Here is a 70,750-nt window from a genome sequence, read left to right on the forward strand (position 1 = left end):
AGCAGGAATTTTGACTTGTCATAGCAGGCAAAGCAGGGCGGCACAGTGCTGCAGTGGTTAGCACTGTGGCCTCACAGCAAGAAGGTTCTGGGTCGAACCCCAGTTTGGGCCTTTCTGTGTGGAGTTTGCATGTTCTCCCTGCGAGTATTCCGGCTTCCTCCCACAGTCCAAAAACATGCATTAGGTTAATTAGTGTGAATGAGAGTGTGAATGCTTGTTTGCTCTATATGTCAGCCCTGCCTTAGACAGGCAAATGTCAGCTGGGATTGGCTCCACCCCCCCGCGCAACCCTATAAGGATAAGCAGTAAAGATAATGGATGGATGGATGGATAGCAGGTTGAAAGCACAGTTGTATTTAATAACATTAGTAATTGGTGAACTCCATTTTGTTTTGCCAGTCACAGGACCCTGGTATTGTGCACGCTAGCTCACTCCTATGTCTTCGTGAGCCATCGTTATTTATTCTGCCTGTAATTTTCCTGTTGTGAAAAGTCAATGTCAGCTGTGAAAGAAATGTCTGTAAAAACCAGAGAGGATATGAGCAATATAACTGTACGAAAGTTATTTTAATTGTTAATTTTATAGGTTAAAGATTGGCACAGAGACACAGCATATAAAATCCACTCCATATCCCACTCTAAAATATTAGATAATTAATATAACACTAAATGGACAATCAATTTATCTTTTGGGGTATATTCTGTCATGACAATAGTTTTAAAAGCATCACCACAATAATGTGTTGAATTATTGTTGTTAAACATTTTGTTTTTTTGTTTTGTGTTTTCTTCTAAAATGAGACTGTTGGGAAATTGCTGATTTTGCTCACGTACTATGATTAACTCACCTTTGTGTACAAAGGACCAACTCATCAAGGTTTAAAACAGGGTAGGACTTTAGCAAAGCCTGTATTTACTCTGATGTTCACAGCCATTTACTTACTATTCTTCTACACAGAGGTTTCGACACACAACAACAATGTAAAGTTCAGCCTAATAAAGGCATCTTGATTACACTGATAAATCTCCCACCACAACCAAGATAATACCTGCCTTAGAGCAATGCCGCAAGCATTAATGTGGGATTGAATCTATTATAATACCCATTCATATTCAACTTGTTGCACTCCTGGAGCAACTGGCAGGCAAACCATTTGAATGCTAACCAATTATCATATTGATTTAAGTCTCACTGTAACTGCAGCCAACCAATAAAGTCCGATTGATGAAGTAGGTGCCGTGTCCATTTAACGTGGACGGTTTGCTGAGTATTAGTGAATCATGAAATTCATCTCAGGTTGCATGTTTTTTGGGCCAGCTTCCATTATACCTCTTTCTCACCACACCTCCTCGGACTGAATTCTGGGATAGGGCAGGCTTGGTAATTACTTCCAGAGGCCCAGGGAGTAGCAGCAGCAGACATGAGGGCTTTGGGTATCAAGTAGATTCAACATCAAGTTATAGTGCGGTACCGATCAGTTCCTTTCTTGCACCCTTTGACCTTCATCTTTCCCACATTTTTTAGTTCTTCTCTTTGTGATAACCATTAAATAATCTTTTCAATCTTCATGACAACAATTCGGAAATGATTGAATGCCTGCTTTACTTTGGCTGGTCCCGTGTTTTATATTGTGCCTCTAATAGCCAATTCAACACTTGTAGATCAGGAAAAGGTCATTTATGCTTCACCAACAGTTACGGTAACCCAGTGGGATATGTGCACAAAGGTTTTAAAACAAGTGTTAACTGCTGGCTTTATTGCTGTGAGTGCCATGAGAGGCAACCCACCTCTCAGAAATACACAAACAGACTGAGGGGTTGACGTCCACACCGCAGCTGACAGCACTGTTACAAATACTGACATTCAAAGCCTTGCTCTTAAAGAAATGTCAGGAAAAGCATCTATTATAGATTAGTTCTTCCGTGGGCCCAAGTGCATGCATGCACGTTTATCCTTCAAACAAGCCTTAGCTTAAATCAGCTAGTTAGAAGGGATCAGATCGAAGGGAACTAATCAGAGTGATTTTACAGGAAGGTCCAATCTGTGCTGTCTCATCTGCTACAACATACTGGGGGATGCCTACGGTATGTGGGCAGCACTGGGCAGGAAGGGTGGAGAGATAATGAAAGCCTAGTCCAATACAGAGGACACCCTACCAACTTAATCATAAGGAGACAGACAGTGAGAGATTAACTCAAGTCTCCAAAGGCAAATATAGTCTGGACTGCACATGTTTACCGTTTTGTTGGGGAATTATGTGGATTTACTCATGGCAATACACACAAACTTGCTGCCTGAAGGAATTTGGCAGTACAAGCCTCTCTGTTCATGCAATAACAATATAAGTGTGGTTTGGGTTTACAGCCTATTTTGTGATCTGTATGATCTTCCACTGTCATCAGATCACATTTAAGTTGGATATTGTCTGCGACAGTTGAGCCCACACATATGCTGTGCAGTACAATACAGTATGCATGACTGGAAAATCGATAGAGGTCTTTTTACGAGGTTTTCGCAGGATTGGTCATTTGGTATTTCCTGTCCAGGACGCGAGGTAAAAAGTGCTATTCAGGAGGCAATAAAATACCAACAACTACAAAAATGGCAGGTCATACGACAGTGTGTGGAGTAGTTTTTAATCTATTTACCTTTTCTTTCAGAGTCGCTTGCTTCTCCATCCTGTCTGACTGCTTTGGTTTGTGCGGCGGGTTATCGCTCTCATCCCATCACACTCCTTGTTGACTGTTTTATCGACTGTTTATGCATCAAGAGGTGTTCAAAATGCAGCCAAGAAGTCCACGTTATAGTGCAGGTGTCGATAAACAGCGAGGAAAATCCACAAAAACGGAGCTGTGTGGCGTCCTGGAGAAACTTTTCTCAGGGAAAGTGCGCCATGTTGTCAAATCTTTTCCTTTTTTTTCTTGTCTTTTTTCCCCTGTTGCCATAGCGGATTTCTGAGCGCTGTGCAGAGGGAGGCATGAAGGTCTGTGGGAGCCTGAGTCAGGAACAGAAAAGGAGTCAGTGAATGTAGCACTCGGTTATGATTTGTTTTGGTTTTACAAACCATTTAAAAAGTGGAATTCTGTACATACTCATACCTGGTGAAGATGTTTCATATTATGTCCTGTCTGATAAGTGGAAAATTGTCAAATATAAAGTGTTTAAAAAATAAATAAATAAATAAATAAAATTTAAAGTGGGAAAAAAATGGAATTCAAAGTAAATGTTTGGTAACTTTCCGGTCAGAGGCATTCATGGACTCTGTAAGGTCAGGGGTGAAGGTGAAAAAGGGGCACCTACTGGTGCACCACAAGGGCTGATTTGATACAGGTTCCCTCATCCCAAAGTCACTACCTGTGTCCCAATTCAGGGGCCGCCTTGCTTTCCTCAGCAGTGAAAGCTTGGATCCAATCAGTCATTGGGTCATCATTCGTGGTTCAACCTATCCCAAGATTCATTGCACCCCAGTAATGAAAATAATATGGCAGCAAACAATGCCGAAAGTCTAAACAATACACTTTTAAATGTAAGTGCTGGGTTCCAGCTCAGCTGACCAGATAACAACTGTTGTGTGCAAATCCTCTGTAGGCAAGACCGTCTCATTTCGGTTTGGCCTTCGTGGTCTACAATGGCTGCAAAGGCCTCACGTCACAGCGTAAAGGTTTTTGGAATGGGCATTTGGTTAGAGTAAGCAGTGTGTCCCTAAGTGGTATCACAGCAGTAGAAATGCACAGAAGACACAGTATGTACTCACACAAAGACTTTACTGGCCTAGGATGACTTGTGTTGACCCAGCAATATACCTTAATCACTGCAGACACTTAGTCACATTATAGGGGGAAAAAGACATAGACTATATTATATATTGGGCAGGACTAACTCATGCTGAATAATAAAAAGCACAGTGTCTACACTGAACACCCCTGCAAGTATTTCAAGTCTTTATTTATTTGAGTATTTATATTTCCAAAATTAATTGCAGCCTTAATGGTGAGTTTAGATAACTTTTGTATCAATGACTATTTCTGGCCCTGAAGATTGAGACTACAATCATAATTTACAGGAAATTTGCAGACATAAGCAGGCTGTCTAGTAACACCAGGAAATGAGGCAGACTGATGCAACTCATGAGCTCTGAAAAATGTGCAGCTCTTCACCAGCAGATGGTGTAACAATCCTTTACAGAGAAGCCTTTGCCCTTGACACCAGTAGTTGTGTAATTCCCTGCAAAGTAACAAAAAGTCTGAAGTCTTGTAATAGGCCTTTTTCACAGCAGCCATTTTGGTATGAAACAGCAGGAAGAAGAGACATGTAATTAATAGTATTTATGACGGCTGATTTGCTTTAAGTTGTGCCAGTTTTGGGTGCCTGATTGATATGGCTCTTAATGGGACATTTAAATGGAGTGGAGTCATTGTTAAGGTTATTGGCCCCACCTGTGCTTTCCCTGCTCTGACAAGTCAAAATCAGCTGTGATAAAAGCATAGAAGTTTTTAGTGTCACATAAGTTGTCATAAAGTCAGCAACATGTCAACACTGGGGTGTCCTGTTACATATTACAATTAATATTTGTCTACACAACTGTGGTTGTTTATTGTATTGGTTCCTACACATTTTAGAAAAGAAAAGAACAAGTATTAATGAATGTGCTTGAAATCAAGGCAGCTAATTTTGTCGTAGCTTTTTCCCCCACTTGACAGTATGCACAACCTCACTTGACAGAATGACCTACATACAGTTTTGGAAGAAGTTAGACACTTGGCCAGACACCATTTATTTCCCTCAAGGGCATAGGTTTGGTCTCAACATTGGTAGGGACACAACATCCCTTCCAAAACAAAAAGGACTTTTTAATGCTGTCAAGCAAATGGTTTTCTTCACATATCTGTATATTTACATTAAGATATCTATTTACATTTAAATTAAAACTTTACACTGTAACAGATCAAAAATATAACTAAAATAAACTTCAGGGAATAACTTAACGGAAAAGAGAAAAATCAAACAATATTTTTTGCATTTTTGCATCCGACAACATATTTACATGTATATTCAGTAGTACTACCACTGCTGCAACTCCCCTTTTCCCCTGGATTTTGATTTTAAAACCAGCTCCACCTTGACCTGCTACAACAGTAAAATGCTGATAACCCACTGATATCAGTACAATTTAATAATGTACGTTTGGTGATGTTAGGCAGGTAATAGGTTTTCATTTTAAATAACAGTGGCTGCTGGCTGGTTAGTTTACTGCCTACCTACCTACTACTACCTCTGGACTGACACTGATAACTTTCACATACACGGATCTGCTCTCCGCTCCTTCGTGTCGGTCAGTAAGTGCGATAGTTGTACATGACGTGAGCCTCCTGATAGTCCTCGCCGTCTCTGCCAATTAAATGCCAGCATACCTTAATTTTTCGATCAAGTTATCAAGCTTATTTTGTGGAAGTATCAAACTGCAAAAGAAAAAGTTGGACCACCAAAAACCACTGATTGCAAACATTGTATAAACATTTAGTATGGCCAAATGCAAATATGTGAACAGAAAACAAATTAAATTTGTATTCAGAATCAGTCTTTGTAAACTAAATTTAAAGGTTATTTTTTACATAGTTTGAACTAATAATTTAGAAATAGAAATAAGAAATAGAATAGAAAATAGAATGTTTTTCATGAATGTGCAGCTGCCGTCAAACAGTTTATTCAATATATTTCAGTCACTTTTGTCATGTTGAGGGGCGTCACTGCAGCACTTCACTGGCCATACTTATTATTTTGACAGTGCATCATTTTATCTATGCAATTACAAACTCCAAAGCATAAAAAAGCTCTTAACACCTGCAGACTGATAGCTGAGCCAGCTGTGAGCCAGCTGTGCTGTCATCACCAGAAACTGATGTTGCTCCAGATGATGGGTCAGGGAAAGAATGCAAGTGAAGGAAATGGGGAGATACCCTTTGGGAATACTGAATAGTTAGATGAAAATGTGTATGAAACTGTAAAAATGTACTATATTTCATTCCATTAAAAGCTGGACCATTGTTGTTTTATTAAAAACAAATGAACAAAAACTTGCTTCAGAAAAGAGTCTTAAAAATAATCCTGTCATTGTATTTCAACCATGGATACTGTATGTTTCCATTTTAGCTTTACTCTGATTTCCTTAATTTTTTTGTTTTATTTCAATTCTGTTTTCTACTTTCTCTTGCTTGTCAATTCCTGGCAGCCACTTAATCTAAAATAACAACCAATTATTATTATAACAATTATTGGTAGATAATTATATATACACATCAGTTATCTCAATTAAATTATTACAGTTTTAGCATTTAACACTTTTTATGCTTACAATATTCTAAGGTGATTGTTTAAAAGTAGCATTAATGGGCGTCTCAGTGGCTCACCTGGAACGACGCGTACCACATGGGCTTAGTCCTAACCACAGCGACCATGGTTTCGAATCCGACCCACGGCCCTTTGCTATATGTCATCCCCTCTCTTCCTTTCCTTGACTTTCCTTTCTATCTCTCACTATACTGTGACAATAAAGGCAAAATGTCCAAAATTAAAACTTAAAATAAAATTGAATTAAGATAATTGTTTAATGGTTTCTCAGCGTTTGACTTGTCAGCATGTTCACCATGAGGTTATGACAATCATTATATGTGATTACTGATCAATTAAGTCAGAAATAACACAAAAACAGCTGATGTGAAGGGGGTGGCAGCCAAAAACTTCCCTCTTTTATGCTCTTGCTGATGTCATCAATGATGTCACAGCTTATGCCATGACTGTGGGGGTGGTCATAAGTTGAAAATACTGTGTCAATAAGTATTGGTCTGATTTCGAGCGATTATACAGTTTGTTTAGAAAATTACAATTTACATATTGTTTGTACCATTGATGTTTACAGATAATAGTAACTTTTGTCAATTAATCTTTTTAAATAGGATAGACTTACATACCCTGAATGAAGTTTGGTTCTGCCCAGGCTAATTGTTCAGAAGAGACAGGCAATATAAACAGTTGTTCTTTCTCAGCAAAGGGAGAAAGATGCCTGTGCCTGTGTGTTATGGTGGTCATGTAATGCCTAATACAACTGACTTTCATGAAATTTTGACTATAACTTGAATTTCTATAGCTAATGTAATTGAAAACTTTTCATTCAGTTGTTTGATAGCCAAACCTAGCAGCTAATGTAAGTTTTTCATTTTATGCTGCTAATGCTACTGAAAATATTATACACTGCCCAAAAAAATTTAGGGAACACTATACAGTATAACACCAAGTCAGTTAAACTTCAGGGATATCAATCTGTCCATTTAGGAAGCACAAGTGAATGTTTTGTGTTTGCTAGTGTCCTTATCACTACTGGTAGAATGAGGCGGTACCTGCAGCCCAATCAGGTTGCACAGGTAGTCCAGCTCCTCCAAGATGGCACATCCATACGTGCCGTCACACGAAGATTTGCTGTATTTGCATCCGACGCCGGCAAATTCCGCCACAGAATGTCCAGGAGCTCACTGATGCCCTGATCCAGGTCTGGGAGAAGATCCCCCAGGACACCATCCGCCGACTCATCAGGAGCATGCCCAGACATTGTCGGGAGTGCATACATGCATGCGGTGGCCATACATACTGCTGAGTCATATTATGAGTTGCCATTATGAAATTCAGGCAAGCTGGATCAGCCTGTGATTTCAATTCTTGCTTAGATTTTCGGTGCGATTGTGAATCCAGCCCTTCATTTATTGGTGATTTTGGTTTAATTTGTTATGTCAATTTGTTCTCAACAAATTATACAATGTACATCAGTAAAGATTTTCAACTTGAATAATTTGTTCATCAAGATCTGATGTGTGATTTAAATTTTCACCCTTAATTTTTGATGAATGACCTTTTTCATTTTATGTCAACATGGATTTGTGGTGGCCAAAGTTAGCAGCTAATGTTATTGAAAATATTATATTTTTTCCAAATGAACATAATCAATGTCCAATTTAGCAGCTAAGGCTACTGATGTTCAATCATTTTGCACTCACTTTGGAATAATTTAAATGTTTGTTTTTTCTAAAATACTTCCTTTTTCTTAACTGACTATGCTGGAAGGTAATGTAACTAACTAATTCATTTCAAAACAATACTGACTTTGTGATGGCCAGAATAAGCAGCTAATGTTACTGTAACTTCCCTCTTTTTCCTTGACATTTCATTGTTGAAGGCCAAACTTAGTAGCTTAAGTTGTTGAAACATTTTCATTCTATGTTTGATGGCCAAATTTAGAAGCTAAAGTAATTGACAGATTTTCATTTTAATAGGAAAGTCATGTTTCATGGCCAAACTTAAGAGCTAAAGTTGTTGAAACATTTTCATTTTAATAGGAAATTTAATGGCCAAACATGGCAGCTAATGTAACACAGAGTTTCTCATTTCATCATCTCATTGGAACCTTGAAGACCAAATTACCAGCTAATGTTAATGACCTTTGTCCTTTTATCTCAACATAGATTTGTGGTGGCCAAAGTCAGCAGCTAATGTTATTGAAAATATAAGATTTTTGTCCAGATGTACATAATCCACGGCCAATTTAGCAGCTAAGGTTACTCACCTTTTATCATTTTTCATTCACTTTAGAATCATTGTTTAGTGCTTATTTTTTCTAATCATACTTCTTTCTTAGTTGGCATCGCTGGAAGGTAACATAAGTGTAACTCATTCATTTCAAATCAACACTGAATTTGTGATGGTGATTTGTTAGAGGTCAGGGCTCTTTAAGGCCCCCCTCCCCCCTCTGAAAAATGAACTGAATGGTTAAATTGTGGATCATTTATCCAAGGTATAGTATAATATAGACAAACATTTAAGCATTTATCTTTGTGCGTGTTCCAACACTGCTTCACACTAACATGATCAGGTCGCCGGCGACCCGCTTAAACATCCTAAATCTACAAAAAATGATGTACACTTACAGGTTGTGAGCCTGACTCTCCTGTTGGGCAACATAAAGTGGGAACTACCCTGTCCTTCAGATACAACCATTGCGAAAATCCATTATCGAACTGTGCACTTTTTTTTTTATTCAATCCTTGAAGTGCAGGGCACACAATAAAATGTTTGGAACAGTGGAGAGAACTGTAGTAAAAATGAATTCCAGCCACTGAGTTCTTTGTGGTTCTGCCGTTGGCAGAGCAAACAAAATATTTCTCCAGGTAATTGAGAACATTGTGTCTTTACAGCATTGCTCCTAAACTAGAAAAGCGTTTCCTGGCCTTCATTTTAAGTAGTTGTATGATGTGCTGCTTCCATGTGGGCAGCACTGAAGGACGTATTGACATCAACAGGTCTAGAAAGTAAGGCCACGGCCCCTGGCAAGGCATTTCATGTAAATGAGAAAGTAAATTTTGCCGCAACAGTGTGTACTTTGAGCCTTGCGACTTTGGAGACCATTTGCATACACAAAAAGCTATTTATCACAATATAGGAAAATTTGGAAAATAATAGGTCCTCTTTTGTAGGTATAAAGATGTGACTACTGACGAAACTTTGTCCTCCTCCACCACTTTCATTGTCTGTGCATAGACCAGCAAAATAAAAGGTCAGTTTTCACCACAAGATGAGGTCATGTAGACACAAATGCTAGAAAGTGTCATTATTTGGATGTAATAGCATTTATGATTAGGTCATACACAATACCTGGTAATTGCAAGTAAAGTGACCAGCCTTCATGGTTTCCATTGCTACATGGAACATCTTACCAGATCAAGGGGTCATCAGACAGAGAGATAAATATCCAACCAGGTTTATTTGCCACAAGCTCTTGTCCATTTTCAGTTATTTCATTTCGAACCTGACAAAGACAAGACACAACCTTATTCAATCTGATGAATTAAAATTATTTAAGATCATATAAAATCAGAAAATACTAATGTATATGCACAATTTAACCACAAACCATCATTATTTAACCCTCGTCCTTCAGTCTCTCTACCATGGAATTTGCTGTACACTTAACTACTATGGTAGGTAGCGAGAGTGTGCATTAGCACAATCATTAGCACTGTGTTAGCAACTGCCAGTTGCTAGCTAACAAACAGCCAAAACAAATAAAAGATCCTAACAACGCCAACCGTTCTGATACGTCTGCTAGTCGCCGATTTTGGTCACAAGACTCCTCATCTGAGTCTGAGTCTGACTGAGGCTCAAACATGTAGCTGTGGCTCTATGATGTTTCCTCTAATGCTAACCATCTTGATATGCACTTCACCTTCACTAGAGAGAGCAAGAGTTAGCATTAGCACAGCCGCTAACACTGTGTCAGCTACTGTCAGTTACAAGCTAACAAACAACATAACCAATTAACTACGTTACCGTCCGGATACGTCTTCTAGTCGCCGATTTTGATGCACAGCAAACTCCTCAAAAAGTCCTGAGTCTGGTCTGACTGAGGCTCAAACATGTGGCTGAGTCTCTCCTGTCTCCTACGCTAATTACACTGATAGCATTTATATTTCACCTGTCACCAGAAAGCGAGAAGCGAGGGTGGCCGGGGCACAAGACCTGATACAGATTTTTCAATGAGAAAGTAAGCGTAAGTGTGCTAACAGTTTTGGATTTTTTACTCACTTTTTATTTGAGAAAATCATGTTGAACAAAACAAAGTATTTTTACTTAGTTTAAAACATGTTTGGAGAGGAACTTTAATATTAAGTGAAAGTAACATTAGCTGCTAATTCTGTGCAATACAAATTTAAAATTTATAATGGACAGAATTGGACATTTTCAAATTGTTATGAAATTAAATAGTTACAGTTACTTTACCTGCCAGCATTGCCTACAAAAAATTAAGTAGCAAGGTGAAAAGAAAAAAAAAAGATTCTAAAGTGAATGTGATGTGATAAAATTTCAGAGACCTTAATTAATTAATTAATTATTATTTTTTAATAATTAATTAGCTGATAAATTGGCTATTAACTATAATATAGTTAAAATGTAATATTTTCAATAACATCATCAGCTGACTTTGGCCACCACAAATATAAAATTATGGTGATCAACTATCTAATATTAAAATGTATTTACTTATTCGTTTGTGTCGATCTTGCTCCACTGTGGTGATCCACTGAAGTTATGTGAAGGGCTTCGTCAAATGTTGTACTATTGTTTGGTAGCGTGTTACTGTCCTAACTGTGGCAATAATAGGCCCATGAGGAAGAATAACGTCGCATGATCTTTCTGAGGCGACCCTGAGCATATAAGCAGGTGCTGGAACTGAGCCTCGGTCATCTCACCCCAGGCTCTTGTCGTGCAGCGGGCCAGGTTATATCATTGGTCAGAGGGCTGGCATGGTTCTCTATCACAAAGTAGAACACCATCAAACTAATAATCTAAGGACACAATTTTAAATAAATGCAATAAAAAATACAAGAGTATTGTCATTAAATAATTTTACTAGCATGTGCAAATCAATATGTTTAAACCCACTTTATTTACACTTGTTATATGGATATTTACAACCTGACAGACAGCGATTTTAAAGCACTTTCTTCCACTTATGCAGGGACAGCAAGTCACACTCTCGGGAAACACCGGATCGTTCAGGTTTGAACCGTCCACACGGAGGCTGCTCACGGAGGCCGCTTTTGGTAGCTGAAGATCGGGGCCAAAATAGTAGTGACTCTTTTGGTAATGCCAGCAGTGTGTGCAATTCCTTTAGAGGGGAGAGAACATGGAAAGGACATCGTGTAAAAAATGTCATGGGTGGTCTCAGAGGAGACGAGAAGAGGGTCAAATTATGTAATGAGCTTTAGGGAAAACACATTTTTACACGCTTTCTATCAAAGAATACTGATTAAAATATGATGTCTTAATCATGACAGTGAGAGGTGCAAACACATCTTGTTTTTCCTCTCAATGACTGCACAGTCCTGCCAGTCATACCAGTGCAGACTGTACGAACATCCCAGCTTACATCAGACCGTGACACATCCTAGAAAATTGATTGTTGTTTGAAAGAATGAAGTGAAATTCAGCGGGCGGACTTTCATTCATCTTCTGCACGTCTCATCCTTACGACAACTGGGAGGGTCTGGTGGCAGAATGCCTAACGCTGATTGGTCAGCAAGTGGGCCTCCTTTGCCAAGCCCACAACATAAGCAGGTATATATGCACTTAAGTTGCAAGGGGACAAGAAGAAGAAGAAATAAGGACATTTGGGATCATTATTTACTGCACAGTTTATTTTCCTGATCCTTATTTTCTTCCACCTAAGTCTGGTAAGTTGAAACAACTTGACTCTTTTACTTTTGACCTATGGGCACAAATAAAGAAACCTACCTACCTACCTACAAACATGAAAATGAATCACCTATGTTTACTTTTTGTTTTTGAAAAATGACATTTGCAAATGTTTCTTTTATCAGCTCAATGTTTTGAATTATTTGGCACTTTTCTATTGCTTGTCTTTTTCACAGTGAGATGAAGACCCAGCAACCTCTTCATGTGGCCACACCTGTGAGGCAGAGCCTTGCCTTGACCAAAGTGGCTGGGACCTCTGTTTACCTCAAGCTGGATTCATCTCAGCCCACAGGATCCTTTAAGATCAGGGGCATCGGCCACCTCTGCAAAACTGTGAGTCATTTTCTTCTCCTCTGTTTTGTAGGAGGTTTGTGTTGATGAAGTTGAGGCTGGGGTGATTGGCATAGATCCAGAGGAGCCAGTATGGACCAGTTTAAGTGTGTCATCTCTAATCTGAACACTGGGTCGCTGTGATTTTTGACTGTAAAGTCTCTTTTGTTTTGTTTTTTTCATATAGTGGGCAGAGCGAGGATGTGAGCGGTTTGTCTGCTGTTCAGGTGAGCACCAAAGAAAAAAAGGAAAAATACAAAAAAAAATCTATTTGATAATTATCTCTGGCCCTGTTTGAGTGTGTAATCTTTGAAACTTTTGGTCCCAACAGGAGGAAATGCTGGTATGGCAGCAGCTTATTCTGCCCGCCAGCTCGGGGTACCTGCTACCATAGTAGTTCCAAGTGTCACACCAAATCCCACAGTGGAGAGGCTGAGGGACGAGGGTGCCACTGTGGTCATCCATGGAAAGGTTAGTTCATTCTTCACATCAATCATATCACTTTTTAAATTAAAAAAAATTGTGGATTCTGGTTACATTTTGCACATATTATTATTTTCTTATTTTTATATGCTCTTAGAATAATGTTAATTCTTCACATTGAACAAATGTGTGCCTTGTCTTTGTCAGGCTCTAAATGAAAGCATTGAATATGGACAACAGCTTGTGGCAAATAACCCTGGGTGGATATTCATCTCTCCGTTTGATGACCCCCTCATCTGGTAAGACAGTCTCTGAGTGTCTGTCCCTCAGGGACTGTGTCAGCATCACTATGTGCTCTCTGAACAAATCCTCCCATAGTAATCTCTCTGTCATCAGGAAATAGAGGGGGAGGCAGTGATAAGACAGTTTCTTCTCTACACTAAAGGAAATTAAATTGTTTTACAAAGCACAAACGACTGATAGTGACACCTGTCATATCACATTCTGTCATTCGTACTCACGTATAGAACAGTTGAAGGGGTTGGATGAGGTGTTATGTCAGATACACTGTATCTTATCACAGACTTAACTTTGAGAGGTTGCCAGATAATTCATTTACACATTAGACGTCACAGTCAAATAGTTAAACACATCCATAAATCCCTGACATCGCGGGCTACTTACAGTAAGATAAGATCAACATTTTATGACGCACTTGCATTGCAGAAAGAAGTGCTGCCTTGAAGGAAAAAGAAAAATGAAGCTGCAGCATGCATAGACTGTCTACATTTAAGAATTAATAAATTAATTTAAAAAAAAAAAAAGAATACCTTTCCAGGAGACTGACAGGGCTGTGTTGTGTTTGTGTGTGCAGGGAAGGCCATACATCTCTGGTGAAGGAGCTGGAGCAAGACCTGAGGGAGAAGCCAGGAGCCATAGTGCTGTCGGTGGGAGGTGGAGGCCTACTGAACGGAGTGGTGGAGGGACTGCGTCGTGCTGACTGGGCTGACGTACCTATTGTAGCCATGGAAACCATGGGAGCACATAGCCTCAATGCAGCCATGAAGGCTGGACAGCTGGTCACTTTACCTGCAATTACCAGGTATTGTGTATGACCTAATCATTAATGCTATTACATCCAAATAATGACACTGTCTGGTCTGGCGTTTGTCTCTACATTACCTCTTCTTGAGGTGAAAACTGACCTTTTTGTTTTGCTCCCCAGTGTTGCGACCACACTGGGCCTGACACGGGTCTCTGCACAGACAATGAAACTGGTGCAGGAGCACACAGTTTTCTCAGAGGTAATCACAGACCAGGAGGCTGTAAAAGCTGTCGAACACTTTGTAGGTGAGTACGACCAACACCCGGACAGATGTGCACTAGATCTAAAATGACAAAAATCAGCCGTGAGACTGATCTCCTCTGGTATCTTCTCTCTCTGCAGATGACGAGAAGGTCCTGGTGGAGCCTGCCTGTGGTGCCGCCCTGGCAGCTGTGTACAGTGGTATTATCAAAAGGCTGCAGGATGAGGGCAAGCTGGCTCAGCACCTTGGCCCTGTGGTCATTGTGGTGTGCGGAGGCAACAACATCAGCATGGGGCAATTGTGGAGGCTGAAAAAACAGCTGGGTATTATCTAGCTTGGCCGACTACCTGTGGTCTTTCTGACCTTTCTTCTATTCCTCCATCAGTTGGTCTCAATCCTTAATCCCATTGTCGATGTGCTCCACTGACTAAATCATTCCAGACCGTGAAAATCTCCTGAGACTGACAAATGTGAGTGCGAGCAGCTGGAGGGATTTTTTTTTTTTTTATCTTTTAAAAATGTTGTAGTTGTGACGCTGCTCTGGTAGAGGTAGTTTGTGACTAGAGAGACCTCTATAGACTGACACATTTAGGTTGCATTCACATTTGTATTTAGCATGCTTGCTTTGTAAAATTTTCCTCCGCTTTTGTACTTTTGAGATGTATTTAAAAAATTAATAAATTATATTTCTGAATATTCTGCCTGAAGAATAATTTTCCTTTGTCATTCCTGGCTGCAGATGGTATGTAAAATTACAGATCGAACCACTTCTTCACAGCATGAAGTATCATACAGAATATCATGAATGGACTTCTGGCTCATGTTTGCCTCCTATTGTAAGTGATAAATCGGCCACGATGATATTTACAGTATACAGTATATCTTTATACTCTGTCTTTAATAACCAGACACATCAAGGTCGACCACTCTCCAAACCGATTTTAGAAATGTTAATAAATTGCAGCCTTGAAAACACACATCCAAACAAAATCCAAAGTACTTCAGTATATAAAATGTGCATTCTGTATGTCTACATGCCATATATATACGTATTGCACTTGCTATGTAAAGCCCTTTGGTATCACTTCTGATAAAGGGATGTTTAAACAGTGCATATGTGAAGTTATTATTTGAGCTCCATCTTAATAACAATCTCTTCCATACCATTAAATTATTCATTGTACAACAATTTGTTCAAGTTCCTCACACCTTAGGGGCGTGCTTTGGCAGGCACGACGCACTCACAATTACATCCCTGAGCAGCTGTGATCCTTTATGACTGACTATGAATGAATAAATCATAAAGTTTTGAATTTGGCTTCTAATTTTTCATACAGCAGTAAGTGAATTCAGTCAACACAGAGAGCATGTGTCCATGTCTTGCACTACTTCTAGAGTGAGGATTACGTTACACAGCTCTGTATTCCAGCCAGTTCGAGTGGCCTCACTGACTTTAAGACCTTCGGGTTGCTAAAGAAGCTGTTAATGGGTCAGTCGCATGTCGCATGACCACAGCAGACGTATACATGCCTTTTGAACACACTGCAATGTCTGGAGCGCTCAATTGGCTGGATCATTAGGGATGTGGCACTTTTCCAAGCTGCACATTGGTCTGGTGGTCACAGACTTAGGGGTGGAGGGTCCTTATGTCAGAAAAAAAAAAGGGGGGGGGGGGGGGGGGGGGCAGCTGTATGTGAGGGACAGATGACTGGTTCTTTGGAAACCGACTAGTCAACATGCTGGAGACATTCCTAGGATTCCTCCTGGCTAGTGTCGTAGACTTGGTATTACAAATGAGAAATCTTACTTCAAATAAAATATGAGGTGTTAGACTGATGTTTTTATTACTACTAAATAATTTTCTGAGAAAATTCAACCACTGTACACGAGCCACACTTTTCTGAGTGACACACCACTGGTGCTCCACAGTATAGTTCAGCTGGGGGAGCCATACACACAATACATAACTCATATAAACTGAGTTTGCAGTGTAACACAGAAATATCAAATACATCAAATTTCTGCTGACAAAACTGTTTAAACCTATTTATATACAGTCTGTTTTAAACACTACTCCTACAGCTGTACATAGTTCCCTTTGAATATAGCACATAATGGAGCTGAAGGGATAGTGTGACTCAGTGAGCAGTGACTAGAGATCCAGCTAGAACTGGCCTGGCCCAGCACTTGCTGCTTTGAAAAGGTGTCTGGTTTACAGCCAGTGGTGATGTAACCAGAGTTGGTTGTGGGGCCTTACATAAAGAGCGTGTCCTAAAAGAGACAAAACATGCTTCACAGGCATCATTCGTCATGATAAACATTCATTGTCTGTGTGGACATGTAGCAGGCAAGTCCGCCCGCTCATGTCAAATGTCAAATGGCCCATTTTGGGGTGGATTTTGGAGTAGAAAACATCAGTTTATGAGACATGTTTTCCCAACCACTCTGAATGTTTATCTGAGCAATATGTGAAATACATAAAGCGGGACAGTCAAACAGTGTTTGTACATGAAGACATTTCTTTATTGTGACACAGAAATCTCAAATGCCATCTGATTCTTTACATCTGTATAATCCATTTTAGATATGTTAAGTTTCTGATGTGCAGAGGTAAGACAGTAAAAGTTAAGTTAATGCAACCATAAATAATTGTAATAAATATCAAGTAAATGTACAGCACACATTTTATCGCAACACCTCTTTGTATGGATATGTCCTTTTTCTAACCTTATCTACTCCCCCGCCAGAGGAGGAAGTAGAAGAGAGAGCGTCCCTGTTAGCAGCGGTATATCACCCTTCAAAAGAACTGAACCAAAACCAAAACTCGCAAGCAATTCAACAACCCAATATGCGTCAAATATCAATTCTGTTGTTTTTCAGTTCTATCCAAGTAAAATGGCGATTTTACTCACACAAGAAAACATGTTTCACCATGAGTAGAAGAAATTGATTCCATCTGAGTACAAGACAAAGGTGATAAGATTACTGGTATTTCCAAAATTCATAAAAAATAACAACACAACAAACTGGATATCCAACAGACATCACCTAGTTTGCTCATTTTAGAATCTTTTCCTGGAAGAGTAGTGCAAACAAAAAACAGAAATTATAAGGTGAAGTGAATTAGCAATTAATAAAAACTGCCATCAAACATAACTTCAGTCTATTTACATTTTTTTTTCTATTTAATTTTTACAAAGCTAAACATTTGGTTATGGGTAAAATTAAAAAAACAGCAGAATCCTGTTCATCTTTAATTAAAGAAAACTATGAAAAGGCAGAACTCAAGATAATCCACCCCCCCTTCCCCGGTGTATGTGTGTAGATTGTGTATGTTGGGGAACAAAGGGGGGGTGGGATTTGTTGCACATTCAGTAGCAGTAGCACACAAACAACGTGGGAGAGCAGCTCGTGAGAACATCGTCTCCTTCCCATTTTCACAAAGCGACACTGGTTTCACAAACCTGAAGTGTAAGTTTATCAGAACCAGCAGGCCTCTCTTATCGTCCAGTCTACCTGACCTACCATGCATCCACAGCTACTTGGATATCGAAAAATCAAAGAGCAATTTCATAAACAAATAGATTAATATGACTTTTTTTTACATGACTTAAATACCCTCTCTTCAGAGACTTGAATAAAATGTATTCAGTTTATATAGGCATAAGTTAGTTTGTCCATTAGCAGTTCATATTTTTTTTTTTCTTTTTTTTTTAAACAGGCAGTAAACTACATAATATCCTGTACAGCACTTGTTCACATCTTCTGCCTGCTCATAGCTGTCATGGCCAAAAAATAGGCAGCATCACACATTTCCTTTTTTTTTTGGTAGTAGTAGTACCTCCATCTCAAACGTCAGATAATTCTGTGAAAATCATTTGGGTTTTTCTTATCACGCACCAACCAGCATCGCCCTCTAGAGAGAGGGTCCTACTGTACAGCAAAGGCATGTTTCAGAACATCACCCCCACAGACGGGGGGACAGAGGGAGGCAGCTAGGTTAAGCAACAGGAGAATAACAGTTTGTTTGTTGCCTTTACAGAAACAACTCAGAGAGGAGCTAGTTTAGCTGAGACCACACTTGAGAGTTCAGCGATCATGAATTGAACTTGCGACTGTAAAGTGCTGATATGAAGTCATCGTGTTAAGTTGCTAAATTCACAGAACTTGACTGAACCTTGTTGAACCTTCGGTTAAAGTTAGGGGAAGGGAAAAGGTGAACGGAAAACAAAAGAACGGTGTCACAGTTGCTTCACCTCAATGCCATCCTCAAATTCAGTGCATCCATAACAGACACTTGTTATCTGTGTCAATGTTAATTCAGATTATCTTCCCTGAATTCCTCAAAAAATATGCATCAAACATCATCATGAGATGTAGTATTTATGTAAACTGCAATTTAAAAAAAAAAAGAAGAAGCAGGGATTAACATGCAAAACATTAATAGCCACCTAAAAAAAAGGTTGAATTAAATTTGTGGTTTTTTTTGGAGCAGCAGAGCATAAAGGTCTATTTTAGAGGAGGGTCCGGGAGTGTGGGGGTGAAGGGAGGAAGGGGTCAAAAGTAAGAGTGGGTGGGTGGGGGGTGGGGGGCAGGTATATATGCTTGGGAACGTTGGGTTGTCAAGTCTTCTTAGCCGCTGAGAGGATCCTCGCGGTAGTGGATGGCGTATCGCAGTTTCTCCAGCATCACATCCAAAGAGGTGTACTGGGGCAGTTTCACCATGAACATACAGGTCTCCACGCGAATGTAGCGCGAGTCTGGCTGACCTGGAGAGCAGAAAAACAGGAAGGTGTGTTACAACAAAATCACTGAGTGCTGCTCTTCCATAATGAGTCTTGTAATGCAGGTTTACCACTGGAGTTTTTCATGGTTCTGCAGAATGTGGCCAGAAGGCCGTGTAGCAAGTGATAATAAGCTCGTCTACTGATAAAAGTGAGTAAGAGTGTTAAGCTATCTTATCTGTAGTAAACCCTAGTAGACAGATTTAGCCTGTGACTTGAAATAGTAACTCAGATAGGTCCCACCTCTGCGAATGTGAGGATATCATACGGTATCAGAATTAACAGTGTGTCTTTCTACATGGAACTGCTGAGTATATCTCCGTGATACACACCTACTAATTTACAAAAACATGACAAACAACATGTTCAAAGTCTGCCTAAGGTTGCAAGACAACATGAGCTGCTTTGATAATCACTATCAGTAGTTTCTGCACCAACAGCACTAAGAAGAACATCACACAGAGATAGCAGCCCTTGTGTCCAATCACAGCGCTGTTGGAACCTCGTAAGCCGTTACCTGCAGCTCCATCAGGAGGGGCGATCTTCATTGGGTAGGGGGGAACGTGGGCAGTGTCAGGCCCCCCATCCTTGCAGGGGCAGGTGAATGGGATGCGCTCCTGGTTGCAGGCAAATTTGATGAACTTGCAGAGCTCCTCCTGAGTGAACATCTCCAGGGCGGTCCAGAAGAACTCGATGTGCTGGTCTGTCTCCATCAGACCCACCTGATACATGGTGTGAGCCTACAGAGGGAGAGAGTAGGGTGCACTGAAATCAGATTTTAATAATACTAACCTGTAAAAAAGAAAATTATCTTATAGTACTGAAATGAACAAGTCTAACCGACTGACTAAGGTTAAAGCCCTTTATAACAAAGCTCTCTAATTCAGATTTCACACAAATGTAAACTTTACCTTGAGGAACTCCAGGTTGATGTAAGGCAAGCCGCAGGTGCGCAGCTCCATCTCCAGGGGGCTGAGCATGGTGAGCAGCTGCAGGGGAATGATGGAGCCCAGCCCAGCACGCACTGCTGTCATACACTCCACATTCTGCAGCTCCCTGAGACGAAGGCTCCGCACCGCCCGCGCATACACATCCTTATTCTCCCAGCTTAACATAAAGAAGCAATACAATACATCCAGAATGAGAACAGACCAATGTGCTGGGTAGATAGATACAGTTTTGCTGCATCAAATTATTTGAAGACATCTGCAGTCAAGAAAAACATGAGTAGGTTTCCTGTACCTGACGGTGAGGTTGCGGCCTCCCTGACAAAGCTCCACCTCCTCACCAGTCATAGTGATGTAGGTAAAGGTGCAGCAGGGCCGGCTGGGGGAGTCCGGGCTTTCTCCTGAATGGTGCTGGGAGGAGATCTCCGCACACAGGGCCTCCAGCTCTGTCTCATCACTTACCTGCAGTGTCAAATGAAGATGTTATTGTAGCATGGCTTCAGCAGGGAAAGCAGCCTAACATCAACAAGCAAGTTGCTGACACGGTGCCGTCACTTACGTTTTCAAACTTTTTGACGTAGTTGTAGGTGAGCACGTCAGCCTCCTGCAGGTCCTGCTCCAGGTCAAGAGACTCGGCCACCAGACCCTTCCAAAAGGAGCCTAGCAGGTCCAGAGGAAGCGGCACGTCTGCGCGGATGGCTATGCCCAGAAGTTGACCAAAGAAGTGCAACAACTGTTCCTCTGCGTAGCTTATAGGGCATGGTGTCAGGATGTACTTCCCCTGAGGAGAGCAAAAAATAACTATAATTCACACTACAACCCCTGTGATTAACTTTGTTATGCCAGATAATATTCTTAGGAAGGCTGTATTCTTAGGATTCTGATATTAACAGTATAATCTGTAGTTTTGTGATTGTACTCAACTCACTCAAACTCAGAACATTTCATAGTAAAGTTTCAAAATTGTGAGGAAACATTGAGATTTCAGGCAGCATCAGGCCAATCATTACTACAGGTGTATGTCTTGTTTTAAAGAACAAAAGAGTCAAAAACAGGACAAACTGAAAACATGTCAGATACTGAAAGACGTTACCTTGTTCCGGTTGGCTGCAGCACTGGGGCAGGGGAGCAGCAGCGACAGAGCGGAACTCTGTAACTCCTTACACACCTGCCATAGGAAGTGTCTAAAGGAGCCACCTGGAGAGACAGATCCGTCACAGCTACAGTTAGGTTTGAAAAAAAGCAAACATTTTGACAAGTAAAGGACTGTAAGGAAGTACGGAAAAGGATGTGAAGGAGAAATTCTAACTTGTGCCATGAACTTCTTCTCCAGTGAAGCGGATGTTAAAGGCATAGGTCGGGTCCCCTCCACTAGCCAGTTTCACACAAAGTTGGGACGACGGCACGCAGGATAGCTGGCGTGCTGCCTGGCAGAAATACGTGTTCTCTGAAGATCTGATCTCACCTGAAGGACGGAAACAGGCCAGAGAATCAGACAGAATGTTTGCAACGAACCAGTACAAGTGATATGAAATTGGAAAAAAAAAAACAAACAAAAAAAAAACAAAACATGTGAACAAGTGAAAGGAATGCCTACCTCCCACAATCTCGAGAGGATCCAGTGTAATCTCTGGAGCAGCGTGGTCAGCTGTTCGCTGTACTGTGGCGTTCAGTACTCTGTTCATTACTGTGACCTTCGTGTCATAGAAGATTAGACCTGTAACAAATGAGGACAGAAGAAGTGGTAAGGGTGACAAAGATTAGATCTGATCAGATTCACATTGTTTTTAGTCCACTTCAGATATTTAAATTTTAACAGAGTGAGTTTCCTAAATTGGTCAATACACTGATACGGTCACACCTCAAAAACATGGCCCACATAGTTGACTTTGTCCCATTAACCTTCTAGATCTGTGCTGAGATCCTACTCACCTTTGGCCTCACATAACAGTGCTGCAATGCTGTTCTGATAGGTATGCGTCTGTCTTAGCTCCACCAGCGGCAGAAAGAAACTCTCCAGGGTGTTGTTGAGGGACTGCAGCAGAGCGAAGCGCAAACGCAGACTCTCCACAGGCACATCTGAAAACACACAAAACGTAATTTGTAGCTGACAACAACAGAGCGAGTGTGAACTGTGCACATTACATTACAGATGAAAATATGTACGATGGATTCACAAGAATAAGTCATTAAAAGAGGCTTTGTTGACTTGAATCTCTTGTGAGTGAGCGTACAGTCATGCTTTACTGCGCGGGCAGGTTTCTTACTGAGCAGGCTTGCCACACGGGGATCAGCGGTATCACTGGTGTCCAGGTAGACTTCATGGGGGTGTAGTCTGGCTGGTGTAATAGCCAGGTGACGGCACAGCCTGTTGATGTACTGGACCAATGCCACATCCATTTCCAAGCTCCACTTCCTACAGGCCTTCTGGGCGTGACGAGTGTCTATACAGGTGCACCTAGAAAAGAGGGCAGCTGCTGTTAAATACAGAGGTGTCACTCTTACCCACATATTTATATCCTCTAGTTTGTTAAAAAGGTAAACAGAGTGTCTTATATACAGCTTCCATCCACACTATAGGACACTATGCAACATATTACAGGAGACAATTACATGAATGCTGTGATGCAGGTTATATAATGGTTGTTAAAAGAGGACTTGGGTAAAAACATGAGCAATATATACAATTTTAAACAACTGCATTCGCTTACTTTATGATTAAGTCTGATAAATCAAATATCAGATCACTACAAAACTTAATTTGATAAAGCTTTAAAGGAGACACATTTTGTCACAACAGCTAGTGTATAAATGTGGCAGAATTTGAGCTACAGCAGTCCGAGTGCTGGTTATTGGAGTCTGACTCTCCTGTTCTCACCTTTCAAAGTGGAGGTCATAACCACAAGCCAAAATTGCCCTCCAGACGCTGCGGATGTCCTGCTTGGCACGGTCAACAGCAAATTTATGGAAGCCTTCCAGTGTCAAGTACTTCTCCTCTGGGACTAAAGAAAACAAAGTGGTATGTGAAGCAGCTCACAGGTCTGGGTTTAAAAAACTCAAGACTCAGGTTTATGGGGCGTCGTGTGGTGCAGTGGGTTAAGCAGGCGCCCATATGTAGAGGCTACAGTCCTCGCTGCAGCTGGCCCCGGTTCGACTCTCGCATCGGACGGCCCTTTGCTGCGTGTCATTCCCCCTCTCTCTGCCTCACCATTTCCTGTCTCTCTACTGTCCTGTCCATTAAAGGCACAAAAAGCCCCCCCCAAAAAATATATAACTTTAAGACTCAGGTTTATTCTAGTGGGATAGTAAAGCATCACAGTAGTGCCTTATCTTATCTTAGTCATAATTCAAATATCGCTAATTTTACCTGGCCAACAGTAAAAACATACCAAGATGCATTTAACTTCCAATTATATAAAACAAAGCAGAAACAAAAGCAGAAAATCCTCACTTTTCTGTCAGTGGACGCAGTTCTCAAGCAAAAATTTAATTGATTTAACTTTTGCTAGGAACATTTTGCAAACACTATGTTAAGCCTGCTGTCTTGAACTTGTGTGTAGTCAAAGTGTGACTACTACAAACCTTCATTTTTTTTAGCAGGAGACTTTTCCACATCTTTCTCATCAGGTCTGGATTTCTCAGGAGACTTTGGCTTCAGAACTGTCTTCTTCTCACTCAGCGCAGTCCTGGCACAGGCAAGAAACCACAAAAGTTCAATTTCATTATTGCGTCCAAGTGTAAATGTACCTAAACTTGTGCTTGTGTTTCAAAGTGTTCTGTGGGAAATTACTAACCTGACACTGTTGAGCACAGACTTTTCCTTGGTGGGAGGTTTGGTGATGGGCCTCTTGGTGCTCACAACCTTCCCTTGATGTTGCTCTTTTCCTGCCTTACTGTACTTGTTCTTATTGGGCTTGGGAGTACCATACTTTCTTAGAATCTGAATAAAAAACAAATCATTGTGACACAACTGAATGTACATATAGTATAAAGTGTTAATGTGTTTCTGTTAGTTGAAACAACTCCCCCACTACTGTACATCGCAGTAGTACCTGAGTAAGTTGGTCTTCAAGTACTTTCTTGGGAGGACGAACATTCGTGAAGAAAGTATGCAGAAGGTTGCCAGGCGTCTGAGAGTTGATCTGCTCTTTGCTGAGGTAAATGTCAGACACTTTAACCGGCTTGGCCGGTGTGAGGCTGAGCATCTGCTCCGAGTGCACACAGCTCTTAAAAATATCTGTGAGGACATCTCGTGCTCCAGGCACAAGCTTGTCACCTTAAAACATGGAGATAAGATTTAAGATTGTATTCTGTCAGAACTGTCACTGTGCAAAAGCAGAAAATATCTAATCAAACACCAACCTCTGACTGATTTGTCCAGGAAGTAGTCTTCAAGGGCGGAGCTTCCCTGTGTGTCAAACAGGCTTTGGTTAACACTGGAGGCTGTGAGGATCTCCTCATTGGTCAATTCCATTAGCTCCTCTTCACCTTCCAGACTGGACAAACCAATCAGGTCGCTGCTGTTGAAAAGACTGGCACGGATTTTTTCCACTTTGGCCCGAGAACGAACCTATAATCAAAAAAACAAAGATAAGTGTATTTCCTCAGAACAAAACAAAATCAAACCGCTTAATTCTATTAATGTGCTCTTAATTAACCCACCTCAATGACAGCATAGCCCTTGATGGGCCTAGCCATGACTGCATTGCTCTCCAGTGAGGTGACTGTGTGCACGGAGCCCCCATCCGACACCGACGGTGTATCTGCACTGTCGAGAGGCTCCCCCAAGCTGCCGAGACTCCCCAGGCTTCCTGTACTACACAGGGAGGTATCTAGACTCTCCTGACTAGAAACAGTCTGGGGGTCCTGGGGGCCCTGTTGTGGGTATGTAACAGCTGAACCTGCAGCAGCAGGCGTGAGAGGTTGAACAGCTGACAGCTCCTGATCGACAGAAAGTTCACTGGCAGTGCGGGAGACTCCCTGAGAGGAGCTACAGATGGAGGTCTGGCTGGTAGAAGCTGAAGCGCTCACACTCAAAGCTGGAGTCACGCTGCTGGAGCTGTCAGGACTCTCGGGACCTCCGTTGTTAGGGAAAGGGCGCTCAGGTTCAGGGCCTGCTTTGCCATCCTGAGGGCTGGAAACCCCGGCTCCAGCTTTGGGCTTCTTGGGGTCCTCTTCCTGCAGAGGGATGAACACTTCATCTTTGAAGAGGCCTCCGTGTGCGTTGCAGGCTCTGCGGATGGCATTTCGAACCACCACCTCCTCCAGGTGCGTGGGGATACCTGAGAGCACCAGCAGGCGACTGTGGGCAGTAGGCCCCACCAGGGCCTGGCAGGCATCTGTCACTGCATCACTGGTCACACTTAAACCCTGTGGGTCCTTATTGGCAAGATGTCGTAGGATCATCAGGAGAGTGAGGCAGCGGTGGAACCACAGCATGTCCTCAGGTTTACTGCCCGCCATGTTCAGCAGGGCACTGTCACTCTCTGACAACCGTGCACCTCCACTTCCCCGTTTCCCAGAGACTGCTGCTGCCACTGCAGCCGCTGCTCTCTCACGCTTCATCTTCACCTTCTTACGTTTGGAAAGCAGACTGGGGCTCTGTGGTGTTTGACCTGGGGATGATGAGGACGATGACGAGGAGTCACTGAGGTTGGGGGCGCTGGTGGAAGACAGGGCTCCCACTGAAGAACCACCAACATTCAGGGGGAGTGTCACCTCAGCGACAGCCAGACACACCTCCATCAGAGCGTGGAAGTAGGTGGAGAACCGGCTCTGCTCTGCCCCCAGAGCCAATGAAATGCCTCCAGACGAAGACCCGCCTGCACCAGCACCTGCAGCAGTCCACCCCTGAGTCTCCCGGTCGTAGAGCTTTCGGAGTTCAGTCTGCAGGGCCATGAGCACTGCGAGGCAGGGGTTAAGCAGCAGAGCAATGGAGCTGGAAAGGCCAGCTGGGCTCTTGCGCTGTTCCAAGTGGTGAATCTTCCGCAAGACTTCAGCTAACAAGTGAAAGATGAGTTCCTTGATGGAAGGAGCCAGATCAGTGGTCCAAAGCAAACCACCTAAAACAATAGGAAAAATGGGATTCTGGGAAATCTTAATTCATGTTTGGCATGATTTATCTCACAAGCTTTCAAAGTACTTCTATGACTCATGGAGCTTTTCAGTGAAGAATAATGAATATTTGGGTTCAAGCAGCTAACAAACTGAACATTTTATGATTTAAGATTGCCATTTTTGACCTCTTAAGTATGAGGTTCTTTTCTTAGGGGAGTGATGTTGTGAAAAATCTTCCCACGTCTAAAGCGGTAATGTAGCGCTTTGTTTTTACTGGCATGTTTTTTTTAACATTCAACTCAAAAGGGGTTTACAAAGAATTTCACCATCTTAGCTTTACATAATACCCAAAGGCCAAAAAAACAAAATCAAGAACAAAATGTAAAATAGAGTTATAAAATTGCAAACAAATAATTTGGGTCAGCAAAATTGTACTCCGGTTACATTTATCCTAAGGTGTACACAACCGTACTAACAGGTTAATAAATTAGACTTGCTGAATGTAGTCAAAAATGGGTGTTCAACCTACCTAGTAGTTCTACCACCTGCAGCAGCACAGACGAGGGAACCGTGTCCAGCTCATCCTCTGACCGTTCACTGCCCTCTCCCAGCTTCCACGTCAACAGCTGTTCAGCAAACGCCATGGCCAGAGGAAACTCCAGTGGCAAGGAGTGCAGCACCAGTACAGCACCAGGAGGGGGCGACACTCCTGTAAACAAGAATATTACATATTTAATTTTTTTTTTTTCATCCTGTAACAGATTATTTTTGATGAAAACTTGAAGCAGCTTTAGAGTTAGATACTCACCCAGTTTGATGTGTACTTTATCAGTGGGTATGATAACAGAGGGGTATTGGTTGGTGGTGGGAGGGGGAGTAAGGCCTGTGTTGGTAGGTGAAGCATCCAGAGGATAGCACACAGCCTCCATCAGATTTAGTTGGCCATTTCTACGCACTTTGTGACCCAGACCATACACCATGACTCGGGCCCAGGGAGCCTTGTACAGGCTTGAGCTAATGGAGTGGAAAAGGTGGGAGAGAAATGTAACAAGGAAAAGGATGGTAAGAAATCCAAATTCATCGTTAATTGCTTAAGCGTAATAGAGCAAAGTAACTCACTCTTTGCGGCAACCTAGCTGGCTCTCCTTGCAGGATACGATCACAAATGCAGCACCTGGAAAGCTGACATCCATGCTAACCTTTGACTCCGTTACAGGAAACTCCTCAGATGTGAACTGCTCTGGTGCGTTCTGTCAAAATGAACAGAGACATTTAGCTGCTTTACAAAGTAGTATCCAGAGAGTTCATTAAATATAGCACTGAGTGGCAGAGCTGACCTGTAGAAAGCAGCAGATCTGTTTTGTGAGCTCCAATAAGCTTTCCTCTCCTTGATGCAAGGCACGGGTGATGGCCACTGTCAACCACTCCCGGATGGGCTGAGCATTGCCCTGATAGAACAGGTCTGTCGGAGAGCAGCTTTGACCCTGGAGGTTATGAAGCACAGACTGGGCCAGCAGGATAGAACTTGAACTGATAGTGCCATCTGCAGGAAGAACAACATCAGAGCATTCAGTACAGAAACGCAACAGAGCATTTACATCACATACTTGAGAAATCAAGTTATTCATAATTTAAACTCACCAGGGAGGGGTGGAGCCAGCAGCTGATTGGACAGAAGCTGCAGGTGTTCCAAGGTGATGTCACGGATAGCAGGTATGTGGAAGAGACGAGTGAAGGTGTGGGGATTCTTGGGGGCAAAGATGTTGAGCAAGGCCATACGGCAGTATAACCGAGCCAGCGCACTCTCACAGCGAAGCAGTTCCCTGAGGCAAAGCAGGAAAATAGACGTGATTTTGAGCACAAGAGCAGGATGCCTATAAATGAAATGATGATCATCCTCATTAAGTTCATATGTTACCTATGAATCTGAATGTTGCTACTGTCTAGTGAGACCAAGCCATTGGCCGCAGTGCGTCGAGATCCAGCAGGTGGGCGCTCCAGCATCTCAATGGGGTACCAGTACCTCACCAGCACCCCCTCACTGCGCAGGTAGGTCTCCACCTGTACAAGTTCATTCACCTGAACAAACACACATACACAAAACAAGTTAGTTTACTGATAAAGTCACTGTTAAGCTACTGAAGTACTGTACTTACAAGTATTATACTTACAGAGTCCACATCGAGCACCACCCCATGCAAACCAAAGGTCTTCAACATGCCCCGGATAGCAAACTTGGGCAGTGCTGTTCCCCCCGTAGTGCTGTTGGTATTGTTGCTGTCAGGACAGCGGATGACCACCGTCAAGCCTGTGTTGAAAAAGCAGATTATCATCAAGGTCAATGAAAATGCAGAACAGTTTTAATGCAGTGCTTTATGTTCCCTGAGGTTAGATCATTTCAACTTGTATAGTGATGTAAGTGGGTGGTACCTTTGCGAACTTTGTCAATGGTGAACTTGTTGGCCTCATCCTTGATATCCTCAATGGTAGGGAGGTAGAGGTCACGGGGGATGCCACCATTCTCTTCATAAAGGAACTCCACTGTCTGTCTTGCAATGTCCACCATACCTGTTCCCATTCAAATACACCACAGAGATAAACACTGTTAAAGCTTAACCTATATTAAATATATTATATGTACGTATATATATATATATATATGTATATATTAACCTATATTAACCAGAATTGTGCAGAATTTTCAGACTGAACATCAGTATAAAATATGCATAGGCTCAGAATGGGTATTGTTTAGTTAGCCATTCATTTAATAAAGGAGGCAATAACTTTTGTCACTTAATTTCATGTCACAGTAGCACTATGATTTTCCTACCTTGTTTTCATATATTAAAGGATCATTCATTTTTCTATTATATTACGACAGCACCTGTTTGTATGTTGTGTATTGCACCTTCATTATTAGAGGCATTCATCTTGCTACAGAATATATTTTCCATTTCTTTTCTGTTCCATTTTTTCCTCCAAAGCAATGTTCTGACTCAGAGTTTCTGACAGCTTTTAGAGGTGCCAGCAATCCACTTTCATTCATTCTGTTTGTGATATATTCATGATTAGATTCAGACACAGACATGCCGTCACCTGTTTACAAAACCTTGAAGTTTGTGGATCTGCTGACCTGTTTATTCCTTGTCTTAATCAAATGATGTTGGCAATATAAATGTTTTATGTTATGGTAATTTGCTGCGTTATACAATATTTTTGTTCTATGTTTTAATGATATGCTTTCATTCTTTACCCAGCTGCAGAGCTCCTTTGATTTGATCCAGGCCAGATTTCCTTTCAGCTTCATTACGGAACCGCCTACGAATGGTCGGAAACACTTTGGTCTCCCAGGCCTTGACCAGCAGGGCATAATGGTCCTCCTAATGTCAAACCCAAATCAACATAAATCATATCAAATCAAATATACAAGCACACCAACGTTTTCTCGATACAGTGTGAATAAGTGGAGTCCTTACTCACCCTCGGAACATCGTCATCATCCTCGTCATCACTTTCATCATCTGCAATAGGCGGAGGATGTGAGTCAGGCCCAGAGGTGACTAGGTTCTCGTAGCTCAGCTCCACCTTGTAATGGCACGACAGGTCACTGTTGTACTCTGTACCAAGAGGAAAAGACAAACACAAGATGTATATTTCACACATACTACCAACTCATAAAAAATGATAAACAAAAGAAATCTAAAATAAAAGCATGCACATTTTTAGTTAAAACTGAGATGAAGGTCATAGACATACGTTGCTGGGCAACGGCAACAGCTGCGATTCGGCAAGGGGGTCCATGGGACCAGTGTCTGATGTAACGCTTGCACCTGCATCATTATCACTGTCTGAAGCCATAGCAAAGGGCAGTGCTTCAAAATTTGCGCTTATTTCCTCTGCAAGGTCCACACATAAGTCAGCCGCATTTCTGTGTGCTTGGCCCTCTGCGTATGCAAAAGGCCGGCTTCCAAAGTTGGCACGGATCTTTGAGTTCTACAAAAAGGAAACAGCAAAAAAAACAGAGTTAATCTTGAGGGAGAACATAAAATACATATTCCATATATGTGATGAACCAACTTTTACAAGAGCTCAACAACTGTTCAAATATAAGGCTTTCAAGGTCATTTTAGCTACAGAAACCCACCTTCTTTTGAATGTGTACCAGGGGCCACATTCCACCTGCCACATCCTCAAGAATGGGGCTGAGCCGCTGGCCACAGTAGGTAAAGTAGACCCTGCCTTTAGGGGCCTGACCAGGGGGTGGAGGAGTACCCTCAGAGCGCTCCCAGCCTATTCCAGCCACATCACCTGTGTTTATGCAAATGTAAGATCACATCTCAACAATGATGTTAACAGGTAATGACATATTTTAAAGCATGCAAACACTGGATACAGCTTGAGTTAAGGAAGCAAGATATGTTTACAAAAAGGGTTTTGTTGAAAAAGCAGCCAGTTAAGATACAATGGTTTTAAGGAGTTTAGTTCAAATCCATAACACACATCACTGTATGGATTTCTACATCAAAACAAGAGATGAACAAAAAGTTTTTGTACTCCTGTCTCACCAGGAAGTAGAGCCACATCCAGCCTGACACTTTTCCACTGCAGCAGACTGGAGCCATTGTAATGTACTGCCCTACCATTACTGACACACAGACAGATAGGAGACAGACGTACAGAGACGGAATGACACAAAAGAGAAAGATAGCAGTCAGCACTCAAGTCAGAAACAGAGCAGTGAGGAAAAAGATGGAGTCTCTCAGATTGAATATGCAGTTGAACATACTTATGAAACAGACATGTGCCGACTGGGTTGGTCCACGCTCCGTCTCTCTTCTCTGCCTCAGTGGCAAAACCAAAGGACACAATTGGGCCACTGTCCTCCTCAGAGTCTCCATAGGAGACGATTTCTATCTCCCAGTAGAAAGAAGGTGCCTGCAGGGACAAAGAGAAGTAAATAGAAGACTAAGGGTATGATTTTATTATTTTACTTCTTTAATAGACTTTCAAACAAAGTTGGCAAATATTAATGCAGGAGTGCATTCCACTGTGATCTGTGCACCTGAATTGGTACAGGAGAGGTGGCGTAGATGAATGTGCCTCGAGGCAGACCTCCTCCAGCACTTGGATCAGCCAAGAAGGTGACAGAGGTCAGACGGGATGAGAACATGCAGGCACGGACTGGAGGGAACACTCTGGATGGACACCAAGTAATTTCCTTGGGCTGGTGCAGCAAGCACATCAAAGGGAGATCATTGGAAACAAATCAGACTGTAGTACATCAAAATGTCTTTGAAGGTTTTTGAGCCCATTATGAGCTGACGCTTGCAGCAATATAAGAATTTCATACCATAATTATCTTGGCTTCAGCTGTCAGTTAATTAATACATGTTCAAGAGACTTTTGTGGTTTTCCATCAGCACTTTTTTTAAAACTAAAATTAAACTCTCTTAAATAAGGGAAACATTCAGTTATTGCTTTTTCTGCTTATGCAAACAAACGATTGTTTTTCCACCTTCTTCCAGGATAAATATGTATTTTCTGCAACATGCAGATGTATGTTCCATGAGGGGGTTTCTCTTGTGTTAGTTGTTCCTTACTGCAACAAATAACGTAATCAAAACAAGAACTATTCTATAAACTTGGGTGACTCCCACCTGGCGCCTGTCTGTCTGCAGAGGTGGAGGTGGTGGCCGAGCACAGTCCCGGTACAGCATTCTCACCCTTTCACATTGAGCCTCCACCATGCCAAGACGCTCTCCTGCACGATGAAAGAAATGTGTCACGCACACAGCTGCCAACTGTGCATGGTGTTGCAGACCAAACGCATTACACTGTATTTGAGATGTTTTTGGGTGCTCAAATTATTTGTGTGGATACATGCTCACCGGGGCTGCATTCCTGGGCAACCAGGTTGAGAACCTCTACAGCGGCAGGACACTGCTGAATGAACTCTTCACAGAAGGAGCTATCTTCAAGGAGCTGTGCCATCACCAGGCATGCCCTGGAAAAAAAAACAAAAAACACCAGTAAGAACATTGTAATATGTGTCCAGGCTATGGTTTTGCTGTGTTTCGTAGTATTTTTTTCAACATTATTAGATCACATTAGCAGAGTTAAAGTTTCAAAGGGTTTCAAGTACTCACATTTTAAATACAGCAGATGAAAAACAACATTGTTCAGCCGTTAACCATCAGTAAACTTGGAACTAGTGAGGTTTAGAAGCGGATTCTCAAAATGGCAACATAGTACTCCTCAGAAAACAAAACAGATTTAACGTGGGGCCATCAGTATCCACCACTTTGACAAGATGCACAGATAATTCACAGACGAGTTTACTTACATGAGCATTTACTAACCTGGTTCTGATTTCAGCCAGCAAGCGCACTGCAGCCATTACTGGGCTGGAGCCATCTCCTGTAGCTGGTAGAGAGGTGTGAATGGAGAGACTGCCCTCCTGTGGCAAAAGCATGGACTGCACTGCTTGTACCACCTTTTCTGTGATTGACAGCTTGTACAGAGGGAGAGCCTGTTGGAGGTGGGTTAGAATTGAAAGAGACACACTGAGATTCAGACAGCTATTTTCCAGTAAAGTAAGGACTCGCTTGTGTGTTCATGCTGGAATTCTTACCTCAGATCTGGGAGTGCAGAGGCGTGATATAGGTACAGTCAGGATGTCTGAGGCTTTGCAAGCTTTCCTATACTCACAAGAAGGAAACTTGACTGTAGCGATGCCCTCCTGCTCATTTATGGACATAACTATGCCCACACTGCCCAGCACTCCTTTACCTACCACCTGGAATCACAGGATATGACAGCAGTTAACATTTCATTGCTTCCAATGAAAATAATGGCGCCATGTTGATGTGTTTTTATTGATGCAAATTACAGCGCACACGTTAGTATGTTAAGCATAGCATTTTCACAATGTAATCTCCTTTAACTAACCTGGACCTCAGAGCCGATCTTAATAGTTTCTTTGAAGCCTCCAAGGGCGCAGAGTGCAGCAACAGCCTGTCTGCCAATGGCCTGCAGCTTAGCCAGTTTCCTGCCACTGCTGCTGCCATTTTCCAGAATACTCTCAGCATACTTCCCCAGCTGAGGAATAAACATTAGCGCCCGGGAGAGCACCTACCACAAAACCCAAAGGAAAAAGCATTAGGTTTATGACATACGGTATCATAAAGGATCAAATAGATGTCATGCTAAATAGAAATTATTTTCAGTGATTTTAAATGATCAATGACCCTGTAGTGACTATTCACAGTTACAGTATCAGTTACCAGCACCAAGTATAATGAAAGCTAAGAAGGTAGAAACGTGATAATCATTTACCTTTTCAGCAGTGCTGGTCCAGATCTGAGCAGTGTTGGACTCGGGAGCAGTGAGCAGACTATGCAGCAGAGCAATAACCTCAGCAGCCATACTGTTGGCGACATGGCCACTGATGAACGGCCTTACAGGGTCCGACCTATTCAAGGCAGGTTTTGAGAAGAGACGTCACAACCACAATCAAGATTGATGTCGGTCACATACGCGTGTTGCCCAATATATGCCATACTCTCTCCGTAGCATTTTTGATTGCCAAGGGAGTGTGGACTACTTGGAATACTGAAACTTTAACTTGTATATCTGATCGCTAAATCAAACAGTACCTGGCCAGCTCAGCATTCCTGTCCCTACAAACAGCAGTCTGAGCAGTTTTCTTCTTGTCGCCAGTGGTGATGCCTCCAGCAGTCTCCTGGGCCAGAGTCTCCACAGGAGGACCAACACTCACTATCAGACCAGACTGGGCCCACTTGTTGGCTTTCCTCAGGGCAGCAGATGCCTCCTCTGTGATCACCTCACAGCTTCCACTCTAGGGAGGGATTCAAATAGGATGGAGGTGAGAAAAGGCTACAGTAAAACTACTATTCATTTGGTGAACATATGCTGTTGAATTAAACTTTTTCTTACTCATATCAAAACTTTTACCTTAGTCATGTCTCTGTCCATCTTTACCACCTTTTCCATGTTTGCTCCTGTGCCAAGCCGAAAGGGACGTCCCTCTGAGCTGCTGTATTTAGAAGGGATTGGTAGAATGCTCATGTCAGGGAAGCCTAGACTGAGTTCACTAATATGAAAACACAAGCAGCCTTTTTCCACCAAATTTAGCAGGTATACGCAGGTTTTTTTAAACACGGCTAAACCCTGTAATAAAACCAGATTGAGCCCCTTTCCACTGCCTGTCAAGTTTGCCTTTCAGTTTGTACTAAGGACACGCACAACTGCGAGGAGCAGAGCAAACACACAGGGGGGGAGAGGGAGCTGCTAGCTGCCGTGTTAACTGGTAAAATGGATCTGTCAGGTCTCATCTCCGGGTTGGTGCTCCTGTAAAAGTGTTGAAGCCTCCGTGTGAGACTTATTTGTGTGAAAACGTATTTTTAAGCTCCACTGCTCCGTGACAGGCCTACAGTGTCTGTGCTTTGAAAGACGTTACAGGAGGAAAAGAGGTGAAAATAAGCGTGTTCATTCACAATCATTTGACCTAGGTGTGAATGCAATTTTTTCCCTTTTCCATTGCCGACAAAAGCCAGATGTTAGCGGGTCTTAGTGGATTTTTTGACCAGTGGAAAAGGAGCTCTACTTTAGGGGAGGTCATACCTGAGAAGTGGTTGTAGAACCTCATGAGAAGACTGGTCCTCTCTCTTGTGGATAAAGATTGACAGTTTGCCGTCAACAGCCTCTCCCTCCTCCCCTACATCCTCAGATTTCAGAGCTCCTTTGGAACTGGCTCGGGATAGACTAGTGTCTGGCTCAGAGGAGCTGGGGGAGAGCAGGGTCTGACAGCCTAGTAAAGAGGGAACATTGTAATTAGCAGGAGAAAATGCCTCTCGTCCAGTTTAGCATGTTTTTAGCATTTTAGCATTTAGCAAAGTATTTGCTTACAGGGACCACCCCTTATCACACACGTATTTAGTAGGAAAAGAGACCAACCTGGTACTACATAGTCTGCCAGCTTGGCTAGCAGCAAGGCAGCTATACGTGAGGCAGGGTCACTTGCATCTTGCTGCTCAGCATCTAGCGTGTTAATAGAGTAGCTCCATGACGGCAGGGCCACATTACCACAGTCCTCCACACTCATGAGAGGCAGGGCAGCTCGGCATAGCTGGAGGATGATAAGTACCAGCTTTGGAGAAGGTCTCTGATCAAGCAGCAGAGACAAGAGCTTAGAAACACAGGCTGGCTGGCTAAGTATAGCTTTCCCTATGTGGCTCCTGAAAAACAAAAGAAAAGGAACATATACATATATAATATAATACATGATATAAATAAATACATGATACATGATATACAAACATGACATAAAACCCTACCTGGAGAGGTCATTGAGCAGACTGAGCACATCCTGTAAGGCATCATTGCCAGCTGCCTGATTCCCACAACACTCTGTGGCCCTGGCCAGGTGATTGGTCAGCAGGCTGGATACTTGCCGTGCCAGACCAGAGTGCACTGCATCTGTCGACCCACCTTAGAAGAGCGAAAACAATTATTACTAACCTATCATTACACCATACAACTAATCATTTCATCTGACAGTGTGGCAAACCCTTAACATCTTTAACCCATTTATACCGGATGCTGCGCAGCGCAACATTGCCCCTCCCACCGGTTGCTGCGTAGCGCAGCATTGAGTCTCCTGCCAGCTGCTGTGTAGCGCAGCATTGTTGATTCTCTCGTCATTTTCATGACGCATGCAGCATATAAATATGTAAAATATGTATAAATATATCATGAAAATGACGAGGAATCAACAATGCTGCGCTACGCAGCAGCCGGTATGAATGGGTTAAAGTGCCCTCATTACTGAGTAACGTTTACACTAGTCGCTGTTCATACACAATCAGAATGAGTAGCTACCAACTTCATACCTTCCACCTTCTCCCACTCAATGCATCGGTTGGCCAGCACCTGGAAAGCAGCCCAAGCCATGGTGGCCACCTTCTGCTTTTTGGTCTGTTTCTCATTTGAGCTGCATTCCCTCTGACCACTTAGACTGCACAGGCTGTCCATAAGCTGAACCAGCCCACTCCGGACTAGGCACTGCTCCTCACTCCTGTGACAACACAGACAACAAATGAGGGTCAGCAATATCAGGGTCTAGTAGCATAGGAATAATAAAAGAGCAATAATTTAAGATGGATTCTCTTGCCTGGTGTAGGGGATTGTGCAAAGCAAGCCAATACTGTTTGCACAAGCAATGGGGTAGCGAGCACATAGTGACACTACAGACGTCATGGTCTCCCCAAAGGCTTCCTGCACCTGCTCCACCATTCCACCACAGGTCAGCTCCTCAATCCTGCACAGATGGCACACAAACACAGATGTGTAGAGGAACCAGACACAATCTGGGCCATTATACTCAGCCATTATCTGTTTTTTGTATAATACTTTAATATGATGGCTGCAATGCAAAACCTTACAGAGTCTTTCAAAAGTTTTTGTTGTAGTTACTGATTGTTAATTGTGGTTCAGCCTCTCCTCTTACCTTGGGCCACCTTGCAGTACCATAGTGACAGGCCCAACCAGGTGGGTGACCCCACCCACTCTAACAGCAGCAGTGAGCAACTCCCTCATATGAACAAGAGCCTGCTTCCGTGTGCTGCCACGTCTCCATCGTGTCTGCGCAGCAGACAGGAAACTGCTGCTTGACACCTACAGAAATGACAGGTAAATATCTCAATGTCAAACCAGAGTTCACACAATGATTCTCATGCAGCTATGGCAACAAACAACTCAGTAAAAAAATGGCAATGAGTGATGAGTAAGAAACTAACAGCTTGATCAGGTGTAGTCCCAATAAATGCAAAGAGCTGTCCCAGCAGCACACTGTATGTTGGCTTGTCACGGTTGTCCTCTATGGCCAGAGACTGCAGCAGGGTAAATGAGCTGCTGCGATGACTAGTAGGGTGGTGTCGCCTCCTGAAGTTTAAAAAAAAAAAAAAGACAACCAGTAAAAGAATAAATTCAATCTCTGTTTCATTCCGATGATTCACTATAATTAAAACTCAACTCAAAAAATCAACACAGACCTTTGTGGAGCGTGCGTAAACTCCAAGTCTTGGTTAGCAATCATCTCCAGGTCAGAGGGTGCAGACATGCTGCGCAGGAAGACTGGCTGCTTTACCAAGGGGATCACGGTCTTGGCATCTGACACTGACTTAGAGGCTGACGCAAAAAATTTGATTAATTAGTTGAAACTCAAACTCATCTGCCATCACTGATGTCCTGGGGTAACTAAAACACTTACCGATCATGCAGGAATTAATAACTCACAAATGAAAATACTGATTCTCAGAAATAAGGCAATCAAACAATGCATTTCCAGGAATTCATTAAAGTCAGGCTCTCGTGTGACTTACGTAACTGTACCCACAAATTTAATAAGAACACTAGATCAAGGACATTTTAATAGTGTGAGTGTTTGACAACATGCAGCTTGAAAATCTCATTGAAAGAGCAAGTCTCTAATCAAAACAAGGTTCCACTTAGCAGCTACTTAGCACCATAAGAAGACATAAAAAGATTATGTGTACCTGGACCTGGTGTGCCAGCAGGTGTGGTGGTTAGGCTTCTGCAATGTGGAGCGATGGTAACATGGAGCAGCAGCTCGGTGCGGTTCATCAGACTTTTCACCAGCGCCTTAGTTTTGACAAGTGGGGTGCTACTTCTGATGTGTGTGGTGTTTACCTCCTGGAAGAACTTCTCCCTGTTGGTGCAGATGCATAGTGTTAGGATATTGACATAACATATAGTTTGCCTCAACTAACTAACTGACTAGCTGAATTACTTGCCTCAATGCAAGGACAACATTTTCCAAGTCACTAAAGTCAAGTGGGACCTCCTTCAGGGAGCAGAGTAGTTCCAGCTCCTTAATTTTGTTCTGGTACAAAAAGCAAAACAAAACAATCACAGCAAATGGTAGTGGTAATGGAATTATCTCTTGAGCAAAAATTGAAAACTGTGCACATGGTGTATATTTGAATAGTGAAGGGTACCTCAAAGAAGTGGTAGTCGTGAAAGAAAGGAGCGTTGTTCTCCAGCTTTCCCTGCTGGGCCTCCTCTACCTCATTCTGCCACTTCTGTTCCAATTCTGCTACACTCTGAACGCAACACGGGAGATAATTAGACACAGATTAACAGTCTTCCACTCTTTGCTTCTGTTCAAGTTGGTAACCTGATTTATTTTACTTTTATTAATATTAATAAAAGTTTTTTTTTTTTCTTCACTAAAATCATGTGCTCTGGTTAGTCTCGACCTTATTTCCTAATTTTCCAGGTTATATTTTATATTTTAATATACTGCCTGTCATGCAAATATCTCAAATTTGTTGTCACATCCTCAGCATCCTGACAATTACAAATATGATGAACATTATATTAATCCATTAATCCTATTTCCTGTAGCCAATATCAAATACTACAAATTAAACTACTTCAGAAAGAACTTGCTTGAATGTCTTCATTAAAAACAGAGGAAATGAGCAACATGCATAATGTGTACAGTGTGTATTTAACACGCAAACATAATCTAAAGCATAATGTTTTTTTTTTTTAAAAAACCTTGTTGTGTAACTTTACCTGTAGCTGACGCTCCATGGCATTGATCTTCTTGAATGTCTCAGCCATGATCTTACAGACCAGGTCATACTCCTCTGCGTGATCCTCACGGTATTGGTAGTTGACAAGTGACTGAAGGGCATCCACCAGGCTTAGGTGTTTGATGACACAAGATACGATAACCTCCTCCATCACATCTGGTCTGATCACCTCCCTTGAAGAAAAAATAGTTGAGTATAAAAGTTACATAATGCACTTGACAAGAAAACAATCAGATGTTTACTTTATAGTGGGTATGCATCGATATCAGCAATATCACCTCCCTTATTCATAAACATACAAAAACTATGGCTGCTTTGAATAGGGAGAGCTACAGCACAAACATGTCGAAAACAGCCGTTGGAACAGAACTGAAAATTTACAGTATGAACACAGCCTCAAGGCACACACAAATCCTAGATTTCTGGTCCTATTTTAAAGCAGGATGTGTCTGCCTAATCAAAATCACAAGGACTTCAAAGGATATTCTGATCATCTGTGGACAGTTTTGTAAAATTTTTATATTTATATTAAATAATTCACTCACTCTGTGCTTGATTATTTAAAGTTACACAGAAAAATTAGGAAGAATTGTTTCAAAATGGCCTCTGTTTATCAGTGTTTGTGTTTACCACTTCTGGGGCGGTGACCACTGTGATTTCTGCATACAGCATGGAGATGACACATGCATATCCTCTACTACTGTAACAGCATGAACTTCTTACTTGATGCTGGGACGGAACTGTGGACGAGCCCTTCCAGACACCTCTCGTAGCCTTCCCATGACGCCTGGAGGGAGGCGGATACGAGGCAAGTCAAAGTAGGTCCCTGGCATAAGGCCTGGAGGTGGGATGAGCACGTCAGAGGGGTAGATGAACTCCCGGTCCTCCTCAATAGTGAGTGGCAGAGGTGAAGGGCTGGGTGTGAGGGCAGGAGAGATTGCACCATTTGCTTCCACCTGCCACTGGCACCTAGAGAAAAAACACAGCTTGTCACCTGTCTGTCATCTTGGCTGCCAGCAGCTTGCATTGTACTATATTGTATCTATCACATGGGCAGACAATACCATAGTGGTAGCTTTTTGTGCTATTTTAACTGTGTCACCTTTGCAGCAGCTTTGAGCAGAGCAAATCGTGGCAGGCCTCTTCCTCCCTTGTCACCTCTGGTCCGTTGTACAGAATGCGGAGCATTGAGCAGGCCAACACTGACAGACCCAAAGCAAGGTCTGCCAGGAAGGGGAGGCCCCCAGAGACATCCTCTGATGACTCCTGCAACCAAAAACAAACAGCATCTTCAGGAGTAGCTGTTGTTCTTCATGTTCCACGCTGCCAGTTTGATTAAACAATGCTTAGTACAGATGTTTGTCAAGTGCCAGTGTTCCCAGGTTTTACCTGAGCTCTGACAGTGCAGGAAAACCCCCACATGGCTTTATCAGGGGTGTTGTGTTCACGTCCACTCCTCATCTCAAAGGAAAAGGTCACAGTGTCTCCTTCGACCTAAAACAGGGAAGAGAAAAATTGTAGCTTTTCAAGGCTGCATGTGCTCTGTGTGTTCACTGTGTATGTATGTATGCAAAACAGCTTCTTGTACCTTGACAAGGTCTTTGGGCCATCCTGTCCCCAAGACACTGCGACTGCCATATCCTAGAGTGTTCCCTCCATACTCTGTTACTTTACGACTGTTGGTGTTGGGACCAGCGTAGATAACCAACTAAAATATCAGAGAATATATTTTGGGTGAAAATCCCCAAACTAAAGATTGGCGACACTTAAGAAATGGCACAAAATACATTTAACAGCTGCAAAGAGTGAAGACCATACAGCTGGTGTGCTGTGAGGGTCATTACCTTGTCATAGTCATACTGTGAAGAGCAGCGAGAATCAAAGCGAAGGTACAAGCAACGTGCTCCAGGGATGTGTACCGTCTCCTTGAACTTGTAATTGTCTCTCACAGGGTGCACTGTCTCTACCGTTTTCCCAGCAGCCCATGGGGCTGGGATCTTCAGTCCGGTCAAGAAACCTGGCTCCTCACGTTCGTCAAGAATTCTAATATCAAGGACACAAACACATTCCTGCTTTTAGAAAACTGAGCTTTTCACAGACAGAGCAGATGGCACTTAAGTTATCACTTGCTTTTCTGTAAACATGGTGGAATCTGGTTTTAATCTCATTAAAATGCTAAATTATGCAGAAAAGTGATCCAATATATAATCGATGAATTAATTTGTGAATCTTTAGAAAACATACTTGTCATCAGTGGCACATGCCTTCGCCCCCTGCCCTAGAGTGCCACCCACGGGTGGAGGCTCCTCAGTGAAAAGAGGAGCCTGAGTCTTTAGTAACAGGGCAGTCTGGAAAACACAGAGTGGAAGTAATTACTTAAATAAAAAGAGCAACAAGAAATAACTTTTTATTTAATGAAAGAATTGTCTTGCAAGACGCCAACCTGGCTGGTGTAGAGGACCAGCTGCACCAACTGTGGCATGAGGGCATCAGCAAGAATGAGGGTCTGCAGGTTAGGGTGCATCAGAGAGGTGAGCAACACTGGCAGCAGGTGCCCAAGCATGGTGGCCTTGGTTACCTGTTCCAGTCCTTTCAACCTGAGGATAGAAAGAAGGGGTTGGGCAAAAATGTTAAGTTGATGTATCCTTAGTGCAATTATATGACAAAGAAATCGAGATATTTCCACTGAAAAGCCACTGTGACTTTAGAAGCCTGCGTCCATAAATGATTTCTCAAGCACTCTTTTATTCTTTTTTAAAAAGGAGGCTGCGGCATTACTCAGGTTTAGCTAAATCTTGTTTCACGGTGAAATACTGCATTAAAGCCAACTATGAGAACATCATGTCTGGATTTATTTTTGTCAGTTACATTATGGTTTTATGGCAACACAGCAGACACCAAAGACTTAAAAAGTCTGGTCATGAAATATAATAAAATAAGTTGCTGGTAGACGATAACGGTATCCATCAAGCATTGCTCATCAAAAGTCAGATGTTTTCCCACCCTGTAAAAGTTCTTTAAATAAAAAAATAAAAAAAGATGAAATTAAAAGTTCACCTTGTTTCTCTGTCAGGGATGTCGCTGTTTATCAGGGCTGTGGTCACCTGCTGCAGGGTTTCCAGTACTTCATCACATCCCACCAGGATCTTGGTTGCTAGGGACAGGATACTGCTTTGTAGCTCCTGAGGACAACACACACAATAGGCCCACACTTACGTAACACTGCTTCCAAGATTTTCAGTGATCACATGTCTTTCAGGCAATATGGAAATGTATGTACACACTATTTTTATTTCATTTTTACGCCTACAGATAAGAACAACTCTGTATATCAGCACAATCTGGACTGTTGGTTTAAAGATGAGATGATTTGTTTTTATCCTTTTATCAGTAACCATAAGTGGCAATATCTAAAAACAACACATCCTTAGTTAATATAGCTCAGTTAACTGATATCATTAAAACTGCAACAGGCACAACTTACTAAGCATAACATCAAATAACAACACCAAACAAATATTTACCATTGCACCGCTTCATAGGTTGGTCTCTCATTGACAGATACACAAACACATGCTCCGCATGCTCCACATGCACAGAGGAAGGGGTATTTAAAGGGGATGTTTACCTGTACCTTCATTGTTTCCCCTTGTAGGGAGCTGTCACTGTCGTCGTTATCATCTGGACGGATTAGAATGGTGTTACTGAGGAGGTGGTTCTGAACAGCCATGAGGTAGCGCAGACTAGGTGAAACCACCTACAGAGAGAGGGAAACCATCTCAAGTTGGCACAAGTGCAGACTCAGAAAAACATGTGATCTTGATCAGTACAAATGTACAAAGTGTTGCTCAACAGATTTTCATACTGGCACAGTGGAGAGCAGCTTCTGGAAGTCGTCTCGGGCGACAGTCTGACATTTGGTAATGATGAGGCAAGATTCCCGAACTACAGTCTTGAGGATACAATGCAGCAGCTCATCACTCAATCTGTAGAAGAGAAAAATTTCAAGGACTTTAAACCAGTAGATACCCACAGAGCAACTCAGTTAACTTAGGTTTGTAAACCAAGACGTGATATTGTTGGAACAGGGTTGCCACTTACCTGTAGTGGTCGTCTTCTTCACTCCCAAATCTGTTCTTTTGTAGCTGGTCTGCCAAGTTAGTGAGGATGACGTCCCGAAGCTGAGACAGGCCACTGTTTCTTTCACCTGGGTGTCACACACAAACACACGCCATATGAGCTATAATCACCACAAAACAGTAGAAGTGCCAGCTGTATTAAAGTGAACGTGTTAAATATTCACCTTCCGTTAGAACAAGTTTTAGCAGTTTGCTGAGTTCAGCCTCCCCCTGATACAAGGTATTCAGGCCTGAGCTGCAAAGACAGAGAGGAGGTAAACTAAGAGGATTCATCACTGATTACACAAAACAACATTCTAACTGTTACTCCTGATTTATATGTATAGCATACTGTGCTGTATACCGTATTCATGACTTACCTGATGGCCAGGCACACCTCTCTCTGAATCTCTGTTCCTATCTGGTCAACCGGAGCCATAAGTAGCTGCCACAGGAGTAGCCCAGAACGGCGTACACTCTCCTTGTTCTGCTCCGACTGAGGATTGAAAAACCTAAACACCACCTAGAGGGGAAAGATCATCAATAAACTAAAGAACAAAGAAAATAGCTGAGACATTTTCTGAACTGCCCCAAGCTGCACCTGGAAACTAACCTGGAACACCACCAAGATGCAGCGGATGATACAGGTATCACCATTGACCATGGCCTTCTCCATAATGTCACAGATGCTGCTGAAGTGACGCGCCTCAATGGGGTGTTGTTTACCCAGCAGGGCGCCCAGGGGCAAGCTGTTGCTGCTTGCTGCCAGCAGGTTGAGCTGGTGGATACACATAGCACCTACATGATGAAGCAGCTGGTTGATCACCTCGCCAGTGGCCACAGTTTCCTCTGTGAAGGGACAGGTTTTGCAGATGATCAAATTTCTGACTTAACCTCATAAAGAAATCAACCTGAGGTTTCAGTGCAGTATGTGTCTACCTTTGGGTTCTTTGATGACATGGCTGACACCGAGCCTATGGCACACATGATGAAAGGCTTGGTTCCCAGGGTTGCACCACTGATCTATGTAATCACTGGAACAGGTCCAGATCAAGTTGTTCAGTGCATCATAACATGCTCCTGTGAAGTCAAAGTTCACATAATCAAATGTCGATTACATTGGCCACGCACTGTGTGACTATCTTCTGCAAGTTCAAAATATACCAGTGCAATGTGACAAAAGTTGAGCTCACCAAGCCCTGCCACCTGGGCTCCCCTGCCTAGAGAACTGCCAGGAGCATCAATGAGGTCTGCGCGGCTGCTGAACTGACCATCAGCCAGGTTAAAGACCAGGCTGGAGGCTAAAACTGATCATAAGACAAGACAAGAAAGACAACAAAAATGTTTGTTATTGTCTATATTTAAGAGTGATGTTTTCAAATGTAATGTAATATAGGTGTAATTATCATTCATCCTTAGGCCTTCAAGTCTCAACCAAACGTAAAACCTAAACATGACATTTTTGGACTTTTCCAAAGAAAATAACTGTCAGACATTATGACAAAAAAGTAAACAGAGTGAGGATTTAGCACTGTATGTGTGTGCTCTTACTTTTGAGAGACGACAGGCTGCTGGTACCTCCAAATAAGGAGCGTGTGGCAGAGCTCCCGGATACACCAGGAGGTGAGACCAGCATCACTAGATAGGTTCCACACACATACATTGGGGTCTTTCTCAGAGTCTTAAGAGGGAGTCCACAGCTAGTGTTGACAGCTTCAAAAGAGTCAAACAGAAAAGTGTCACCAGTGAGATATAGAAAATCACATATATGATCCATAGGATTTGCACATTAAAGCATTTTGCTGATGAATTACCAGACTGTTCCTCTTTGACTGTGTTGGTAATTGCAGAGCCTGTGAGAGCAGCCAATGTGGCAGAATGGGAGGCCCGGAAGCGTGACATTCGACTCAAGAGAAGTTCATTCAAGCACTTGGAAGATTCGCCTTCCTTGCGAGTAAGAATAACCCTCTCCTGCAAGATGTCTGCGACGCACAATCCTGTCTGTGTCTGCACCATGGACAGGGGAGAGAAAAACATCAAATATGGAAAACAGACATAAGCATACTAAATACAGCTGAATCTATTGTGTATCGCAGGGGATATTCTGTAGTACTCACAGACAAGTGAAAGACATCCATGAAAACAGAGTGGCCTTTCTGCGTCTTCTCGTTGAGACTGGCTGGGGACCAGACCCAGTATAGGTAGGTTCCGTCTGAGCAGAGGTGCAGCGTGGTCATGCTGCTGCCCACAGGGAAGTGATGGGCTGGCATGGGCACAATCTGGCACACCTGAAAATGACACAGTGAACATTAATCCTGGCTATGGCCGTGCACATTAACTGAATTTTTAAGAGCTGGTTGGATAATTCTGAATTCATGTATGTATCATCACAATTCCCCCCTAACTCTTCACCTTTTGTTTCTTTATTGAATCCTCATTGGAAAGACATGCTGCCCAAACGTGAGCATGGTTTGTATGACTAAGTCACTTTTATTATGCTATTATGCAACAATAAATCTGAACTGAAATGACAAATATAACTATAATTTTATGCAGGATGTGGAAAGATTCACGATGCCAAATACACTCAATGGTACAACATCAAATAAAAACAATAGTGGAATAATAATAACAACAGTACCTGGAGGGTGAAGGGGTCAATGACCTGGCACAGCTGATGAGGCTTGGCATCAAAGGAGGAGGGACGGTGGAGGAGGCGACCGCTGCTGAACACCACCCAGCCGGGCTCCAACTCTTCATTTCGACAGTACACGAAACCCCTACACAAACACAGAGCATTCATTTCACTGGATTAATTGAATGCTTTATTTTTCTGCTTGACATAATTTGTCAAAGACCCATGTGAGACACCAGAGGTTGATGTAAAATATGCCAGTATTTAAACAAATAATTATCTCCAAACAGAAAAAACAGCAATATGTATACATTATCTACATGGTGATAATCTGCTGATGCATTATGTCAACAGTTCTCTGCAGTATTTAAAATACTTTCAACAGACTTAAACATCTTGTTTACCCAACTGAATGCTGACTATGACAATATATTGACAGTGTGTCCTCTAAGAAAAGCTGTGGTGAACTACTTCAAATCTATTATAGTTTAGAAATCTAGTCCATTGCCTGCCATGACTATGGCTGATTGTGCTAGTTCCTACAGGTTATTTACGGTGGTTCTCACTGTATTAGAATTCATTTTCCCTACAGAGATGTTTTGTGACTTTTTCTCAGATGTAATCAACAAAACAGAGATACTTCTAGCATAAAAATCACAAGCCTAGATCTGACACATGTATCTTTGCCTCAAGCTATTCTGAAAGTGTGAAAATGAACTCTGAACTCTTTGAATTCTAAAAACAGTGTGGAAGGAAGCTGCTTGCAAATTGGGCAATTTGCTACCATAGCATGGAATTAAGATGCAGAGCACACATCACACCTCAATCAAAGACAGTTGGGGAGGATGTGACTGTGTCCTGCAGATATTGGTTTAAAAATGTCCAGGAAATAATGTAGCATATTTTTTGCCTTGGGATGGGTAAGTGATAAGGGATATTTTTAGTGTTTCACTCTCTCATTCTGTCTCTGTCTCTTGCTGTTCTCTGAATGCTGCAGACAAAGAAAGGCAGGCGGGAAAGAGTGTCACATTACCTCAGTGTCCCATGTAAACCAGAGCCCAGCTTGCTGAGTCCTCTCCCAGAGGAGTTAGTGGTATACAGATAGAGCCCGTCTGTGGCTAGACAGCGCCCCAGGTCAGTGTCTGCAAGACACATGCACCAAAATAAATAAATAAATAAATTCAGTTGGAGGTTAATGATAGACATATGATGGACAACTGAGATGAAAAGTAGGGGGAGGTATCAACAGAGGAGTGGATGAAACCAGGCAGAAGAATTAGGATGCTAAACAAGGTGGAGGAATCTCTTTGCTTTGTTTACTCTTTGGATATGCCTTCAGAGATCTGGGTAAAAAGACTCAATACTGATGTAGTATCAGATTATCTTAAAATATGAGCAAATATGCAACTTGCTTTACATGGATATACACCCTGATCAGTTTCCACCACACACAAGGTCAGCTGATCGATTGGTGGAGAATGAAACATCACTCTCCTCTCCTCTATCCCCTAAAACTCTCGCAGTCACAAATCCAGTCTTTAGTTTCATCTTAAGCCCAAATGTCTTCACAGTAAAATACAATAAATTTAGGCCAAATGAGCCTTACATGAGAGAATGTGCTCCATGTGCTCTGGAGGCTTATTACACAAACATTTTTAGGAGGATGTTGTACCTTTACTCTCTGCTCCTCCAGCAGAATTATCAGGTGTGGGTAGCATGTCCTCAAAACCCCAGGACACACTGTGTTTGCCCCCCAGAAGGCAGGATGGAGAGCCTGGGCCTCCTTCCAAGAGCAAAAGTCTGAAGCAGGAGAGATACAGAGCGGTTACAAGTTGGGAAACTCACTAATAATTACCTTTCAGATGAAGCAAAGTAATGCCCTCACCTGTACAGGACATCTGACACAGGGAGCTGGCCCAGATCGGTTTGCTTCTGCAGCAGGTGAACTGTGTGGATGAAGGTCTTCAGAGATCCCCTGGAAAATAGTTTGGCAGATTAGTCAGAGGGCCTCAGCATGAAACACATGTGAAAGCTCATTGTTAAGTATTTCTGGAACTGTGAGTGGAATAATACTCAGCTTGAATTATAGAGGCTATCCGATGTAATGTGATGGGAATTAAAATACTATTAAAATAATCTTTTTTGAATCTGAATAAAAGGATCTTTTCCATTAGAACACAAGCGATTATTCTACAATGCCACTCTCTGCAGGGTGTAATGAGCAACCTACTTAAGTTTGTGCAGTATTCATTTACTGCTTCTTTTCATCCAAGACTTAACTATCAAGTAATTCTATATTCTGGGAGACGATCAACGGAGGGCTACTTGAGTGCTATTCTGGTTCGTCTCTTTAGCTTTGGAAAACAGCCTGAACAGGACATCAAAACAAAAAGAAAGGATAGATAACAACATGGTGATATTGATTGCAATGCCTACAGTGATAACATCTTTTTACCATCAATCATATCAAATACTATCAAATGTGCATTTTGACAATTCTACTGCAAGACTGGGGCCAGCCAGAGAAACACTGCCATGTGCTATTCAGGGATGTATGTTTGCTTCAGTGTTTAAATGTTCCATAGGAAAAAATTTGTCATCCTTGTGTCAGTGCCCCCCTCTACACCTTACTATGTAAACATCCTATCAACAGCCAATATCAAAGCACATGGCAATACAGTCTCACATAGCAAATCTGCTAAACGACCCCACCAGAGGTGAGGGGGAGTAAAGCTGATAGCTCTTTAATTAGCCTCCACCATTGGTGAAAAGGCACCAGAGCTGGATAGTTCCCCACAACAAAGAGCTCTCTGCCTCAACAGAGGCTAAACAAAGAGTGGAGAGTTCTGGTTTTGACAAGTCAAGATCAGTTGTCACCAGCAGAAGCCAGAGTTCAGGCACAAAAAATCCAAGCACATTCTGCTCTTCTGTGGGCTAGGTGACGAATACAAGAAATATCAAAACAATTACATCAGACTTGTAAGTTTGACTTATTTTGCTATTGTTGGGTTTTTTTTTTTTTTTGCATGTAAGCCAAAGACAAGGAAAACATTGTCACCCCTTCCTATACATAGACACACTGTGTGTGAGGTCTGTCTCTCCTCAAGGGCCCTCTGCTGCTGCCCTATTTCACAAGCTGTGGCTGAAGCTACAACAGTTCAGACTACAGCAAACTCTGTCTGTTTATAATCACAAATTTAAGATGAGAATATGCAGGGCGGTAATAGTAAGGAATAGTGTAATCCAAACGAGACTGCTACAGTGTGTTATGGATGGTTTTGAGCCATAAGTCAGGCATGATCATTCATGTTGCATGCACAACGAAGAGAGAGAAGACATAAATTAATCAGTTTGTTTGTTATATGCTTATTTTGGCTGCAAGGAATAACCGACTTAATGATGTTTAGTGATGTAATCACATATCATTTGGACTGCTTTTACTTCTCAATGAGTTCCTGATACTTAAAAAGTAACAATGGGTCTTCAGTTAATGTCTGGCTACTATAATAACCCTTTATTGGTTCAGTACACTGCCTACAACAGCCAACAGAGGGACGATGAGGAAAGAATGTAAGGCCTCACCTAGCACAGGCAAGGGCCACGAGTGCAGCAGCAGCGTTTTCCCTCTGTCTGTGTGTGTGGAGAATCTGCATCTGAGCTTGCCCCTGTAGTTGGCCTGACTCCTGGGTACCATCTTCCAGCCAGGAGCAGAGCAGCCCTTCCAGGCCATTGAGGCAGTCAGCGGGCTCTTTGCTGAGGCTGAGCGGCTGGCAGTCCCGGAGGCAAGCCAGCAGTACCTCTGCTGTGACACCGCAGAGCGCCGGGTCACTGCGGGTCTGGGACTGCAAAAGGGGGAAGACCAGCAGCAAACCAACACGGGAGGTGAAGGGCGCCTGCTCGGGTTGCTGGAGCAGACCTTGTCTTTTGAGCAAGGCCAAGGTCTCCTCATCAGCCCCTCCAGTACCCTCTCGCTCCTGTTGCTCCTCCAGGGCCAGCTGCCGCTGCGCCCCCCAAAGGCCACGCAGAGCATTGAGCCGGTACTCCAGCAGGCGAGCATATGCATTGCTCTGATTCCCACAGACAGCACGCAGACGCTCGGCTAGCTCTACCGGGTTCTTTGTCTCAAATGTTAGAATCTGGAGTGACGGACAGGGGTGGAGGGTAAGAAAGAAAAGAGGAAAAGATAAAAAAATTACGTTAACAGGAGTTATAACTGTGACAATTTGTCTGCAGACAAATTTAATTTTGCATGTCAAAGGAAAAATATGAATTCAACTAAAGAAGAAGAGCAAAGTGGTAGAGAATTTAAATGACACTGACATGGATTTGAATTTAGGGTTGTGAGAGATATCTCTGTGTTCTACTTTACCTGAATCCAAAGTTTCAGCTGAGAATAATTTCACAGAACATTTGACTTTATCTGTAGTGTATGTGCTTAACCAGCATGATGATACAAAAAAAAAAAAAAAAAATGTTTAAACTAAGCAAAGGGTAAGATTGGTCTACCTTCAGAAGAGTCTAAAACAGCCAATTTGTGCACAAGGTGTATTACACTGTTGGCTAATATGCAGCTAAGATTTTATTTTACAAACAAGCAAATCATTTAACAGGCCTGTGATTTATCAGTAGAGCTTAGAGTGTTTCTTCAGTCTAACTATGAATCATTTTCACAGTATTAACCCTTGTGTCTACAGTTCTGTGGACTATGAAATAATGGTCAGAGATAGCATATTTGGGATAGCTTATCACAAGTGAAACAATGTGCCTCATGTGCACTTAGGCAGTATTTCAGATATTGATTACACTCTGTGGCCCACAGACCATGGGCTAGAAAAAAAATCCATTATACCATTTAGCAGGCACAATTTGTATTGATTCAATTTCAGAAACGCTACTAATGTTACAGTAACACTCTTTAACTGGATGCTGGGCCTTCTCCACCTTGCTCTGCAAAACACTGCTGCAAGTGGATAAAAATAGTCAGCATCACAACACCTACGAAAACGGCACTGAATGACCCAGTCAGTCTTAACGCTGGACACAGAGATGTAGAATATCAGAATATAACCTGGAATAAGAAGACAGACTGAGGACTAACAACAAATGGTGCAAGGATTTTTTTTTTTTTGGGGGGGGGGCTATGTTTTGGTATGAGCTACTACCTGCCAGACGCTGGAGGGTTGACACCAACAGACACGGCTGCTTTACTTCTATTTGCACCTCCCCATTTCTAAAAAGCTTTAATTAAAATGCGGATAATGTAACCATACTTTACATTCAATACTATATGCCCCAAATTCATGATATATACAAAAGTTGCAGAATTTGATTATATAAAATGTCTGTTTGTCACAACAATGTTGTGCACCTTGTTTTAGGTCACTGTGGTTGGCGCTGTTACAATTCTTAAAAGGGTTCCAGGGCAAAGATTAGTGTAAGAGCATAAAACAGCCTTCAATTCACACATGCTGCTAAACTACACAGTGGTGCGCTTAACAATATCTTGTGCACTTCCCCAAGTTAAAAGACCAGCTGTCAGTTATTGTGCCTTCACCAGCATGTCCACAGTGTTTCTTCTTGTTCTAATGCAGCTTAAACAAAAAACACAATTTCAGAAGCTGTGTCTGGTCACTGCAGCTTTGCTGTTGAGCTTAACAAACTGACAAAACAAAGGGAGAGGGTTCAAGTTCAAACCTGCTCATTCACATTCATTAATGAACTAATGGTTTGTCATCTGTCAGAGCTGCCGATAGAACATATGTACTTACATCAGCCATAATAAACAGCATGTGGCTGATGGCTGAACAGTAAAGGAGCCATCTGCAGCTGCTGTTTTTCTGGTACCAATATAATACTCGTAGCAAATATAATGTGGTATTGTGAAGAAAGGCAGCTAACAAACTGGTAATTTATAGGACCAGTTAGATAGTTGGTGGAGAGGTTAGAACAAATAAGGTTATGTTGTAGTACACAAAGCTGAATGCACCACACTGTACATTGTAAAAACTAAATCAAGCAGACAGTGTCTGTTGATGAGCACAAAAGCCTTACACCACTCTCAGCATAGCTCCTGTGTAAAAAAAAAAAAATTCTCCACTATGAAATATGGAACTGTGCCAACATGCCACTTCTCATCATATAGCTGAGGTTGACCACTGTTATAACACACTCTTAAACAAACCTATGTATTGGAATATTAGCACATTAACATTAATTAATGAATTTTAAGCTGAACCCCAATTTATTTTGAACGTTTTTATTTAGTTTGCTATATGTGGACCAAATAAAAATGTTTTTGAAATATGGTGCACATTTATGTCTGTGCATCTAAGCGTAATATTTGCAAGCTTCCGCTTTTGTTAAAATTCAACAGATGCAAAAACTTTTTATTAACAAATTAAGTGTTTTTTTTCCTATAAAATGTCATCAGGTAAAAATCCTGAAATGGGAACAACTGATTGCAGCTGTGAACTCATATAAAGTTATAGTTAAATACATGAGACTCAATTCACAGCAAGTTGGATTAGCTATACATGATATTTCATAAAAATTGGTTAAAATGTCAATGTTAATAGCAACAATTAGATAAAGGCACTACCAATATTATGGCTAAATTAGTTAACGTAGTTAAACATCACTGTGAGTCACAGTCCAACATTCATCGTCATCTACCACCGACCAGACATTAGACACCAGCTCATGAACATGTGACATAAGTACTGCGACAAATTAACTCTACAGACTAATGGATACCACTGGCTTTATTTTTATTTTATTTTTACACGGCAGCGCAAGGAAATATAGAGGATGTTAATATAAATTGATAGCTTGAAGTTTCTATCAGCATTAGTGTAAAGTATCCACAACTTAACTATTTAGATACTTCCGGGTTCGAGATGTTGCCTTCAAAATAAAAGGCCTGTATCCCAGACAAAAAACATTAAATGCACATTATGTACATTAAACCTGAACACTGAAGTTAAAATAACCTCTGTCACGCACAAAACTTTAATTTGGGCTCGCAAAGTCTAAATTAGGGGCTTCTTGATAAATATAACAGTAAATATGGGAAAATGGCTGGCTATACAACTATTTTAAGATACTGTATACGTGACCCCATACACGCCATGTACAGTTTATACCTAGTGTTATACACTCAGCAGCACTAGATAAAACGTTGCTTTTTTGAGTTTAGAGAAGAAAATACAGGTCATGAGAGATGGCAGCTATTAGCTGAGTGTTCTACATTTGACAATGATTGTAAAACATTTGACATTAAGTGGTGTCCCTGCAGTTCCACAGCTCATAAACCACAGGAGCCAAGTCATCTTCAGTTATCACTCATCTGTGGATTAATAGCTACACAAGCCTTTATTTAGTTACACAAAATACTGGTCTCCACACTTCTACTTGAGCACCCAAAGGAATGTTTACAGTTTGATGCAATTTGAGGAGTCGCCTGCATGGAGAAACTGCTGCCCTGGCACTGCTAATAAAGTTGAAGGAGTGCAACTTGACACCTGAGGTAGAGGGATAGCATGCAAGTGTATGCGCCACCTCATATTCGAATCGAGTTATTTGAATACTATAATTAATTTAAAATTACACATAGCATCACTTGAACGTGCCATTAACTGAAACAGTGTTTGACCATATAAACTTTTAGACATTTAACATTACACAATTCTGCGTTTGTCATTCTATTGTAGCCGATTGAGTGGCATGATTTATTTTGACTTCTATTTTGAAGGAAGTGCCCGGATATGAGGTGACCGTTAATTGAAATTGTTGGTCAATAACAAGCAGGGCAGGAAACTTGCAAACGTTAGCGCTACCGTTATCACTGAGGGTGTGTTACAGCAGACAGTGAAAACATATTTTTACATTAAAAGACAAAAAAAGACATCATGATCATAGTAATGTGCGTGTGTTTCTGTATATAAACCTTTGTGTGTATGTGTGTGAGTGTGTGTGTGTCCGAGATGGTTTTCACCCACCTCCTGCTCGGTGTCCCCCTGCTCCGACACTCCAATTTCACTGGGCAGTTCGGCCAGATCTGTGACCCGAATGAGTCCGTCGTGGAGGAAAATTGTTTCCTCCTTCACCGAAAGCCACTGGGACGAATCCACAGCCCCGGAGCCCATCGCTCTCTCCTCCGACAGTGATGCCAAAGGGGTCGAACATTAAAAATTCAGTGACAGATTGACAGAAACGCCCTAGCTAGCCTGCTAGCGAGCTACAATAACATAACAGCCGTTACCGTCTCCGTGTTATCTGATGATGGTGTTTGACGGGGCAGACTGTAGTGCTAGGGAGCGAGCTAAAAAACGGCAGCCGAGCAGTGAGCAGGCAGCAGCGGCAGCTCCTCTTCACATAACATCCGTGCTCGTGTCGTGCTAACAGCGGCTGCTAGCTGTCTGTCTGGCTCGGTTAGCTGGAAGCGGAGCTAACTTACAGTACGGTATCGTTATAACGTTACCGAGCAGAGTGGGCGTGACACCCCTACAAAATCTGTTATCGCACCGTACCGTTAAAACAACAGGGTTTTCAGGACGAAGACTTCATCTGTAGTAAGCTCATTTCACAGTTAAAACCTGGAGGCAGGCGGCTCCGCTGACGGCCCAGCCGCTGTGTCAGTGGCTGGAGAAGATAATGAAAGTCTCCCAGCTGTCAGTGCGACGCCATGTTTCCAAGGCCAACTAGCTGCTCCCAGCATGCACCGCGGGCCAGAATAAAAGCTGTCAAAAATTCATGAGTTCATTCTGGTGTCTAACAGAACAACACATTACTACAATAATAATAATAATAATAAGAAGAAAAAGAGATAACTATCATGTAGTTCAAAGATTATATTGTACAATATAATAACAAAGTTCAGGGTTTGGTCGTCACCTGCATATTTGCTGTCTTTACTGTACATCAGATCCATAGACCACAATGGAAATAAGTCTTGTTGCCTAATTGTGTTACCCCTGACATTTAATTGTGTGATTTTACATATTCCTTCATGTCATGTTAAATACACAAATTTATTAAATGCAACATAGCAACAAAATCTTGAGGTCACATTTGTAGCCTGTATGAAGCCTACTTGGCTATGGTGGTGTTTTTGGGGAGGTGCAAACCTGACAATTGTCTAGTTTAAGAGGAATAGATATTTGAATCTGTTTCAAACAACTGATGTAGCCAGTTTCCATCTCTCTTACCTTGGAAATAACATGTAAAAGAAACAGTGATGCAATACATTGTAAGTCATTGGAGTTTATGAAAGGACATATGAGGTGCACATTGAACAGGTTGTATCCCTCACAAAAGGTTTTTGGATCAGGGATGTTTTATTTACATGTACTAAGATATGTACTTTTGTATGATATATTTTGAAGGGTAGGGATGGATCACACTACACTAAAGCTAATAAATGATAATCATTCCAATAGCTAAAAGGTAAACCAAGAATTTGTTGTTTAACTTTTCTCATTTAGGGTTATGATTACTGGAAGGTTGTGAGTTGTTTTTTAATGCATTGAGGCGTATGTCTAGTAATTTTTCCTGACTAAATTAATATATAGTGCAGATAATGGAATGTGTTTGCAAAATGGCCTTGACACATGATTTTCAAACAAAATAAATGAGCGTATTACATTTTCAAAGCACAATTGAACTATTGGATGGTTTTCAGTTTTGTATAACAGTTCTTTATAAATATATTAAATTCACATCCATGACATACTTACAAAAATATTACCAGATTGAAGGGTTTAAGTATTTTCATTGCACTGCCATTTTACACCATCAGAGAGAAACAGAAAATGCCGCATGAAATTTAAAGCTGATAAAAGTCATTGTTGCTGCACATGGCAGCTTAGTCTGTAATCATGTGAGCTGTGCCATAATATCAGCTTCTCTTTCCAGCCTTAGGCATCGCTTATAAAGTCGAACAGGATTCCCTCTTTTTCTGTCATTTCCTGAATTTCGCACCCCAGCAGTGTCTTTTTCCTCTATCTTCTTTAGTGCTCGAAGTAGGTCAGAGGCTTTAATGAAGCCCCCAGAACAGCTAGAAAAGAAACATACAAAATATATCAGAAACAGAACCCAACCTAATAATCTTTTATATAGAGGAAAACTGAGTTAAGCCATTAGACCGGAGACTGGTACTGCTGTGACAAAATGTTTTCTGAGACAAATATGAATAATCATATCTGAACTTTAAAACCTTTTTCTGCGATGGCACTTTTTGTCCTTCGGCATTCTAAAGCAGTAGTGGGAGACAAAATCCATCACTAGCGTGGGGAGAACACTGGGCTGCTTGAAGCTTTTGATCTGAACAGCCAAGCTGTAAAAAAGACAAACAGTGGTCATTTACAACCACACATACAGAAATAAAGAGAGAAACAAGGCAGGAATGAAACAATATAGCGGGATATGCATTTGAGTGTGTGACTCAGAGAGAGAGACACAGACAAAGAAGGAGAAAGCTGCCTGAGGGGGCAGGCGTTCCTCATTGTTTATAACATACTGTAGATAGGAATGAGGAATAATAGTCTTACCATACATGCGCTGCTGTAGCCCTAAGTGCATACGTTACATACAGTAGTAGGTCGCATGATCCATCAGATCAAATTATATCCGTCAATTGTAAATAAAAATATTTAAAACATAGGGTTGTAACCTGCTATCACTTCCAAAAATATTTTTCCATGGCAGACATGTTGACTAGTCAGTCAGTAACAGTAATGACAGCTCTCCATTAAATGTGACAGTGAGTCTGTATGCACTGTAGACCTTTTTCAAGAAAAACATTTCGACATGTTACAGCAAGAAAGCCACAAGTGAAAACAATAAAATTATGGATGGCTGAATTCCATTTAGCTGTGTCACTGTAACACTGTCATAGTTTAAAGGGACAGTTGAACAGAACTGAGCTATCATTAATGCTATTAGTTAAACCTGTGTCAAAATGTCTGATGTAAAAAAAAAGGGTTTATGGCAAAACCCTGCACCTGGTAAACCTTAATGGAATGCAGCCATTGTTAACGTTATTGCTTCCACCTGCAGCGGTTTTCCTGCTAAGACCTGCCACAGTGTTTTCTGTGAAAAAGGTCGTTGACAGGTCTTCTGATGGGTGCAACTAGACAACAAGTAAATCTAAGAATAATCTTTTTTTTTTTTTTTTTTTTTATAAAAAGAGCCCTGTCACAGTTTTGGCAGATATGCATATTACAGTTCAGTTTTACATGACTTCTAATTTTGCTCAAAGTTGCCCTGTTTAGTTCATCTCACTGCAAACTGCAGGTGGAACATGGAAGTAGCTCAGGAAAGCATAATACAGTCATAATGGCTTGTTGGGATAATAGCTTTTAGTTTGGTTCAACAGTTGTGTAAGGCCTTCAGTTCCTTGGCTTCAATAAACTATGTTGTAAAGCTGCTTCCAGGGGTTACAGTAATGTTATGCTGAACTATTAATATTGTGGCCAAAACACACAAGAAAACACAAAGCATGATGTCCCAAGCTGTGAAGTAGGATTTTCATTCAATGCTCTGACACTGTCAAGCGTTTGCAATATTCATTTGTTTATATCTACCCCTGTTCTACAGCGGTAAACACAGGAGTAGATCAGGGGCCTGTCTAATGGAGTGGGATCACAAAGCTGTAAGGATAATTTTGCTGAGGAACAGTCAGAGCCCCCTTAAATCTAAAACACGGCTTGAAGAAAAAGGCCAGGCTTTACTCAGTGCAGTTATCCAGTTATCCAGGAGAATACATGCCCCTGACATATATTTCAGTGATTATAAATTCAAGGAAGAAATTATATTTTTCATCTTTAAGACTCTTGCATTGTTGCATCTATATAAATACGGGGAAAAAATGCTGTTATGTTACCGGCTGGTGCAACCACAGTGGTAGGCGGTCTTTGACTCCATATTCTGCAGATCATATTTCCTCTGTAGAGGAGGGATTTGATATTTACATTCATCCAGATGTTTGAAGCTTCCACACAGGAGCTGATTGTCTGCAGGAGCAAAAAGAAACGCAGGTTATGATACAAATTACCTAAGCTATCAATCAGTGGTGAAAATTAGCATTCTCTCCCACCTGTAGGGGGCGTGGTAGCTCTGGCTCCATAAAAACATACTGCCCTGGACCCATACCTGGACCACCTTTTTAAATACAATAATCACACTGGAATTTTCATGTAGGGCCTTAACATAACAGCACCATAATTAATGTAATAAATAAATAGGTACAACAGTGACATTTTACTCTACTAATTTTTCTATCATCAATTTAAAACATACTAACTCACTTACAAAACATGTAGGGTTGGTGTTAGTGATAATTCATATTATAGGTAATTCAATAATACAAGTCTTACAATTTGTCATTACGGTAAATGCAAAATTCAAATGATAAATTTAATTTTGACAGATTCGAGAGTTATCATCTTATAATGTTACCAGCCAGTGTGACAGATGACTCTAACTGATTTTACTGGCACTGAGTGCTTAATGGGTGGTCAACATTCAGTTTAAATAAGTTATATTGAAGATCTCTGGTATCATTATAATTACTCATAATATGCCTGGTGCTGTGAGCAGGAGCCTGTTATGCTGCAAAAGGCCCCAGGAGAAGTGATGGGGCACTGCATGCACTCACCTGTCATATTACGCAATGCATTACTTTGTTTTAAGATTCTTTCTTCCTTCGTACTTTGGGCTATGGTACTACCCATGGGCTCCTGGCCTGTCTTATTTTCTAGTAGACGGGAGTTAATTTCCTTTTGTGGCTTGCCATCCTCATGAAGAGAGGCTGCTGTCTTTAGTTTTGTTGTGATGGGTGTTGCAAATGTAGCTGTATTCCAGAGTCTCTTCAAAGTGTCTTGTCCGGATGTTTCCGTTGTCACTTTGACTAGCAGTCCATTTGTAGTTGTTGCAGCTCTAACAATTGTCAAGTGAGATCTTGTTGCTTGTTCCAGACAACTTTTACAACGAGGCGGAAACTCCCTCACAGGCATCCTAGATCCACAACAACCACTTTGCTTTGGAGCTTTTCTGTGACTTTTTCTGGTTTTGGTCGCTGTTGAGATGGCTGTGGAGTGATTTTGGCTCTGTGTTAAAGGTGGCATGCTTTGTATTGTAGATGATGGTTGTGGATAAGAGTTTATAGTCACCTGTGGTGGAACTTGGCTTCTCTGTGTAGGGTAAGCCAACAGCCGCTCTCTGGTGCGCTTCTCTTTTCCAAAAATGTTTTTATTTGACATCGATGCCTTACTTTTAGAAGGATTTAAAAGACCTGTTATCATTGAAGGAGTAGTGGTGTGTGCCTGTGATAATGGGGGCATTTGGGGGGGTGCGACTGTAGACAGTTTACAGTGCGTTTTACATCCTTTCCCCTTTGTCCCTCTGCGGTAAAAAGTGTCTTGTCTGGGCGGGTCTCTGGAGCCACATCTATGTTCACATTTTTGTGACTTTCTGCATGGGCCGATCACATGGCTTTTTGTTACCTCGCTTGTTAACTTGTTGCTTCTAGTGTTGTTCAAGTATTTGTTTGCAACATCAGAGGTGTTGTATGGGAGGGGATTTTTGAAGACGGCATATGGAGCCTGTTTGGCTACTTTGCACCTGTAGAGAGTAAACATGGATGTTAAAACCAAGCCACAGAAAAAAAAACCTTTTTCAAATGCATCTGTTGTATTTTCAACTTATACAAACCGAATTTGCATATTTATTTGATTAAGAAGAAGTACACTTGTTTGGGATTTGACCTGTAATTTCAAACACTTGTAATTTATGTTTTCCTTTGAAGATAGACACACAAATCTTAAATTATAATCATAGAATTATAATCATTATAGTATAGTTTTCAATTTAATGCCATTAATGCTCAAAAAAGGTTAATAATTCTTGTTTGTTAGTAACCTGATAGATTATGTAATGAAAACAGAGCAGAAGACTGGCACAGCACACCTTCATGATTTTATGAGGTTTGGCAGTTAATCAGACATGTTACTACAAGCTGCAGATGTTCATCTGCTGCTCCTACTCCGCATGTGACCATGCCGTCATTTTCCATTGAACACTCACAATTGTGTCTAACAATATGCAGTTAAAGTGAATGCAGTGTGTTTCTCTTACATCCCCCACCAGTAAATCTGGGTGCATCGCCTCTGAGTTTTGAGCTCGAAGCAGGGAACCCGCAGGATGTTGAAAAAGCTATAGCCCACCATAGAGGAAACGGTATCATTCACATCCTGAAGACACCGTCGAAACCTTGAGAAAGGCGGAAAAAGAAAAAGCAAAGGTCAAAGAGTCCAGTGAAAATGAAGCTTTAGTGATGGCCCTCACTTGTAAGTTGCTTTGGATAAAAGCATCTGCAAAATAATAAAATGTGTGTCAGCTACTTGTGGATGAGCACTAAGAGTTAGAGGGAAAATGTAATACACATGCAACTGTCAGCACTAGATGTGAAGTGAGAAGAAAACAAACGTCTCTGCAGGTTTAAATAATAGATTGTGAAGGAGGAATGGAATGCTATCACAAAAACAGCAAGCACCGTGTTCAGTCTTGACATAAATAGTTTACCTGAAGGGCTGATTGCAGTGATATATTTATTAATCCTGAATGAATGGTAATATTATATGGCCCCAGGTTCTCCTTCTTAAATAGCTTTATAGTGACAAAATACTCAAAGGAGAACCACACTTTTATTAGTAAGAAGTGCAAGGTATAAAATGCACCAACTACTACAACACCTACAAATTCAGCCTTCGAGCAGGTCTTTCCTCACTTGACCGACCATGACAGCCAGAGCGTTATGGGGATAGGTCAGGGGGGGATGCGATTTACAAGTTGCAGGAGTTTCCCTTGAGGCAACAAAAACTTAAACATCCTGATTCAGTATTAGATGCCAGGGGTGGGCATTATGACGCTCACCTTTGGTCACAGTCACAGTGTGAGACGGTGTAGAGGTTGGGGTTGAAGACTCCATAATTCACTGTGAAAGCAGGGATGATATGCAAGCAGTGGTCGTGCTCACGACAGCATCTATCTGCATCTTCAAACATTCCTATGCACGAGAGCAAGACGTGAATTCAGTCAAATATCAAAGGATTTTTGGTATCAAAGAAAGTTGCAAGCAGAGATAGATTTTTTAGCTGATTTAAAACCAAAATGCTTCAAAGACAGTTAGCCTATTTGAAAATGAAAGATGTATGGGTTGTAAAATCAAGACCTTCAATTAAAATAAAACCTACTGAGGCACATTTTTGTTTGACGCAACTGCCATATAATTACTCTGCAGACTTTCTAATTATTTTTCTTATGATGTAAATCAACCTCCATTCTCATTTCTCTTGAATTCTGTACAATAACTGCACCTGTGAAAGTGTCCCAAAAATGCTGCATTTTAATTAAATACACAATTTGTGGCATGCTTTCAACATCAACATTACAACAAAACAGTTCAGTTCAGCTTAATTAAATTCAATAAAATTATTCTTTGTATATTGAATCACTCTAAAATATCTGTGCAAATGGGTCACCTCATGGTGTTTTATTTCTTAAAATGCCAGTCATAATATTCTTATGGGGAGTTCACACTGTTAAAGATTTCTCGATTAAATAATGGTTAAGACCTGGAAGCAGGGTTGCCATGATGTTACTGTAAACAGTGTCGTTCTCTTGCTTAAATTTAGTTTGCTGTTTTTTTTAAATACAACAAAAATGTGTTATTTTCTACTTTTTCGGTAAAATACTGCTGAAGGATTAACAGTTTATTACTGTTTATTAGCACTTTTTTCACAGGCAGATTTGTACTACTAAGGTATTGATTAATTAACTTCTAGCAAAAAGAACTACTGTGATATTTTCTTTCCTAAACTTTATGATTCAATGAATCACTCCTTGGCACTCATATACATTGAATACCTTGAATAAATGTAGCTTTTGAAATTGTAACTTAAAATTTTAAGACAAATAATACAGCTTCAAAGTGTCTTTTCAAATAATGTTTCTCTTTATTAAGCTTGTGAAAAAGTTTTGAAAAGCTTTCTTTGGCAAAAAACAAAACATAACATAAGGAACATTTAGGGCAAATAAACAAAAATTTCATCATTTTAATACAAAATATTTTTACAATAATTGTAGTCTGCATGAACATTAAATACAAATAAACAAAAAAAGAAAAAAAAGATCAAATATCATCAAGTCACAGAGTGGTGAATCAGTGATTAACACTGATGACTTAGAGAGTGTGACTGACTGAACGACTGAATGAGTGATCAAGAATGACTTACTGAGTACCTGAAACAACAGTTTGGCAAAGAGACTGCGTGTGTAGTGTTTGAGTGCGTGTTTGTGTAAATGGCTGTGTTCACTATGTAAAGTCCCAAAGTCCTTAATTTCTTTAGTAGACTGGAGACATGAAGGTTGACTGATGTCATCATTTTTCTGGGTGACCTTCTCCGTATGTTTTAACAGGACTTTGCCCAGTCCAGCCTTGATGCCTCTCTCAAACTTTATCTCGATAAACTGCCTGAAAAACAAGCATCAGTGTTCAGAGTTTGTGGGAAACAATAAACTGTACTCACTAAGATAATAATAATATAAATCACAGCACTACCTTATCTGTAGGTGCTGTTACATTTTTATCATCGTTTTATGAGTTACATATTGTCACCTGTAAATCCGCACAGTACTGAAATTTGTGATTTTGCCAAAAACATGGAGAAAAGAAAGTGATGGTATTTTTAAAGCCTTGATTTCTGTCAGAAAAGCTTCCGTAACATGCTCTAGTAATCAAATGTTTTAGGCAGCCTGAATACGACCTGCTGTGAGCACACAATACCAGCTGAAGGAAGTAAGCATCTAACCTTCAAATGAATTCTTGATACTGAAGTTTCAAGGAGTAGTAAGTGGAAAAAACAGCAGCAGGTCTGGTCAACAAAGGGTTGCTGGGTGGCCTCACAAATGATGTGCCCCTCAGTGCTGATCATCCAGTGGTGAATACAGCTTCCTGATGTTTCACCTGAAACCTGACAAAGAAAAACCCATTTCAACATTGACATTACCACACTGCAAAGAATGCAGTGTCAGGAAAAATGAATTGAATGAATTACCCATTCATAGATGAGCCCTGTTCTTTTTGTTATGTACATTATAAGGTGGTGTAATGCAGAGTTAAACCATGTTGAACAGCCACCTTATGTCGGCTCTGTTCATAATAGTTTAAGTGACAAGTGATGTCAGTTTAGCTAGCTAACTAACATTAGCAAACAAGCTCCCTGTAAAGTAAATCAGCAGTGTCTTCTCCAGGAGTGCACTTAGCAGATGCAAAGGTTAAGATGAAACTCACCCTGTAATTTAGAGGATAAGAATCAGAGTCCAGCTCAACTCTGTCACACAGTGAAACTGAAACTGGTGATAAACAAGTTACCTTCCCGGTATTACAAACGCTTTCCCACTTTTTCCCGCTTAGCAGCTGTACAGATCTGTGCTAGCTAACATTAGCTGACAAAATACCTTTCAACCACTTGTGTAAAGGTGTTTATGTGTCAGCTCAGACTCTAATCTCAAAAATGAATTAAAAGTTAATTCAAGTCCAATGCATTCACTCTGAATATAATTCGTTTAAGCGAAAGAATCATAAACATAAAATGAAGAGTTCAAATCAGGGGAAGAGCTCAGGCTTTATATCAAACATTACAAGTAAAATAGCTTGTGTTGTTTGATAGTATTCGACTACACAACATACCTTAATTGAAAATGTGATGTATTTTGCCAAAGATAACAAATAAAGTAAAAAGGCACTCACCTATTCATTTGCAGGATGAAGATGGGTGAAAAAATCTAACTCAGCTGTCCAGTTTGGTCCAGTTAAACTTGGCTCTTTGTTTTCCCGAAATGCATTGCAAAAATGGTGAAGACTACTGTTTTCTTTCCTCCAAGCAGTAATACTGTAAAATACCATTGTAAGCAATTTCACCTGGGAAATATAACAGTAATATAGTGCATTTAACAGGATTACACTGTTGACATTGTCACATAAACTAACTGAAACTTCTGCATCATTAATGTAGCTTTTGCTTATAACAAATACTACTGCACTACTGAATTTGATGTTCTATGATATTAATAAAGAGTATGTCTAGGACTTGCTGAGAGGTGATGATGTTTTTTTGGGGAGCAAACAGTAAATTCCTGTATTTTCCATTCTTTCAGAAGGTCCAGGGTGTTAGCTAATAATGAGCCTACCCTATGGAAGTGACTCACATGTTTCTATCCATTAACCATTCCATCCATGTCTTCCCTGGCCTATAATATCTGTCTACCGAACAGACATGTAGGGGCACAAAAAGTAATGAAATCAACATCCTCACCCAACTGCTCGTATCTGACCGCTTCGTTTCCCTTGCCGCACCACAGAGTTCCTGGCAATATCCAGGCGCGTTTCCGCCGAGCTTTGCCCTCTGTCCCATCTCTTCTTGTGCGCCTGGGAAACTTTGGCGCACTGGAGGAGACGAGCGCGCAAGGAGCATCCGGAGCCGACAACACACTGATATTCAACCTCCGGGTTATTTCTTGACTCTGGGTGCCGCTTCTGTCGCAGAGAGTGCCGTAACGCTCAGTGGCCAGTGGACTGCTGGTTACTTCGCATGTTAGCAGGCGCATGTCTTCGGACCACAGGGTGAGGTAGAGGGAGCGCGCACCGGCTGCGTCCTCCCGCAGAAAAGTGATGCGCGTCTGTCCGTCAGCATCTGCAGGACTGTATCTGAGACAGGAGAGACCAGATCCGATCACATCTTGTGCTTTTGATAAAATGAGCCATGATAAGGAGAAAATAACTTGTTGTAGGACTCTGCTTTGCATTTCAATGTGAAATTGGTGAATAGCCAATCCTGTTTGAAGGGTTTTATCAATGTCTGAAAGGAGGAATTATTCCGCATTTACTGCAGCATCAGTGTAGCTCTGCACCTGCCGGTTTTAAGCCGTCTGTCTGTCTCTGTTTGAGAGTCATGTATGTCTCCGGGACTGTTTATTGAGAGGGCCTTCTTATTGGTCCGCTGCGGGAATATGACACACCTCACTGTTTTAGTTAGTGTGCATTTGTGTTCCCAGACAGTTTCGGCTTATACTTAGAACTGAATCATTATATAACCTAAAGAAATTATTTGTATTGCCACTAAGATTTTGGCGGAAAGGTGCAGAGCAGTCCTAACCTGCAGGAGTTTACAGCTGGTGCTGAATAAAAAGACAAATGTATAGCCTAGTTGTATGGATTGAATTATTGTGGCTATAAATATGATTTAAAAAAGATGTGCTCTTTTTGTTCATTTAATTGCCACAGTCTAATTTACTAGCCAAATGCTCCCCAGGATATGCTGCTCCCTTTTCTTCTGCTTCCATCTTCACTGATTACACACAGGGGACATGTCATTTTTCATTAGATTTTATTGATCTGTGTAAACTCTTTGCAAAATCTTTACATGCAAAGTTATTTGCAAACATACATAATTCCAGTGCATGCACTATCTATTTACAAATACGGAGATAAACCAATAAACATTCCACTGAAAGGGGCAGAATCAAGTAGAAGACGGCTATAGGTTTAGCTCAGAGAGAAGCTTGTGTTTTTTAAAAAATAATATATATCTATATTGGTTATAATTCATGTTGATCATCATCTGATGATCACTGTAGCTGAAGTAGCACAACATAGGACAGCCTGTAATGCTGTAATGGTGGTTGTTTCAATCCCTGCCACAGGGGGGCAGAGTGGCTGTACAGAGGAAACAGGACACTGGAGAGATTTGAATGTGAATGTACAGAAGGTTTCATTCAAAGAATGAGAATAATCTCAATGTCTGCTACTGATAGAGTTGGACACTTTTTTTATGTGCTCAGTTTATTATAAGTTTATCCTGTGGATGCTATCAGACCAGCTTATTCAGATTACACCGACAGTCATCATAGTCATGCAGCATATGGCCTCTTGTGTTTAAAGTATCAACAGAAATGTTATGGGGAAGAAGTGTAAACATTAATGAAATTACAATAGCATTAATTTCTTACAAAGTATATATATCTTGAACCACAAGACATTTCATGCATAGGTTTTTTTGTTTTGATCTTTGTTTTGACATTGGAATAACTTGCAAACAGCTGTATAAATTGAGGTCATTCCACTTTGTAAGGTGTGCTTTCCTTGGTTTGCTGTGATTAGTGAACAAACACACACTAAAGCCTTGAATGACTGGGACGTGGCAGAGGGGAAAGCGCCCTGCTTTGTGCAAAGGGTGCATTGATGTAAAAGCGGGCCAAGACTGCCCCAGGCACACTAGAGTCACGAGCACAGTGCATGCAGGTAAAGCTGCACATACTTATGACATAACCTCTTCCACCTTCTCTCATTGTGAAGCAGCCAAATTTGTTAAGGAAACCTGTAAGAAACGTTTCTGTGTGCATTCAGTGTAAACACTGCAGTAGAAAACCTCTGAGGTGTCAGAGTGAACCGCGAGCTTCAGAAGAGAACAGGTAGCAGGAGGAGAATCCTTTTTCCTGCCAAGTCTAACCACAACTAAGAAATAAATATGAAAAATAAACATTGTCATTCACTTTTCAGTTCCTCTAATCACGCAATTAATACTTCCCGCAAACGCAAAATTCACAGCTTGAATAACCATACTTAAAAACTCCTAATGTTTAACTAGTGTGCTATAATTTTAAATAACAAATTAACAGCAACTGATGAAAGGTTCATTTAGCTCATGGTCCACTGACTTATGAATCATCTGTTTATCAGATGTCTATCCTAACCTGAGCAATGTATCAGTATGTAAACATTTCTTCATGGAAATATACACTATGTGCAGGCCAGTGGGCACAGTTGAAATATTTTAAGGTGCAGCTGCGTGTTTTCTTATGTCAGTGGCTCGGCATGCTTATACAGTTCAAGTGTTAAACTAAGCATGTTGTAATCACATGAACATTCAAAAATAATAACCTGACAGTCTAATGAGTTTCAGGCATGAGCTCAACTGAGGCATTTATGAGCCTGACAATTGGTTTTGACCTCAGCCACCACAACATATTGCTTTTCTTGTTCTGTGCCAGTGCAATTTAAACTTTATTTCCTTTAGCGGAGAATGTGTCAAGTTCAGCACACTATATAACATCACTGACAGGCATGATGGTCGTTATGCAGCTGTTCACTGACAGATGTCTTAGTTACATTAATGAAATCTCTAATTCATTTATGCCATGATTTGTCCCAGAGGCGGATTAAGTATCAGCACAGGCAGAGAAATTGTTAATAAGAAGACAGGAAAGAAGAGTATATACTACATCAGGGAGAAGGATCAATGCGAGCAGTGCCTGTGTGATGGTCAAGTCGTGAGAGAATAGATAAACACAACAGAATGAGGGGGGAAAACAAGTGCTCTCAGAGGTGGATGCAAACCAAGTAGGGAGGGTAGCTCATGCTGCACTGGGGTGGACAAGTGGTTAATCACTAGCGACATGATTCTCATTCATCAAGGTATGCCAGCGCTCAATCTTCTTGTCCTTGTTCTTCAAACACTCGTACCAGTGCTTCAGCCTCTCTCCTTTGGCAGTGATACCCAGCTGACACCCGCCTGTCAGGAAGAAAGTGAGGTGTGAGAGGCAGGTGGGGAGCAGGTGAGAATTTCATTTTTTATTGCATCAGAGCAGTGACGGTGATCGAATATTTACCGATGTAGTCGTTGGACTTCCCGATATCGTAGTCCCACACAGAGATATCTAAAGTCTTCTTGGCCAATTCACTGTGTTTGATGTCATAGCTGAATTCCTGGAATTTGAATTGAGACATTGACTCATCAATTCCAACATTTTTCCAAACCTGAGTTGCAAAAAATACAAACACTGGAGACTGAGACTGGATAATAAGCTCATTTTCATTAACTGCAGCTAACTTCCACCTTGAACTCTCTTACAAACCTCATTAAACTCTGGGTTTAAAGTCCTCTTTTTGATTTGTGTTTTGCACTTGCCCTTCTTCCCCATGTCAGGTTTCAGACATCTGTAAATTATATATACACACATATATATATATAAAGGTTAATTTATGCCATTTCAAGAGCCATACACTGACAAGCTGAATGTACTTCTCGTCCTGCTTTACCTACATTTTGACATATGGGTCAGAGTAGCCATTAGCATCCATGGCAGCCAGGTGAACGCAGCGCACAACGCCCACAATTAGGCGGTTCTGCTGGGTGTTGTACATGAGGGAGATCAGAATCCGACCACGCTCCTCTATGTCTCCGCCATCTTTCGCTGACTAAAAGAGCAAAAAAAGTAAAGTTCATTACTATTCTTGATAAGCTTTGTGTCTACTTTGGTGGAATCTGCCATGTTTAAACATGCTCGGAAATAAAAAGGCATTACCTCATCTTCGTAGAGAGAGATGCCTCTGGCCGCCCCAGCTGTTGCAGTTCTCTTCGTCTGTGAAGGGGGAACAAGATTATACCCGGTCAATAAGCGATTCAGACAAGGAGAACAAAGCGTTGTTTGACTGTAATTCAGTTTCACTCACTGGGACAACTCTCTCGAGACACACGTTAAAGTTTTTCTTCTGGTTCATCTTCAGTTTCTTCAGCGCCACTCGGGTTTCACCAATAAACTCATTATGCCCGAACTTATCTTCATCACAGACAGAGAGCCTGTGGAAATCGAAAGAGATTCTTAACCTGTTACACCCTTAAACAAGCCAACTAAAGTAATATTAAGTGTCAAACATGAACATTATCCACCTGAGGGTCTTACGCTGCATGTCCTCATCTGTCAGGCCGTGGTAGGTGAGCGTCTCACTCCACGCAGGGTTGCGGGTATTTCTCAAGGTCTTTGTGCGCAACTTGTTAGACTGTTTGGTGTAGGATAGATCAGGACAAGGAAATGGAAATATCTCATGGCGGGTTACCACTACACAAGACGTCACAATATCTGTGGTTACTGTTATTTAATCACGGTGAGTATCTACGTGTTGCTGCTTCCCATCAACGGAGCTTTTGCAGCTGAGGCCTGCCCCATTCTCCACTATGATCACACCCCACAAATAATGCACCTTCACTACAACTTTTACTTTATTTACTTTATTTTTAGACATCATCCCTATGTCAATTTTATGACTTTTATTCAGTCAAACCACAAGGTGTCAGGCTTGAGCTGCCAGAACGATCTCTCACCGCCCAGTGGGGTCTAAAATCACCACCCTTCCTTTTTGGCTTAGCAGGATATTAAGGTAACAAATCTTTTAAAAGTAGTAAAAGCTTAATGTAAGAAAGGTGTGTCTTTTACCTTACTAGCCCCTGGCAGCAGATGAAGCTTGACATAAGGATCTGCCAGTCCATTTGAGTCCATGGGTTTCAGTCCCTGAGGAGAAACAGAGCACAGTGTCCATCACATCGTCGCGCACAGCACACACCAATTAAGCTAAAGTGCCATTCAGGAGCTTTTTAACATAAACCACTTGATTGCAATTGTCCCTTTGTGTGAGAGAATGAGGAGAGTAGTGGTACCTTTGCTTTGAGGATGCTACAGTGGAGGCTGTTGCTTTCCTGTTCATAGAGCAGACTGAACTCTAGAGAGCCCAGAGTGGCTGAAAGAGACCCAGACCAGTCATCACATTAGACCACAGAGAGCAGACAGCAGGTCCGCTCTTGAATAATTAAAAGTGTAAATAAAAAGGGACACAAGGGATACAAAGGGAAAGATGCTCTTGTAATCAAAAAACTCTCAACTTGTGAATAGAAGTGAAAATAAGTACCAGCCCAGAGTGGACAGGAATGACAGACAATAAAGTCTCCGAGTAAGTCTTCACCTTACCTTAACTAAACATCTGAAAAAATCGCATTACAAATCGGGGGCATGAGGTATAAAAGAAATCAAATAAACACCCAAATCTCAAAGGAAGGCCTTCAGAAAATAAGGATCTGGGTAAGAAAAAAAATATACTGAAGTGCTGCCCACACAGTTTCTTTGGAGGAGTTTCATTGCCAAGCATAGCTGTTGGGGGACAAAATAATCAAATGACATTTGTTAATTTTTTCTTATATAACTGTTAAACTTTTCTGGCCTGAGATTCACCACAAAACTGAAGAGGATATAACCATCTGAGCTACTGAAACCAGTCAGCACCACAGGCCTTAATTGTTCCCACCATCTCAGCTCCAGCAGCCACATGAAAACCATAGCAATTTCTGCCATTTTCACTCCCAGCACAGGGGACTGGATCAAACGCAAGGGGACTCTATATCCTGTTAGCCCCGGTGCATCTCAAATTATTTGTACAGCTCCATATTCCCAGACCTCAATAAAATAAATTAACACCCAATCCCCCAAAGAAAGAATAAAGGCCGATTGACACTGCAGGCGCAGAACATGAATGACATGGCACCATTCTCACCATTAAAATGGGATATGGGATATTTCTTTTTAAAAAGTACGATTGCATAGCTTATACATCACTATTGATTTAGTGAATCATGTCCTGATACACATCTTCCTCTGCTTTAGTTCCTTGGACATTGATTTTCATGCTTCGATAACATATGGTGCTTATCATTTGTCATTTTCTATCCAGCTCAATAGATGCTGCCAGAACAATTCTTGCTGTTTGCTGTGACTATTGAACGATTTATAGATACAAATTGTTTCCAGACAGAAGTCAAGTATCAACACAGAATGACTTGGAATCCCTACCGGGAACAGAAATGCAGCCAAATTAAGGACATCAATGCCCAATACTCTATGCTATATGGCAATATGTCTTGCTTTATTAACAAAAATAAAAACACCCCATCTGGTTGTATTTACCTGAAACGAGCAGAAAGAAATCATCAATGTCAAACCGAACATGAGGTGAAATGAAACTGACACATCAGCCACGCTACTCTGTGAGAAGAGTGAGCAGATGGTGTACTCACTGGCTTCATCAGAGTCATAGTCGTTGGCCTCCTCCTCCTCCTCGGCTGGGGGAGGTTGCTGTCGGACGGGAACAGCACCGTGGGCAGCGGGCTGCCTCCTGTCCTCTCTCACTGCAGGAGGCGCTCTCTGCTCTGGAGGAACTGCACCAGAGGAGTACGCACCTCCATCTGGACCTACAACCACATTGGATCATGTGAGACTGACTGCACAAAATAATGGCACCACTGGGGATGTAATATTTGGTTAA

At 41.5% G+C, this 70,750-nt stretch overlaps 5 protein-coding genes across 6 annotated transcripts in view; 1 reads left to right on the forward strand and 4 right to left on the reverse strand.

The window, feature by feature from the left end:
* LOC111645009 (tetratricopeptide repeat protein 28) overlaps positions 1 to 2,939 on the reverse strand; it is a 166,088-nt gene extending 163,149 nt beyond the window's left edge. The window contains exon 1 of one of the 2 annotated variants that reach the window (XM_023394017.2): positions 2,650 to 2,939. In XM_023394017.2, the coding sequence (XP_023249785.1) occupies positions 2,650 to 2,679 (30 nt within the window). In that variant the 5' untranslated portion in view covers positions 2,680 to 2,939. The remainder of the gene's footprint in view (positions 1 to 2,649) is intronic. The other variant, XM_023394018.2, reaches the window with a different exon arrangement.
* Positions 2,940 to 12,205: 9,266 nt separating this feature from the next.
* LOC111644930 (L-serine dehydratase/L-threonine deaminase) lies at positions 12,206 to 15,054 on the forward strand. The gene is made up of 8 exons (XM_023393908.2): positions 12,206 to 12,276; positions 12,475 to 12,631; positions 12,816 to 12,855; positions 12,960 to 13,099; positions 13,259 to 13,350; positions 13,926 to 14,153; positions 14,277 to 14,401; positions 14,499 to 15,054. Exons 2-8 carry the CDS (start codon positions 12,479 to 12,481, stop codon positions 14,690 to 14,692), a joined length of 972 nt encoding a protein of 323 aa, XP_023249676.1. The 5' UTR covers positions 12,206 to 12,276; positions 12,475 to 12,478; the 3' UTR covers positions 14,693 to 15,054.
* A 1,803-nt stretch (positions 15,055 to 16,857) lies between these two features.
* Positions 16,858 to 53,721, reverse strand: LOC111644892 (putative E3 ubiquitin-protein ligase HECTD4). The gene is given in 77 exon segments (XM_023393856.2): positions 16,858 to 19,127; positions 19,660 to 19,882; positions 20,054 to 20,249; positions 20,385 to 20,551; positions 20,649 to 20,870; positions 21,183 to 21,286; positions 21,399 to 21,554; positions 21,687 to 21,806; positions 22,022 to 22,168; positions 22,357 to 22,547; positions 22,968 to 23,091; positions 23,672 to 23,775; positions 23,884 to 24,029; positions 24,142 to 24,365; positions 24,452 to 24,659; positions 24,752 to 26,151; positions 26,676 to 26,855; positions 26,955 to 27,160; positions 27,266 to 27,396; positions 27,484 to 27,689; positions 27,788 to 27,969; positions 28,065 to 28,225; positions 28,318 to 28,454; positions 28,577 to 28,714; positions 29,403 to 29,529; positions 29,630 to 29,766; positions 29,906 to 29,953; positions 29,956 to 30,142; positions 30,294 to 30,457; positions 30,715 to 30,794; positions 30,936 to 31,084; positions 31,212 to 31,373; positions 31,807 to 31,910; positions 32,038 to 32,153; positions 32,509 to 32,678; positions 32,781 to 32,945; positions 33,098 to 33,280; positions 33,485 to 33,620; positions 33,805 to 34,007; positions 34,124 to 34,205; positions 34,793 to 34,979; positions 35,126 to 35,406; positions 35,506 to 35,659; positions 36,061 to 36,245; positions 36,342 to 36,488; positions 36,678 to 36,844; positions 36,967 to 37,111; positions 37,222 to 37,357; positions 37,726 to 37,898; positions 37,984 to 38,072; positions 38,188 to 38,292; positions 38,771 to 38,963; positions 39,514 to 39,759; positions 39,893 to 40,056; positions 40,180 to 40,284; positions 40,379 to 40,498; positions 40,635 to 40,833; positions 41,035 to 41,138; positions 41,234 to 41,387; positions 41,848 to 41,972; positions 42,419 to 42,547; positions 42,656 to 42,776; positions 42,892 to 42,997; positions 43,094 to 43,164; positions 43,289 to 43,431; positions 43,522 to 43,757; positions 43,848 to 43,988; positions 44,102 to 44,215; positions 44,460 to 44,621; positions 44,723 to 44,915; positions 45,026 to 45,196; positions 45,550 to 45,688; positions 46,577 to 46,685; positions 47,216 to 47,343; positions 47,429 to 47,518; positions 49,126 to 49,679; positions 53,541 to 53,721. Coding segments are annotated over 77 exon segments (13,356 nt in total). The 5' UTR covers positions 53,688 to 53,721; the 3' UTR covers positions 16,858 to 18,990.
* Positions 53,722 to 54,377: 656 nt separating this feature from the next.
* On the reverse strand, positions 54,378 to 64,487 carry LOC111644948 (uncharacterized). Its single transcript, XM_023393943.2, has 7 exons — positions 63,918 to 64,487; positions 60,475 to 60,607; positions 59,677 to 59,811; positions 58,199 to 59,163; positions 57,425 to 57,554; positions 55,757 to 55,876; positions 54,378 to 55,597 (listed from the first exon to the last, which is right to left on the reverse strand). The coding sequence occupies exons 1-7, from the start codon at positions 64,405 to 64,407 to the stop codon at positions 55,417 to 55,419; spliced, it is 2,154 nt and encodes a 717-aa protein (XP_023249711.1). The 5' UTR covers positions 64,408 to 64,487; the 3' UTR covers positions 54,378 to 55,416.
* Positions 64,488 to 64,971: 484 nt separating this feature from the next.
* The window catches only part of rph3ab (rabphilin 3A homolog (mouse), b), an 18,945-nt gene continuing 13,166 nt past the window's right edge, over positions 64,972 to 70,750 (reverse strand). The window contains exons 9-18 of the mRNA XM_023394159.2: positions 70,503 to 70,676; positions 69,096 to 69,175; positions 68,875 to 68,949; positions 68,331 to 68,440; positions 68,114 to 68,240; positions 67,966 to 68,022; positions 67,704 to 67,858; positions 67,516 to 67,597; positions 67,270 to 67,366; positions 64,972 to 67,172 (exon numbers count right to left, since the gene is read on the reverse strand). Coding sequence (XP_023249927.1) covers positions 67,042 to 67,172; positions 67,270 to 67,366; positions 67,516 to 67,597; positions 67,704 to 67,858; positions 67,966 to 68,022; positions 68,114 to 68,240; positions 68,331 to 68,440; positions 68,875 to 68,949; positions 69,096 to 69,175; positions 70,503 to 70,676 — 1,088 coding nt within the window. The 3' untranslated portion in view covers positions 64,972 to 67,041. The remainder of the gene's footprint in view (positions 67,173 to 67,269; positions 67,367 to 67,515; positions 67,598 to 67,703; positions 67,859 to 67,965; positions 68,023 to 68,113; positions 68,241 to 68,330; positions 68,441 to 68,874; positions 68,950 to 69,095; positions 69,176 to 70,502; positions 70,677 to 70,750) is intronic.

This window comes from Seriola lalandi, unplaced genomic scaffold (assembly GCF_002814215.2).
Source record: "Seriola lalandi dorsalis isolate HSWRI2012SDOR001 ecotype SW California unplaced genomic scaffold, Sedor1 jcf7180002054945, whole genome shotgun sequence".
Taxonomy (NCBI): Eukaryota; Metazoa; Chordata; class Actinopteri; order Carangiformes; family Carangidae; genus Seriola; species Seriola lalandi.

Bases quoted from the DNA above. Each gene is read 5' to 3' on its own strand.
- LOC111644948 (XM_023393943.2), bottom strand. From the start codon at position 64,407: ATGCAAAGCAGAGTCCTACAACAAGTTATTTTCTCCTTATCATGGCTC. The intron at 60,608-63,917 runs GTGAGGATGTTG...TCTCGTGCATAG, and splicing joins GGTCAGATACGAGCAGTTGG to GAATGTTTGAAGATGCAGAT. The intron at 55,877-57,424 runs GTAACATAACAG...TCTTTTTTACAG, and splicing joins CACTGTGGTTGCACCAGCCG to CTTGGCTGTTCAGATCAAAA.
- LOC111644930 (XM_023393908.2), top strand. From the start codon at position 12,479: ATGAAGACCCAGCAACCTCTTCATGTGGCCACACCTGTGAGGCAGAGC. The intron at 14,154-14,276 runs GTATTGTGTATG...TTTGCTCCCCAG, and splicing joins ACTTTACCTGCAATTACCAG to TGTTGCGACCACACTGGGCC. The intron at 14,402-14,498 runs GTGAGTACGACC...CTCTCTCTGCAG, and splicing joins AGCTGTCGAACACTTTGTAG to ATGACGAGAAGGTCCTGGTG.